Here is a 55464-nt window from a genome sequence, read left to right as displayed (position 1 = left end):
TTCGCTTGCCTGCCGTTGAAATCGAAAGTGGCAAGGCGTGCTCGCGTATCGACGATTATTATGTGACGATGGTATATACCTCCGCGGAAAAAAAAGAAATAAAAAAATTGAAAAGGCGTAGAAATCTTTTGTTTGCGTACGCGGGCACGCTAACTGTGTCTATGCCTGGTCAACGACACTTTCTTTTGGGTACGGGTGCGCGGCTTTCCGCGCGCGGAGGAAAGTGTGCAGTTGCTTGCGCGATGCCACGCTCGTTGGCTGTACTCGCGCGCTTAGAAAATTCGTATTAATGGATCGCTGCTACGGTGGATGCTTTTTTATTATTCATGAATTTGATTGAATTAATTGAGGATTGGTTAGCATCGCTTATTAATTGAATACTTTATTGCTGCTGATTTATTTATTGCATTCAAGACTTTTTTTTCAGAATGAAATGGTTAAACGGTTTTTCCAATTAAAATTACTGTGTAAGTGTTTACGTTAATTATTTTATTAGGCAGTATGAATGTTACTTTGCAAAAGAAAGTTTGAAAAGCAACCTAGTATTTGTTAAAGTAATTAGGTGCTATAATTATATAGATTATTTCCTTACATCTTTCTGTTTGAATTGACGACGTTTAGAAAGGTAAAGAGTAAAATTCAACCAATATTCCGATTTTTCACGTGTCATACAATTGATTCTTCTTCTTTCCCTCAACTTGTTGCCATTCTCGGATGTCTTAGAACCATACTATTATTTGGCTTGAAAGTTTCTATTACTATATTAAAATTCGTAAAAAGCCCTTTTTTGTAAATTTTCAAAATATATTTGAAATCATCGCCATGTGTAGGAAATGCAGAATAATTTCCTCAAGTTAATTTGGCGCACGTGCATGTATCTCTCAACGAAATGAAAAAGAATATGATTTTCCTCAAATGCCATCGATTTAACACGTCCAAATAATTACGAATGGAAATTCCGCAAACACGATGTGCAAATATTTTAGCAACTCTTCCATCAGCTACAAAAAAAAAAAAAAAAAAAAAAAAATACGAAGATGGTGAAGCGACCTCTGCATTCCATGCCAACCCTCTTTATCTCACCCTGTAAAAAAAATAAAAAGTTTACCCGAAGCGAGTAGATATTCCCTGGGCGCGCAGGCAAGAGGCTCGGCCAAGCGCGCAAGAGAGCGAAAGGAGGTATGAAGGCTCGTTGGCGGGGCGTTTGAGAGATAGAGGCTCCTATACTCGACGTAGGAGGCGGCGGATCGTTGTCCACGCGCAGCTCTCTTCTCTCTCTACCCGCGGCGTAGCCGCTCGCGCGCACCGCAGTCGCAATGTTGTCGTCGCTCCTCGCTCGGCACAGTCTACTGTTGCCGCTCCGCCGCGAAAAGTCAGCGCGCGCCGCGGCGCCAATTTTTTCGAAGCCTTACCACCATGTGAGCACCGACGTAACGACTCGACACCCGTACTTTGTTGTGTTGTTTGTGAACTTGGATTCGACGCGTCCGATTGTTCGTTTGATGTAGTTCGTTGCGACACGTTTTTAGTTTATTGTGAATTTTAAGTTTTTCATGAACACTGTTACAGTAAACTGCTGCAAATTGCAGTTCAATTAATAACTTTGTTTTTAAAACTCGGGAAACTTTGTTTCACAGTTGTTCAGAATGTTATTGAGTTTTCAAAGTATATACTATTAAAGTATTTTAATCTGAAAGTTGTCTTTGTTCACTGATATGAAGTGTGAAAAATAATTAATTAACTTCATTAAAGTAGTTTTTAGATGTAACAATTATAAGAACGATGAACTCGATATGATCTAATGCTTTATTAAATTTTAAATAATTTATTTATTTCAAGTTTGAAAATCGAACTGTAACCGATTTTTTTCAACCTTTCTCAATAAATTTGAAAAATAAAGCTGCCGCTCGTTTATACTTAAACAAAAAAAACATAAAAGAAAACGTGTATTACACCTAAAAGATCCAAATCTCATATTCTAAATTCTGCTTGAATATCTTGCAGTGCGCCGATAAAAAAGGCAAGACGAAAAAGGGAAGAGCGTGCAAGCAGATTGAACAAAGCACAAGTGCTCAAATGAATAATACTACTAGGCCTGACGCCTCGCGATAAATGTGCCTGCAGACGAAGACGATGAGGCTGCTGCTCTTCGGGACACTCCTCGCGCTCAGCCTCTGCCAGGTATACCGCTCAATATGCGCTTCGGCTCTCCCAGCGTCGATAAATCGGCCATCGCGCACCACCGGCGATTCTGCTGATCTCACCGGCGAAAGTGCACACAGTCCGATAATTAATGAGCCAGCACCTGCGCGCAACTCTGTATATATATATATATATATATATATATATATATATATGGAAAAAGAGCTCAACGCCGCGCGCTCGAATTCAAAATGCAAGCGCGAGCGAGCGACGTCGTCGCGCGAATGATTCAGAAGCGCGCCGCAGTTTCCAGTGCCGTCCATACGTATACGCGCGAGTACAAGTTGCGCGGGACAATGAAGTTCGCGCGCGTGGGAAAGTCCGCCCGCGCTGCGCTATCAATTCGAGCTCACGCGCGAAAATCTTCGGCGCGCAATTAAAGCTACACTCTCTCGTGGCGCTCTTTGTAAGCTGAACCGCGATTGTGTACCATTCCCGATGAGGCCGCGTATATAAGTTTACGGTGCTATGCTTTTATTGTCCGTTGCCGTTGATCTTTTTTTTTCTTTCTTTCTTTATTTTAGGTCGATCGCGCCGATAGCCTCTTTAATTTACTCGGAAACTTTTGCAGGCAAGTTTTGAAAATTTCTCTCGCGGCGTGCTGCAATATCGAAATCTGATCTGCGTCCTAAGGATCATCGCAACAACTTTGAGTCGATTAACAATAGATCGGTATTCGATTTTTGTGTTTTGTCGAATGATCTTTAGGTGCCTTTTAACACTGATACCGTATGCTTCTATCTCGTACAAAGTTCTTCAAACCATCCGTCTATCGCAGAATAATCTATTTGAAGAAAGTGACTTCTCGTTAATAGGCAGACAAAAGATACGTATAAATGGTGAGGCAGTACGAGAGAGAAAGAGAGAGAGAGAGAGAGAGTGAGAAATGAACCTTGAGACGCGCTGAGATATTACGGCGAACGAGCGTTTCATTATCGCAGGCGCATAGCCCACGCGCGCCTAAGTAAAACATCTTTGCGCGCTCTAAAACACGACATAATTACCCGGTCTCGCCTACGCGCAAAGCCTCGCGGGCTCCCTTTTATCTGCCACAACCCATCCCCCCGCTATGTCCACAATTCCGCTTGTATCTCTTTCCCTCCGGACTCCTCCTTTCCTCGCGCTCGCAGCTTCTCGCTCCGATGAATTTTTCCGTGGCCTTTTTAATTGGACCCGCGAGGACTGCATTTCTTCAACGGCAGTTCGCTTTTCGACCATTGGCCTGTTCGCCGGCAGCTCCTGTCTCGCGGTTTTTATAAACAACGCGACTTTATGGACACTGGCGAACATTGATTTCCTTCAGTATTACCGCGGGCAAACGTGGTCTGCGCGCTCTTGTCTTTTTTCTTACATTTTCGAGACGACAGAGTGGAAACGCGAGCTTATGTGGCTTTTGACCTCGACGGCGCGGAAACCGTTCGTAAACCGTTGGTTTTAGTGCGCGCAGTTTTGAAGCTCGCCGCACGGCGACAGCGACCCACCGTGAATCGTTTACCCACGCGCGCGCTTGTGAGTGATTTTTCTCTTTCTTCCGACTCCGGTACAAGCGCCAGAGGGCTACGGTAATTGATGGTCAATATTAAAATCAGCCTGCTCGTGCTCCGGCAGATTTCGCTAGGGTTTCACGTCTCCAAGTAAGAGCGAACTGTATCTTGATTGGCCTTTCTCGGGAGCATCGTAAAATGTTCACCGAGGCGTAGCTTTTACTTCCTCCGAGTTCACTTTTCAATTTAGCGGGCGACGTCGAATGATCCGCGTGTTGGTAGCAACGGATAAAATCGACAGCGCGTCGTTCCGTAACCCGCTGGCTCTACTTCAAAGAAATTGAGATAAATGAGAACGTCATCGGAGCAAAAAGAAGAAGAAAAAACGAACGTCGCGAGGAAATGTCCTTGCGACAGGTGCGGGCGCAGGCACGATCATCGCGGTGATTCGCCGCGAGAAGAATGCCGAGAAAAGAGGCTCGCGCACGTGTGTGCAACGCCGAGCGAGATTTTCAGACGAGAGCAGCGCGGCAAATGGAAAGCAATAGCAGCGAGGCAGGTCGGCAAAAAGAAAAAGAAAAAAAGCCACTGCTTGACATTGACATTAATTTGACGAGATGAGCGAGAGAGCGAGACGAGCTCTAATACACGAGCCATATTCGGCGCGAAAACTCGCGCGCTCAAAACGCAGTCGCTCGGAAACATTATATCCTTTCCTTTGCGAGTTTTCCGCCGAGATTCCGAGGTGTCGAGGCGGCGACCTGTTGGAGCGCACGGTCGCGAGGTAAAAGTCGAAGGCGCGCGTGTGATCTCGCGGCGCTGAGTATCGGCGAGAATTGAAGTCGCGATTTCGGCGCCTCATTGTTCGTCGCGACGAGATAACGTCGTTAATGCAACTTACTTAATTGAAGATCAGGTTTGCGCAATGCGCACGAGTTTCAGTTTACATTTGAGCTGCACAATTTTATTCCGGCGATCGGATCGTTATCCAACATTCGTTTCGCTTACTCGTATACGCGACGTATTGGTAGATAAGACATCGCTTACTTTCATTTCGATTCGAGATGAGAAAGCAAACCACTCAAATCACACGCCTATCCGAGTTACTAATCGTTTTCCCGCATTTTTCGGCGAGACTCGCATCGGCATTTCGATTCGATGGATTATTTTTTGCTCGCCGGTAAGAGCTTCAAACTCGTTCACGCTTCGAGCTGCGTAAGGAAAGAGGCAAGGCACAATCGAAGCGGCAAGCTCGATGAAACGTCGTCACTCTCGTGAATCCCGTTAGTCCCGAACAACCAAAAGAAGAAAGGTCAAATCGTCAAAGGAAAAAGCGATCGAAAATGAAGGTCACTGTCACCGTCGCACGTATCGCGCGGCTGCATTGAAGGCCGTTAAAGTGCAAAGTCGCGTCCTTAGCACTGGATTTCGTGACGGAGGCCTTTAATTAACGGCGCGAAGAAGAATCTCGTTCTCACGAATGATACGAGTCGCGCGCGCACGGAAACTTGGCCGGTAATTGCCGATTGCGCGCGGTCTGTCGCGTGAGTGGCTTTTGCTGTGCTTTTGTTCGAGTGTCGCCGTCGGTGGAAGGTACCCGATGAAGAGATTGCGCCCTACTAATTGCGCCGAGAGCGAGAGTGCGCGTGTGCTCGCGCGAAATGGTAATTTAGTTTTGGGAACCGCAGCCGTAGATTGGTATCTGTTTGCTCTCGGCGCAGCAATGGCTTTTTGATGAGCGGTAATTGCGATTCGCTTTGTTTTGGAAATGCACGCCGTTTATTGCGAGTGGATTGTTAAAAGAGATAGAGTAAAAATCGTGTCTTTTTAAAAGCTATAGTTTTTATTATTTATTATTTAATGCTGCCAAATACAGTTTACAAATATTACGTCGATGGTACAAGTCCCAGTCCGAAAAAATAGAGTCAAATCACACCTTGTAATTTCAGCATTATGAAAATAGTAAATTGAAAGCGGACTACACCTTTGAAGGAACAAATACGAAATTGTCCTATAAACATGTAGTGTATTTCCTCCATCTGTGATTGCGAACTAAACTAATATAACGGTACAAATTTTCATTCTACTATTATTTGTATTTTGAGTAAAAAATAAGAACTACATAGCTGAGAAGCGATAAAGAAACTTAGGAAAATCCAATCACGCGCAAGAAAGCCATAATTTTCTTCTCACGTGTATAGCTTAACGATCAATTAGCCTAGCTAGCATCGAAAAATTAGCATTAGAAACGGTCAGTGCAACCCACGCAGTAAGCTCCCATAACCCATATTACAGCTGGATGTCGAAACTCACAGTTGGTTATAAAAAGCAAAAAAGAAAAAAATAGCACGAAAGAAAAAGAAAACTGGAACACATACGATAAGGCCGATGACGATGAAGTCATCGTAGCGAAAATTTCTCTGGCAAACGCAATCGCGATGAATTTGTTTGAATTAACGAAATAAAAATAATAAGAATCGCGCTCATAATTTGGTGCATCCGTAAGTGATGGTGATCCTTTCCTCTTGGTTCGGCATCCACTGCCCTCGTATCGCTCGATCGACTTTCGCTGTGGCATTCGCTATCGCGTTCTTTCGCGCCGCGAATTTAGTAGCGCGCGCGACTCTCAGTTTTGCATCGGAGTCTCAGCACGAGGCTGTTACTTATTTTCATCGCGATGGGACGAGCGCAAGTTCACTTAGATGCTATCACAATGGCTTCGCTTTTTTTTCGCGCGCACGCCGTGCGAGTCAATTTTACGCGTCAGCGTGAAAAGGAAATAATGGTATCGCGGACTTTTTATAAACGTATCCAAAAGCACATTGCGCGAAGTGACCGAACTCATTGTTAATTGCGCGAATTGACGAGTTATTATTATCAGCGAGTCTCCGTCGTTCTTATATCGATGAACCGATGTTCCAGAGCACGCCAGCACGATGAAAACATTGCGAGACGGATTAAATATTAGCTTTATAAATAATATAACATAAAACTTTATAAATAATATAATTTAAAATAGGATAAGCTATTAGCTTTACATTGCGCGCGCAGCACTTGGAAATTCAAGAAAAATCGACCGACCCACGCTACACACGAATGTTTGCCTACAGCTCTCGAAGAAAAAGACAGCACCTAGGCGAGCTACTTTCTTCGTATGCGACACCCAAGCGCGCGATAACAATTGATCCGGACTCCATAATATTCGGCTATTTACGTCGGGGTCGCACAGCCGACAAGCGAACTTTCTCCCGCGATCGCAATTGGAATGCGCGCGCGGGGGCGTCGATCGCGCGGACGCTAGCCACCGACGACGAGACAAGGCGAACAATCGATTACCGGAGCCAATCGATATAAGCCGTGGACACACGCATGAATATTATATCTGATAACGGAGAGAAACGAGAATCGCCGCTGCGCTACGCCCACACAGGGGAATACGTTTGCGCGCGCGGCCGACCTTAATAGGAAGCGCGTGAGCGCAATGCCACACGGCGCCTTCGAGGACATACTCGTAGACGTAGACGCGTATCCGCGCGTGCACGCGTCAGACGCTCGTTTTGTCTCCGATTGCGATACGCGGGCTGAGATCGTGCTTGACATCGATATTTTTTCTTCAAAGCTCTTTCAAATCTAACGGATGGTCATTGCTTTCGAGCGATTGGCATGAACGAATCTGCGGATGACATTGTTTTGGGTGGGGTTACGCTTCTGTATTTTCTTTGCGTTTTCTTTCTATTGAAGTAGCTCTTCCGGCATGTTTATATTTTTACCATCAAAGGCGTATTTCTAGCTCGTTTCAGACTTTGACTGCTGCTTACAATAAAACTGTATTATTTGATAAAAATATATATATATATATATATGATAAGCTTTACTTGACTCTATAAAGAAGGTTGCTATGTTTTTCGCACGCGCCTCTCGAGCCGTTTTATAAATCAAATAATACTATCATTTTAGCTGTAAAGACTTCAATTACTATTCGTTCTACAGAGTAACTTTGTCATTGAGCAATGCTGTCAATTAAAGTTTATGACAATAATTAACTTCCGATCAAAGTTTTTGCATGAAAAGACACGCTAAAGACGAATAAACATCGATAAATTGTTTAAATACTTGACGCACGTCGATCATATAGAAAAAAAAACTACGCCTACGGTCGGCAATGAACTAAATGTAATGATTCACAAGGCACTAAAATGCAAGAATTATAAGCCTTATAAAATTGGCAGTGATGTCGTAACGCAATTCAATAAAACATATACCACTGATATCATTACCGTAATTCTCTCTTCTCTGTCAGACGTAAAAAAATCTACTTATGCATATTAAGCCTGTAAAACAACCACGGGAGTCCGACAACTTTCCCACCCCGCACGACGTAATTAATAATTTGACGAAAGAGCGCAAAAATGAAGATGCCCATGTCGTCGCGACGAGCGCAACGTAACATGGTTTTTCGGCGCGGCACGCAGAGCAGAGCAGCCGATGAATATGCATGCGCGAGCGCGCGGGCATCACAGTTTTATGGGACACGCTGGAATGTACGCGTTCGGAGTTTACGAGTATCGCGTGTTTACAGGATATAGGTGGCCGCTTCTCTCTTTTTACCGTCGTCGATTCGATCCGTTTATCACAAAAAGTTTGCGAAACGATCACGCGTACACTTTTCCAGTGATATATATATTTGTGTGTGTGTGTGGGTGTGTGTGTGTGTGTGTGCACGCAGGCTTGTCGTCGAGAGGTGTGTACACGATGTGGCGAGGCTGTGTAGCAATTAGATCGCGCGAACTTTCACGCTGGGGAAAAATGCGCGTGATGGCCCCGAGGTCGATATACAAAGGAAACGCGAGAGAGACGGTGAAAGTTTTTATTGTGCATCGCGTGCCAACGGATTCGCTCGATTCGTATATAATGCTAATATGGCAATCGCGCGAAAACTACGTCCTTTATTGAAAATGTTTCTGCGCGGCTGCGCTGCTAATCCTCGCGTTTCAAAACCTGGGATTCAACGGGAATAAATTGCTGCACACCGCGGACCTATCATCATTTGCAGTAAACACTTGTAATATATACAAAGAGTTTGCAGCTATGGAGATTCTTTAAAGAGGAAAAGACTCGTGCGCCTAAATTATCGATTTTCAACCTTTACTATTCGTGTGAATCGTTGCATGAACGAAATTTTCAAGCTGCATTCCATTTTTATGAGACAATATTTAGCATATTTTGGTCAGCAGGATTATTATTTTTGGTTTAGCTGCACATTAATGAATCAATAATTTTGTAAGGCTCTGACAACACTTTAGATAAGCTTTACTTAAAATTTTTTCCTATGATCTAGTATTCTCGTCATAGATGCCTTTGCCAACGTTATAATGTTTTTAAAACATTTACACTTATAAAAGTTGTATACAAGAAAAATTACAATTTTATATTCATTAATTCTATTTGACTTACTATACTTGGCTCTTAATAGAGGTGGAGAGCCAACAAGGATTGGCTTTTCACCACACTTTTTGCAAGCATTAATGTTCCAGGAGCTATTTTTTGCATTGTTCCGGTGTTTAATTTAGCGAACATTCAAGTAAATAGTGGTAATCTTGTGGTTCTGCTACTGTTATACAATGAAAAATATTTTGATAAAGGAATAACTTTACTTCTACGTACACACGTTTAAATATCAAGAACGCGTAAATCACATAAATTAGGAGTTATCAAGCAAAATGTTACAGATACACTTTCGATAAAGCTGAACACGAAACATAGCAAGATAGAATAAATAAAAAGCTTCATCCTGCACTTAGCATCATGTTCATTGATTTTTCTATCGCAAGTTGTCCAGCAAACTGTCTCGGCACTCGTTGCAGTTGGAAACTTCACCTCTATTACACGTTTCAGTGAGAAAATTACGTCCAGTTTTCGGTAACATTCGACATGCCGTTACATCTCGGATTTGCGTATATCCGTCTTTCACAAGAACCCACCAAACTTCGTTATGAAATTAATTGATATCGCAGAGCAAACATTTAACCCGATCCGCTTACTCGAAGGGAAGCAAAGCCGTTTATTCCACCATCATCGCGGAAATCAGCACGAAACAGCGCAGTCACGCAAAAACCACCTAAACCACCGCACCGTCCGCGAGACTCGTCAACCGCGGCATTTCACTTTCCGCGGGAAATGGGAAAAAAAGACAACGCAGAACCGTGAGCGCAGGAGGCGTCGCGTCATCGTCCTCTCTAAAACCGCGCTCCGTCCTCTGCCGCGAAATCGCGCGAAAATCCGTTCTAATCCGTGGGCGTCGCAGCCTCGACATTCACCTTCACCCGGTAAGGCCTCTCCGCGACCGCGCGCGACCAGTTCGTACAATAATTGGCTCCTCGACGATCGATCGCAAGACAGCCCGTAATCGATTTACAAATGACGCGCGGCGTTCGCGTCTCGCTCTATTTCACGATTCGCCACGCCGCGAGAGCCTTCAAGCATATCGCACGCGTGCAGTTCAAGGCTGCGAGCAAGTGAATTCGAACGATCGCAACTGCAGGCGCGCGTCGTTTTGGTTCGCGCGACGAGCGCGCCCGAACGGATGTTTCGACAAGTCAGCGCGTCCGCTGGCATGCGCGCTCTCCTCGAGCGAGCTACACCGAAACTTTCTGGTCTTGCACTTTTCGCGTGTCGCGCTTCTTTCGCTCGGCTTTTTTTCAAGACGATCCGCAACAGAAATCGCATTATTCGGAGCTTTGCTACCGTCGAACGTAGCCAAGTGAAATTCGTTTTTAAAAGTAATATTTTCACTGACAATACGTCGTGGATGATCAACTCAACGAACGAAAAACAAATGCGGTCTTGAACTCGTCGTTTCCCGAACGTAATATTTTATCTGAAAAGTGTGTTGAAACAAAATGGTAAAATATAACAAGGGATACTGAGTAATCGTGATAAAGTCTTCAAACTAATTCCCACAAAAGAAAATCAATTCGAGTACAGCTCGACGTTCGACATATCAATCGAGTCGTAAGATCGCTGAAATGTAATCGCGGCACGTCGGGATTTCTCGAGCGAACGTCGAGGCCTACCGTCGATCAATAACGAACGCGCCCCAACCTGCCAATGCTGCACTACGCACACACACACGCGCGCGTACGATCTCATTCCGGCTTTTCGAGGTTTTCGCTCTCCGCGCACTGTGAGCAATCGCGTGGGAATCGTGGGCTCGCGTTGACTTTTGCGATCCGCGAGCGTTCGATGATAATCGCGGGCGAGCGAGCGAGGCTAACGAAGATTGCCGGAAGCTTTGGAAATTTAGAGAAAAAAGTAGAAAGCGCAATGTGTGCGTGCGCGCTGCCGCTGCCCGGAGAATCGCCGATGCTTTCTCTGCTCAATTTGCCGACGGGTCTTATTTCGAATTTTCGTTTTGAAGACGCGCATCGGGCGCGGACGTAACCGCGCTCCTTGCAATTACGCACATGCGCGAATTATCGTAGATCACTTTCAGCCTTCTATGCACTGGACTGCAGACCGACCCTAGCGACCAGATCTATGATTTAAGATTCGCACGGTCGAGTCAATCAATCGGCAGTGCCGCAAAAATATTGAGCTATCGTTTCTCGTTTGTAATTGGCCGAGCGACGTGTAATTATCATTTGTTTGAACGTCGGAAAAAACGAAATCACGGTTATACTTTATTGCTCCGTCAAATGCACGTTTCCTTCGACCGTGATTTCAAATCCGCTCTTTTTCTTTTTCCTTCGTCGCGCCTAACGATTTCTCACTTTTTTCAACTTGCCGAAACCTGCAATTATCTTTCAATCATATACCCCGAGACTTTTCCCGACGAAGTGAAAAACTCCGACAGCGTAATTGCCGAATCCATCGTACTTTCCCGACGAAAAAATGAACGACCTGCCAACCTGCAATCAAAGATATCGGCGGCGCCTCTCTCCCGCACACGTCTCGAAGAAAGGAAGAGGAAAAAAAAAAGAAAAAAACGGCCGAGCTCGTAAACTTGACGCAACAATGATCGGCGGCGGCGGCGATACTGCGATCTCTTAATATGGAGCGGCGGCAGTGCGCGCGCGCACTTTCCCAACTCGCCGCTGCACGAGTGTCCGTTTTCCGTCTCTCTTACTTAAGCGCCGCCAAGCCGAGCGCAGTTGACATAATCCTTGCGCAAGGTACACGTATCTATCTCTCTCCTCGACGCGTTCTTTCTGTCGCGCGGGGGTGGCTGGCCAAGGCTCGGCATGTCATGCGTGCGATTTCTTTTTCGGATCGAGTTTTTCATTTTTTTTTTCGTTTGTGGGTCGAGACACTTGAGGCAATGTCGAGGGAAGCATTGTTTCAGAACGACGTGGCTTTGATCTTGGTAATGCGCGTGTATGTTTTGTAACGAACACGACTGGGATTGAGGTTAACGTGTGCGTAATAGTAGGTCGGATAATGCTTCTTTTCTTTGCACGAGAACAAACATTCAATCATAATTAACCCGATTGCTCTTATTTTTATTAATCGAATTGCAGTTGTAAATTGGTTGATCGATTATTCGAATCGATGTCTTATCAAAATAAACTACTTTTAATTTATCGTGAATAATTTATAAACTTTTGCAAAGTGCACACAGATAATTTATTAACATCGAATTATTAACATCTAATTAAAATCTAATCATTAATTGATAATTTTTTAACATTTAGCGAAAGAAAAGTTCTTGGGAAAGACTCGCGTGCGATAATCAACTTTTATTAACCTTATAAATCGCGGAGACAAAATTTTTTTCCATTGACATTCGGTTGCATTTGCAAGAATGAAATTTCGAAGCAGCGAAAGTTATTTTCCGGTGGCGGACCACTTGGCCGGTTTTGAAGGATCGATAATTTCGCAGCGCTCACAGCAGTCGGGATAGGGCCTGCTTAAATCTTCGTCCACCAGTCTGGTGTTCTCTCCGCAAAAGGCTCTTCCGCAACTGGAAGAATTTTCATAGATTCATATTATTGCGAAAACTATGGCGACCGCTCGGAAAATTGTACCTACCGCTGCCATTCGATACTCAATCCACTCAAGTAATATCTATGACACCAATTCATCGTTTTCGACTTTTCCTCCACCCAATTCTTACACTCTTCCAGTGTTAAGTTTTGAGGGCATTGATCTGTGGAGATCGAGCGTTTATCGCGTTGTTTTGACGCAGCTGTAATCAACAATATTGTCATTGATATCTCGCAAAGTTTTACTTGAATTAATCATTCAAAAACAATTAAAACATTCATAAAATTGAACTCAAGTAGATTCGGATGAAAATTTTGATTGAATGTTTGCTAGTTCTTTAATTAGGTTTAGCAGACAATGAAATCACTCTAATAAGTAAACATACAAATAATCAAATGAATGAAAACGCACGTATACCTTCGGTAAAGCTGAACACGAAACACAACAGAACAATCAAGCTACAAGAAATGAAGAACTTCATCTTGCTTTCAGCAATATGTTAAATGATCTTGTCTTTCAAAACTTAGCCAACAAACTATCTTACTCTGTAGCGTCATTCTACTCGCGTTATCTACACTGCTTGAAATAAAAATCTGAGGTCAAATGATCGCGTTTGCAAATTTCCTTATCATTTTCCTTAATTCGCATGTCCAAACAAATGTTATCAATGATTACAGCTACAAAATTTTATGATCGAACGCACAGTACTCTTCTTTCTATCGGAGCTGGCGTTTAAATACTATTTCAATTTAATCGGATTATGATCTGGATATTCTTGGCTATCAAATTATTTGATTATTTAAATTGAAATTTGGTTAAAATATACTTTTGCTTAATTTTAGTTATTCATATATAACGGCAGCTTATTCTTGTTTCCTATTTTTACATATGTATGAACATATTTTGTAAATGTATTTTAAGATTATCGTTCTTCATAATATTTAAAAAGTACGCTCCAAAGATTGATTTGCTATTAGTGGTTATATTATTTTGTTACTGTTATTTATATACGGAGCCCATTATAGATTCCTCTAATCGAATTGATTAATTATATTATTTAACAATTTATAAATGATAAAATAATTAGAATAACTTTTTTTAAGGTCTTGAATTCATCTTGATAACAAAATTTTACATTGATAAACAAAATTATCACCATGAAAGCATTATAGAAATAAGTTTGAATGTACCAAGAATTGAAAGTATGTATACGAATAAAATGTATAAATATAAAAGATATCATACCATTATGAAAAAAAAGTCGAGTAAAAATTCAAGCGACGCGTGATACATATGCAAAAACAAAAAAGTTTCTAATTCCCACCAAGTTCATGCGATTACTTAAATTGGCTTATAATTGGCTAAGGCGGCCTGCGTAATCAAAGTAATTTGCGCTCAAAATGAATTTCTGCCGAAAATGATACAAAAATAAAGGCAGAAGCAGTAATGAAGTCGTACAACAAGACATTCCTACCAGTTCTCATTTCGGGGCGAGTAGATATTTCCTGAAAAATCGTTGCGTAAGCTCAGCCGCTTCGACAACCATCATAAGCCAGATTGCGCTTTTGCGGTTGCGCGCAAATGGGGGCATTAATTTTTTGAATGGCATCGTTGCCTCGAGCGGCGGTCTTGCGCGCTTGTCAATAAAATTTACCAAGCTGATCTTCAAAAACAAGCAACAATTATCTTGTTTCAATTTTGCATTTCGAATCCATGTTGCGCCCGTGAAATCTCTTCCGCTAATAAGCTTCGACAACTAAAGGAGTAGGCAATGCCGCATAGTCGTCGCCAAGCGGAAACAAACAATGCCAATCGGACGTGACATTCGAGCTCCGACTAATTAACCGAAAGTCGCGGCGGCGACGACGACAACGGGAGTGCACCGAATAAGGAAGCGAAAGTGTGTCGTAACGTTTTGGCATTGTTTTACATAATTGCATTGCGGAGAGTTCGGAAACGAAAAGGGAAAAAATCAGTGCGGCGTTCCTTGTTATCCCACGCGAGTGGCTTAATAACCTGTTTAGGAGCTCTAATTCCAACGCACGGGCGCCATATATAGCTTTACATAACACGCTGCCGGTTTCCTTATTCGAACCGATTCATCATTCGCCACGCACGCGAAATCCTTGCGAAAGCCCTCCGCTCGGACATTAGCGTTCATTAGGCGGATCTTTTGCCAGGCAGGAAATTCACGGTTTGTCTTCTCTCTCTCTCTCTCTCCCTCTCTCTCTCTCTCTCTCTCTCTCTCTCTCTCTCTCTCTCTCTCTCTCTCTCTCTCTCTCGTTCACGGCCTTTCGGTTCATTGTTCCGCTGCTGCGATGCTTTGATTTATGGCGAAACAAACGAAATCGACCGAACACTGCCATTTTCGAACGAGACTTGCAAATGGGATATATTTTTTTTCTTTACGTTGTCGAGTGGCAAAGGGTCGTTGCAAATTGACGCGTCAGTCGGGAATGCAGTTTTGTATATCTTCTTTTCGCTTGCACGATTGATTTAAGATGCAACGGCAAACGAGTTGCGATATTTGACGTACTCGCGTTGCCGATAGCTGGAACAGCCTTTGTCCAGACGTAAAAGTCATAATTCTCGCATTAAAATTCATGCGAGCAATCGATTCCATCGAAATCAAAATAATTCACTCATTCTGGGACATTGTGCACGGAAAAAATTTTCAGCAGTCTTTTATCGAAGAGTCCCTAGCGTAAAAAGTGAATGCAGACATTTTTGCCGGTTAAAAAAAACACTGTTAATCCAACGATTTTGATGCGCTGCATATTACGAATAGAACTAGACCTACGTTTATTGTCTTTTTATCTGAAAACATCTGAAATCTATTTTTTTTGACATATAAAATAGATCCACTGTAAAAATCGGAATTTTGCTAGCAGCAGCATGAACAACCAAATATTACGGACTATTCTCTCTTTGCAACCTCATCACCCCCCCCCCCCCCTTCCTATTACGATTTGTCCAAAATCTCATGAGCACGGAGCGAAAACAGCTAAAGTCACTGGCACGATAACCAAAGATTCCCACAACGAGAGAGTCAATTAGCCGCAACGTCAGAGAGAAAGAGAGAGAGAGAGAGAGACCGTGGCTTCACACTGCGGGCGCACATTAAAACGTCGCCGTCGCGAGTGCTGCAGCAAAACGATAAAGGTGCATAATTGATGGTGTGTTGTATAGGTGTCGGTGGTTAGCCTGACGGCAGACGAGATCGAGGCCGAGAGGAGCGGCTGGAACGTCAATCCGGAGACGCAGTACCACGTGCAGACGGACGAGGGGCCCGAGAGATACTTTCGCTTCCAGACTCTGAACGGCCAGTACAGGAAGGAGAAGCGACTCGAGGATGGCACTGTCATCGGCACCGAGGGCTGGCTCGATCCGCTCGGTTACCTCAGGATCAAGGACTACATCGCCGACGCCAAGGGCTTTCGCATACTCAAGTTCGTCTCTGCGCCACAGTGCTCTTACGCTCGCTTCGCCGCGCGCTGCTTTACTTGTAAACGTCGAGTTGAATTTCTCTACCGCGATAGCGCTTTCGATTTCACACGCATTAACCTTTTACGAGTCCGTTAATCGGGCGCAACAATCAAGGTCGCGAGCAGCGCGCAAAGCGTAATATCGATAAATCACAGCCGATCCTAAACCTCGAAACCTCGTTCGCAGATCCAAAATGATATTCGTGGGCAAAGATCGGCCGATCTCCGACGCGGTCTCGATATCGAAGAGCGCACCAGCGTCCGGCGGAGCGTTGGCGCGACCCGTCAGGCCACCGAATCCCTTCAGGTATGACGCAGAGTTTTTCACGCCCGCGCTCGGCAATTCATTTTTTTCTTTTTTCAATTACCGTTATTTAAAAAGCACGTCTTGTTTCTTGGCGCTTTGCAGGCAGCCGGAGCTGAAGGACGTGTCGAGTAACAGCATCGAAGCCAATAGCGTGACGTCGTCGCGGCACAGGAGCTACGTCTCGTCCACGCCTTTACCGCCCTCGTCTTCTTCCTGTATTGGGTATAAAACACGTTTCGTTTATTTCCTTTGCTTCTCATCGGTGACTGACTCATGGCCGATTAAATCTTGATGTTTATTACTTGTTACGCGTGGCTATTTTTTATTTCCTCTGGCTTGTTTTTGAGGCGACGGTATAGATGTTGCTTTTTTATTCTATTTAGATATTTTGTTAAGTCGGTTGCTACGTTGAATATCACGTTACGTGAAGAAATCAAACACATCACGATTGAAAATGCCACGACTGTCGCTCGCGGAAAGAGGACAATCGAAAAATTTTTCATTCAGGATTTTCATTTGCATTACACCAGCACCTGCATAGCAATAATAATTCAGACAAATGAAAAACAGCGATCTCTCATTTTGATATTAGAATACTCCGTTTATCAGTCCGGCCAATCAGCGATCGTTCACTCAGACATCCCACACAGCGATGACCTCTTTCACACTCAAACTTTCGCAAGCGCTGGATAAAAAAGTATGATCTTCTGCTCCGCAGGTTACGGCCGATCGCGGTGACGACTTTGCGACCAAGACCCTTCTCCCTCACGACTTCATCGCCTTCGGGCGATGGATATAAATACGAACAACCAAACGGCAACTACCTCCCGTCGATCAATTACAAGTCTTATCGAAAACCTGCCTTGCTGGTGGAGCCGCCATACCTCGAGCAGGATCAAAATCATTTGGGCAGTCATAGTACGAGCGTTCGAGTCACCCCACGAACGGTATTCAGGTGAGTTACGCGCGAACAAATACGCGGCTGGAATGTGCGTTCGCGTAGGAACGGATAATGCTCACATTGTCTCTCTGTCCCGAGCGATTTGCATAGCAACAGAGAGAGAAGAGAGACAGAGGTGAACGAACTTGTCGATGTCACTTTGCTTCGGCTGTCGATTCTGCGTCACGTGGGCGGACGATTATAATGGATTCGTGTAGTTGTGAATCTGTAACGAATTGAGTTGAGAATTCGCCGAGCGACCATGATTTACAGCGGAACGCGACAATTGACGCTCGGCTTGAGCAATCCGCGCAATACATTGAACAGTTGATCGCCTTCTCCAAACACTTCAATCGCTCGTGTCGTGCCCACGTTCTGACAGATATTCCGCGGCGCGCAACGCAGTAGGCTATAATGCACGAATGAAGTATCACAGCAAACGTAATCGAGTGCTTTTTCATAATTTGCTGATTTTAACTTTCTTGTTTCTTTCGACGAATTCTTTTGTAAATTTGAAAGATACATTTCCAGTACTGTTAATGTTGACTCAGAAATTCCTGCAGATATACGATATTCGTTAATTTTCCACTTAATACCTTCAACTTAACCGATACACAGGGGCTACAGGCGCTGGAACGGCACAACAAGCAGTACGACGAGTCCGTCGTCGAGCACAGTGCGCGTCGTCGCCCGGCGGCGCTCCTCGCAGCAGCAGCGCACCGCCTCTGCGTCGAGCGGTTACAAGGAGTACAAGTTCCCGTCGTACGACGGCACGTCCCGGACCGGCGACAACGGATTCCAGTACTACCTGAAAAAGCAGTATCACGAAGAGGAGCGCGCGCGACCCGACAAGGCTGTCGGCTCGTTTGGCTACGTCGACCCGTTCGGCATCCGCCGAGTGGTCTACTACAAGGCCGACGGCGCGAACGGGTTCGTTCATCGCAAGAACAATCGATACGTCGGGCACGAGGCCAGCCCTTACGACCCGGTACCCGTGGCTCAGGAGCACGCCATGCACTGAGACGAATCACTTGCCATGCCGTAGTTATTGTTTTTCTTCTCTTATGCCCCGGATAAACATAGTCATTAATTGTATACACCGATGTGCGCGCGTGCACGCGTCGGAGTTGTTCAACTCCCGAGCAACGAGTTTCTCCTATTTATTTTAGGCGCGCGCGCGCGACGGTTGTTTCTGCATAGGCAGAACAATGAGAGCGGACTCGTTTTCACCTCGCCGACCGTAAATTTCTTCGCGCATGGCGTCTACTTTGCCTTATCGGTCGATACCGACTATTGACAAGACGAAGGATTCCTTTTTTTCTTTCGGTTCAGCGGATTTGGTTCGGTGGATTCGGTACTTTCCCATTATCAGGCGGAAGACAATGGATGATGTGGAGGTTCAGAAGCGAGCTAGACTGTGGAATTTCTATCGCATTTCTTGGAAGGCCGGATTCCCAGTCAAAACTTCATTGCAAGTGTTGACAAATTTTTGGTTGACTGTTGAAAATATTATGTCTAGAAATTATTGATCATCTTTTTGACCTGTACAACGAGCAGAAAATGTTAAACTTTTGTACATTTGTCATCTTTAGAATTTAAATAATTCTTACCGAATCTGATGTATTATCTTCTTCCGTCTTTTAATAACTGTGGCAATGAGATTTGCATCTTTTCTCACATGGATACGTATAGACAATTTCCATTTATATAACTTGAGCCTTAATTGCAGATGAAAAAGTTATACATATTTACAAAATTTAAGTTTCAAAATTTATTGTCTATTTGAAAACCGTTTTTATTCAGTCTAAGTGAAGCCTCGTTAAATAAAAGATAACCGAAAAAAAACTATACATCCGTTCGCAAGTCAAAAAAATGGTCAGAATCAATATATACCATCACTTTGATCCAGTAAAACAACAGTGTGAAATTTTTCCTTGAAATCCAAAATCAGTATACTTCTAAAAGCTCTTCAAACACTTCTGATCCTTGACGTCAACGATTAAACACCAAAGTCACCATCGTGACATTTTTGACATTGGTATCGCTGTATAAGCCGTCATTCGTTCGGCCAAACACGTATAACAGAAGCTGCCGGGGCATACGAGCGTGGGAAGTCCGTGTGGGCTCATCACAAACGCATACGTCAGCTTCTCTCTTTTCTCGCGGACGCGCACGCACTCACCGTCTCTTTTACTTAACTTTCTTTTTTAATCGCGACTCAACCACATAATGTGCGTCGCGCATCGGATCCGTTCCGTAAGAGTGCCAAATTCGGGGATTACATAAGTACAATAATGGCTCCTTCGTGTTCTCTTTTTTACCTTTTTTATTTCGCTGCGAATGGATGATGCGTGTGCCTGAGTTTGCAAGTGTGTATCTTGTTGGAGTAATCTCCCATCTGTTGCAATATGCTAATATCGGATTGCGACGCATTGCGCCGTCGACTTAGAATGACTATCGCGCTTATTGTTATTCTCGAAGGAAAAGCTTTGTAAATGTATTTCCGTCTTCTTTTTAATTAGTCAAAAACTGCGAATCAAAAGAACATGTACTCTTAGCAAATGGAATTCGGTGTTTTTTTTATCAAACGTTAGTCGAACTAAGGTATACGTGTACAATTTTTCATATTTGAATCGAAAGGAAAATAGATCATTTACGTCTGATTGTTGATTTTCAACAGATGGCAGAATACACGTTATTTACGAAATAACAATGCATTCTATATGTACACCACGTGAAAACTATATAAATTATTTGAGCGTCGAACCAATTACGTTTTTTCGCAAGCAATAAGTGAGAGTTTATCCATAACAGCATCGGAAACTTTGAATGTTAATCAAAATTACCTAGCCTATGTTATTAACGACGAAAAAGCTACAAAGTGAAAATAGACTGGGAGAAAAAACAAGAAGAGAGAGAACAACGGCCTCAGCCTGATGAAACTTAATGTAGCGGACCGCGAGTGCAAGTGGCGTGAAGTGTTTTTACTCGGCGGGCGGCATATAAGCAAAGCTGGTTTACTCAAACTGCATGGCCGTTAATTCTTTTCCATGTGGACTCGCGCAGACCAAGCCAGTTACGCTTCGAGGTGAATAAAAGAAAATGGATTTTAATATCTTCGAGAGAGTGTAACCGCCTTTTGCAATGCAGACGCATCTATCGTGCACTCCTCAGTAGTTGAATTTTCACACCGTGGGGACGAGACAGGCGAGCTCTCGATGGAACGATTCGCGGGGAAAAGCCGAATGAACGAGCCATAAAAAATGCGCATTGCCTCTTTCGAGCGAGCCTTTTGAAGTAAAAATAAAGTGCTCGCCGATTATTGCTAGTTTGTAGTGCTTAGTTTAATTAACGCAGCGTCGACTTACTCACTATAAGATAAAAAAAGAATACGACAAACGCGCGTTTTCTTCTGAATGTACTCTCCTTCCTAGTACTTTAAGCAACGGGAAACGTTTGTCACAGTCTTGACGATCAAAGTGCATTTGCGTTTTGTTGGATTTCGCTTTTTTATTACCGAAATTTGGGGACTGCTTATCATATCTGCCCGCCTCACTATTCCGGAACTGTAAATGGTACTTATGGTGAACTAACGGTTTCTTTTGACTACAAATGCATTCTGGTCACGCGACTGTACTACTTGGCGTCCCAACTTGTAAATATGAACTCTGTGTATTTCAGAATAATAAAACTACGAACAATTTCTTACCTCTTAATCAATATTCAAAGTCAAATTTTATGTTATTCTAATTTCTATAGATCAATATCTTTCTTCAAAAGAGACGTTTTCCGACATTGTTATGATCGAGGTTAAGTAACGAGGCGACATCGAATTATGAAAAAGTTTGGAGTCTTACTTTAATCACAAAACAGTACAATACAAAAAATTATAGCTCAAATAATTACTACGCGTGGTACATATAATATTACACGGATGTAATAATAAGTATTACAGAGCGATGAACGTATTGCAGCGAATATCGTTACGAGTTCGCAAGTACATGATCGATCATAAGCACATTGCTAGTCGATGATCTAAGGGCTAAAGAAATCCGATGAACGAAAAAATGATGATTTGAGAGAACAACGTCGATGGCTGACTAATTTATGGTCTGTACTGACCAGTGTGATCGTCTCGCCTGACGACCTGCTGGTTCAGTGGCTGGTTACCCTTCTGTTGAGCCTCCCGTGCAGCGGCTTCCTGTGAAATGCATTATTTCACGAATTAATTTTCAGTAAATTTATAACCAAGTGCACCGCAAAATTAACAGCGTCCGCGTAAGTTTGCTCAAGGAAACGCGCCATAAACAAATAGTATCTCGGCCGATCTCTCGATTGGCCAATCAGCATGCAAAATAGTCTCTCTCTCTCTCTCTCTCTCTCTCTCTCTCTCTCTCTCTCTCTCTCGAAAGAGCGTGTTGGTTGCTGACCTGTTGTTGTCGAATGCCCGCGTAGATGAGATCGAGTCCCTTCTGGATCTCCTCGCTGACAGGTGGTGGAGTTGGAATGTGATCGCCAGACGCGTGGAAGCCAGTCTCGTCAGCGGTGTAGTGGATGGTGATGAGTTGGCCTTCGGGACTCGTGTACGAGTAGCTGCCCTGTTGCACCAGTGCTTCGGCTTGCTCCTCGCCTTGGCCGACCGTCTTGATGTAGCCGCTCTCCTCGGCGATTATGTTGTTGCCAGTTTCATAACTGTTGGAATTCGAAAAAAGATCGTTAATAAAATGCGGGGATATCTATTTCCAGCGTGTGCGCTTGTTAAATTCCGGTGGCTAGCCGTTTGCACTCGATGAGATTTTACACTGTTCGCTCGGTTATTTTTATCCATAAAGGATCGTAATTACTTTTTCGAGTACCGTCGGGCTGTATTTTAATCATGCTTATTTTCATTCGCGAAATTTTATTATCAACGTAACCGTGTTATTTGAAAGTAAATACGATCATTATAATTTTGTAATTAAATATGCGACCAACTTATCAAGTTTGCTTAATAATTTTACACCGTTATGAAAAAAAACCTGATATTGAAATCAATAATTGAGTAACTAAAAATCTCATACGAAGTAAAATTAATAAAATTAATATTTTATCCAGATTTATGTTTTCCTCGGAGATTACACGGTACCAACGTATAAAATGTTTCTCAACGGCTGTCGAGCGGCCTTAACAGATAAGTAACGCGCAAACACGATCGCATATTTCGAACGAAGACCATAATAAAAAAAAAGAAGTAAGAAGTATTCCGTAATTGCGGTCGATCATGTTTGGACGATCCTTGAACGTTTTTTTTTACCTCTCTCTCTCTCTCTCTCTTTCTCTCTTGAAAGAAGATTACAAACGCGATGCGTTTGGATATGTACGTGCGGCAACGTTGCGAAAATCCGCAGAGTCGAGGGGGATTAGGCCCCGAGCTTTTATGTAAGAGCACGCGTGCTTTTTCAATTGGCAGAAATTTTTATAGGCGCGTAATTGCCAGGCGCATACATCGATTATTTTTGCCCGCGCGCGAAAATTACGCATGAGAAAATTTTCTCCGTCTCGCCATTACGAGGAGATTTTCATTAAAGTTCGACGGGACTCCCACGAGGAGCTTGTAGCTCGCTTTGTGACGTAAGCGATATATGTAACGTTTCAAATTCAAATTTACTTGGTGTGGTAAGTGCCGTCGTGTTCTTGCTGCTTGTTCCACTGGATGATAGGGATGGGCGTGGTGGTTGTTTTTCTTTCGGAGAAACTCTGCCCTGATGGTTCTGGTTGGTATTGACGTTGCTCTTGATACTGTCCATTGTCAACGTTGCGCGACGCAGCTTGTTGCTGCTGGTGATAAGCCTGGTTTGGATTTTGGAACGGTCGGCCGCGGTGAACGTCTTGGGCTACTGCCAAACCGAGCATCACAGCCAATATCTGTTTGATGGTAGAAAGGAACATTTTTCATGTCAATTTTATGCACCAGATACTTTATGTTTGTTATCGGAAGAGTTATCGGCTCGAGTGTGCTGGAAGTTCGCCAGTGTTTTTGGTGTTAAAATGAAAAAGAGATGGCGCTGAGTTACGCAACGAAACCGGTTGAATAACTGAAACTCCAACATTTTCAACATACAGCGTAGAGATTAATAATTCTATTTTTATTTGTGAACTTTCGGAGAATCGCACCAGATCGGTTAATAGAAAATCTGCAGGGGGCTCGTGAATTGCCAAGTAATTTTCCAAGAGACCAGAGTTCCACGCGATTCGCGTTTCAGCGCGCAAAGACAATTAATAACACGCGTAACCGCGATTCGACCTCTGCCTGGAATATAGAGCCCGCGCATTCAACCACCGTGATTGTCGATAAGCGGCATCACTACGATTCACAAGCGACACCCGCACGCAAACGCGGAGATCCCGAAAGAAGAAAGTCAGATCGGGCCCGGGCATCGGCAGCCGCATCCCCGCGCGAAATTTCACTTTCAGCACACGTGGCTTTCGAATCCCGCTGAAACTTTCTACGCGCTACCAGTCGGAAATCGATCATCGTCGTCTCGCTTCGTCTTCCGCTACGCCCTGGGCGATCCTCGTGCTGCGCGGGCGGCTGCGTCGATGTTACGTCGATGCCCTCCAGGCGAACACTGTTTAGCTTTTTTTAGCTTTCGTCGGTCGCTTTTACTTTCCGAGCTTTCTTTTCTTTGCCTCGACGGCAAGATAATACCCGATGACTCGGTCGTTGTTAAAGAAATAACGACGCGAATTCCACCAAAGTAAGTGATTAGAGAATGACCCTTTAATTTTATGCGGACTTTTCACGAGATATTTCGTAAGTTTTTCCAATGACTCAATCTGCAACGTGCATCGTCTTATCATCTAAAGAATCCTTAAAGCTTTAATAAGCCTCTTCAAACAGACCTCTACGACTCGCACATTCGCGTGGCATCTTTTTAACGACCCGACAATTAAGAAACTCCCATTACTCTCGCATAATACTGCATTCGAAATCTTACAAAAACTTAACGACTCGCGAGCATCTGGAACATCTCTCAGATTCCATGCGGCAGCGGAAAAAGCCGATGTTGCAATTCCCCGACGCATTTGAAGTTTCAACGGCAGCACGCGCTGGCAGGCGTTAATTGATAGTAACCGATCGTAAACACCTGAATGACTTCGAAAGCTTACGCCATCCTCTCTCTCTCTCTCGCTCGAGCAAGAGAGAGAGAGAGAGAGAGAGAGAGAGAGAGAGAGAGAGAGAGAAAAGCACTCGTCTTTGGAGCGCTTGGTCCGTTTCTCTCCTTCATATATGTATATCGAAGGAGGCTAACTTTGTTCAGCGGTGAAAGTGAAAAGCAAATGCCGGCGCGGGTCGTTTAACTCCTGACCCGCTAACCCATCCTCTCCTCGAGAGACCCGCCCGTTAGCGACTTCCGTGCCTCCCCTGACTTTTTGCTTATCGCCGGCGGCCGATCGGTTCGTTTGACCCGCCCGTTGAAAATTAGCAAGCTTCCGTAGTGCCGCGATTGATCTTGCGCGCAGGCTTTGAAGACTGTCGTCTCGATGCCAACGGAAATCGCGGTCTGCTCGATTCTTTCGTTTTTCAAGCACACACGCGTCGGTCACTTTCACAATGTCCTATCTCAGAGCTTCGTAATGCGGAATAAGAGAGAAGACGCGATCGCAGCTAGCTAAAAGCAAATCGTGCCCGACAAACCGTTTCTTCCTCGTTTCTTTTACGACTCTTCTGTTCGGCGTGCGGACAAACGTGCACGATTTGACTGCACAGTAATACGGCGCGAATCAAATCTTAGGCTTCGTTACTGTACGTTATCGTACGCTCGAGCGTATAATAAAACAGTGCACAGTTGTCGTCGCGCAAAACAAGAGAAAGAAAAAACTGCGTTCCCACTGCGGAAAATCAAAAAAGCCGCAGAACCTCCATAACAGCCGGACGAAGACGCGCGAGGATTTTCAAACCGCACAGCACGACGGCGAGGAGAGAAGCTACTCACCGCAGTCCTGAGCATGACGGTGGTGTAGATTCCGCGTTTCCTTCGAATGTAATAATACAACTTTGGCACCGACTGCTTCGCTCGCGCACAAAATGAGTCGTTTCGTAGGATGATGATGCGGCCGCTGCTGCCGTGTTTTCTATCATGGAGGAGAGGAGAGGATTCCCTTTATATACCGACTCTCACTGTTTGCCCCCCAACCGAATCGTTTCTACACTCTCCCGCTCTCGGACTCGCTTTCGTTGCGAACGCCGACGACGATGCGAGCGCGCGTGTATGCGAATCTTCAGGCGCGCCTTTGCGGAGCGTGGGATCATCTCTATCGTCCTGCGAAGGCTAAACATGGTTACGACCGACCGAGACTTTTCTCTCCGTGTCCCTCTCTCTCACACACTGTCTTGATTTTTATGCCCCGATTCCACGATCATCTGGTTCCCTCGGATCAATTTGGAGGAATTTGCAGACGATCCCTGTACCGACTACGAAAGCATAAGCTGGATTTATTGAGCAAACGAATTACCAAAATTCATCGGAAAATTATGAAAATCCGCACGGGTTTCATTTTATTCCAGACTAGCTCCGTATGCACATTTGCAATTAGGCAACAATAAACCTGCCGGACGATACGAGGCATCCTAATTTTGAATTCAATCTCGCAATTCGCTTCGAAGTTTTGCGAAAGACGATTCGAGTTGTAAAACGAAACTCTAAACCAATTAACGTCGCGGCATCGATTTCTAAATTAACGGATTGGAAGATGTCCGACGAAGACGACAAATCTTTTCGCGTACCTACGTTTCGGATATCGATTGGCCTTTACCGGGGACGACCGATTCTGCGAAGAGTCAACGAACGAGCATTCTCGCAACGAGATTCACCGTAAAGTTTCCCCATGCCCGCGCGACGCACAATGAAAAATCGGTTTCTCGCCGCAGCTGCGATGCAACTTCCGAAGCTCGACCGTGGCTTTTCGTAACACCATACGAGACAGGAAAAAGCCTTCTGCGGCGAGTGAAATAAGGTCTCTCGTTTCTATTTGCCTGAACGTAAAAGCGCGCGCTCGTGTACGTCATAATCGTGGACTCGCGTCCTCCTCCGGAAGAAAGTGATTCGTTAGAAGATGAGTGCGAGAGAGAACTTTCAAGCGGAGTGAAAACGAGCGACCCCGAAAGATATTTCAACATCGCGCCGCTTCAATGAAATCCGAACTGGATACGTCAGTTTCGGGCACGACAAAACATTATACCACCAGGCTCGCCGAAGGGATTCGCAATTCATTATACGCGCGCGATTAGGCAACCATTGATTGCATTTTTTTTTTCCTTTTTTTTTGTCTCTCGGCTGAATCGTTGATCAAAGCTGCGGGCGAAAATTGACGGTTTCGAGCGCACGCCCGCAAAACAAGAGAAAAAAATCATCAAACTCGCGTGTATGCTAAAACGGCGATTGTTGGTTTTCTTTTTCAGGATCGTCATTGCGAAAGAGTGTCATCAGCGAACTATTATAACTGCGTAATATTGTCGTCGCATTGTTTTGCCCCGCAGCGAGCTTTATGTATTATTCATTCATAGTTTTCATCTTTACGGCTAATAAAACGCACCGCTTTGGTATCAAATGAAGTAAATGGCCAAAGACAATGAAAACAAATAACTTTTCTCGTCTGCTCCACTTTTTTTTTGGCTTTTCGCAACAAAAACACGAGAAACTGAACGCGGATGGCAATTGTGAAAATCGAAGAGGTCACCGGGCAATTCTATACCTGCAGAGTTCCTCGCGTGTTTAATTACGTCAAGTTTCATAATGTCGAGGAGAGAGGACTTTCACGCCTTGGAGGCGCTGGCTGCGGTGGCGGCGGCGCCAAATTAACGTAAATCGTGATGATATGATTTTACTGCGTGCCAGCATCGCGTCACTATTAGTCGTGTGGTAACGACGACGAGGAATACTTGGGCAACTTCTTTTTGGCCCGAAATTAAAAGCCAATCGAACCTTACCTGCAAACGAAGTTCGATTGTAAATGTGCGTTCCTTGCGTATCATATAACGTCGAGTACGGAGCTTCGAATATAGTTGAAATTTTCATGGCGCTTTATTGAGACAGGCGGACGATGTACAATACAAGTGGGACGGGCACAGTCATTTGTCGTACACTTAGATTGATTTTTCATAGAAAAAAAGTTATATGTATGCGCTTCGCTCTGATTTATCGCTGGCTGTCGATCTAGCAAGCTGAAAAATAATTGTAATGTTAGCTGTGTTGCATGCGCTTGACTGGCATTGGTGAGTTGACTTCACTTACAGATGCATGGCCTTGTGTCTGGTGCGGAAGCTTGAGGATAGACGGACGCTAAAACATATAGATAATTGATAAAACTACCGGATTTGATAACACTGGAAGCATGAATATTCCATTAATTAATTGTCCAATTTATCGTTAAAGTGCGTGGACCAACTTCAATGGGTGGTAAAGATAACAATAATTTAAGAAAAAAAATTAATATCACATGCGTAAGTTTGTCAAATGACTTACTAGAACAAGGTTTGGAAGTTGATACCGGACAACAGGGATCTTTCACGTTGCACTGTTCCTCCGGACAACAGGGGATCAATTTTCCGGGGGGTATGAAGCTGAAAAAAACATCCACATTGTCCACAAGCGAAAGCCATACTTGTTTATTAGGGAGATCCACCTTAAACCATAAGTAGTATTGTCGTCCAAGCTCGTGGTGGGCTTGTGATAGTCGGGCCTCTTCCTCTTCTGGATCGGGCCGATCTCTTTGGGCTGATAGCTAAGCTGCGTGGTCGTATCCAAATCCATCGGTTCGGGCGACGGCATGTAAACTCGAACCGGCCTGTACGACTTGTTCTGCAAGACGCACTCTCCGCAATTGGGCAGGTAGGAGAGGCGGTTGGTAGTGCAGCCTGGAAGAAGAAAAGAGCGAGAGAAGAAAAAGAATTGTGCGCGCGGCCGTGAAGATGCCGCCGCGAACGGGGCTGCGGCTTCGGACGCCTCGCCTAGCGCGCGCGAACGGAATTCCGTGTTGCAAGCGCGCCACTTGCGCAAGCGGCCTTTTGTCAAACGAGATATTGCGCGCGCGCTTTTCTTGCGCTCGGGCCTTATCTCTCGCGCAACGAGGACTCTCGTCTTCGGATTAATCTGATGCACAGCGGATAATGAGGCTGGCTTTTCGCGAATCCTCAACTTGACACCGGGCCACGTCGCAACGGAAGCCTCGAAGCTCGTGTCCGAGAATATTTCGGTTATAATTACGACGACGCGCGAAGAATCCTCAGACAGAACTCTTTTCTATCTCGAAATTTTCAATTCGTTAGATAATTGACGCCGATAGAAATGAAGCTCATATCTATTTACGAGGAAGTTAAAAAAAATCGTCAATTGTGTACGACTCGGCGCAACTTACTCTCGAGTGGTGCCGGGGAGAGTACGAGATTGCCCTCGGGACGTATGGGCGACTCAGGTCCTCCGCATTTCCATGTAAAGTCGCATTTCTGTGTTGTGTCGTCCTGTATTGGTCCGCGGCCCAACAGTTGACGTTGACACGGTATGATTGGCTTTTCCGGCTTTGGACACCAGTTGCCGAAATAGCTCAACTGTAATACGTTAGTAATTGCTTTGTTCAATGGGCGTTTGACTTTATCACTCGTAGTTTCGTATTTTTCGTACCACTTATTTTAGTACTCAATTAATTATTTTTACAGTGTCAATCACCCACCCCCTGCATTATTCGAGTTACGCAATTTTGAAAAGTTGATATAAGAGACGTGCTTTTTCTTCGCAAATAAGGTTTGTGGCTTCTCCATACGTGTATACCTTTGATGATTTATTCTCGCAGTTATAGTAATCTAATTTCAAAAGTAATCGATATATTGTGTGCAATGGGCAAAAGTAAAATATATTTAAAAGCGTGTCATTATGATTCATTGTACCGACGGAAAATAAATTTATCGTAAAAATGCTTTGAGACGCGTGTAGAAGCTAGTTGGAGATCGAAACGATCGATATGCGAATGTTCGTAACGTTAAAAAATAAATTGCGAAAATTAGAACGGAAAAATAAACAAGAAAGAAGAAAGACCGAGAAATCCCGCGCGGAAGGTAAAAGTGTGGAAACGCTTTGTTTACGTGGAAAAAAAAATGGTCTCGCAATTGAAATTGCCACGACGAGCATGAGCATCGGTAATGTGGGTACAAATAGAGTTTTCGCATCGAGTCACGCGTTCTCGTGAGCGCGCAACGCCAAACGCACGGTCAGAGTCCGACGAGCGTCAGACGGATGGATTACGCGCCTTCGTGCGCGAATTGTCCGATACGCGTCGCTCGAAAAACGTTTCAGCCTCACCAAATACTTTCGCCCATTCATATTTCATGAGTGTTCATTATTCGCGTGCTTCCCCCGCGCACAGCTAAAGCCACCGCGCGCGCGTTTTCCTTCGGAGGCTGATGGCTCTTGAGAGCCTTTTTACGCAATCGTCCCGAGCCAATTCCTCCTTTTGGACTTTGTGGCTAACGACTCGGGTGTCATATTGCCAATTTCGAACGATAGGTGACTCACTGAAATAGGTAGGATTATAGTTTGAAAATGGGTTATTGCATAGCGACTACCTTTGCGCTGCTGCAACCTAAGTGTGAAACGCACGTAATAATACGTTTTGATAATTCTTACTTAATTAGATATGTGTACCGGGCTATTAATATGCCCATAAGCACAATTTTTATAATACTTAAAATTGAATGAAACGATAAGCATCGATAAAATGTAACTAAGTATACAGTATTGTATTGCATTTAATGAAGCGTTTAATAAAATCAAGCAAATCCTGCGAGTATTGTTTTCACATTAATCGGCCTCGTTCAAACATTCGATAGCGTTTTCGACTGTCAAGTTACGTAGCATACAGTTTTCGCATACCATTATTATTACAAGCAGATCTTTTACGCTACATCGTTAATTTCACGCACGTAGTCCGTGTACGTACATAAATCTCACAAACTTGAGCATTTGTGGATAGGCGACAGATAGGATCTTTTTGAAAATAATGAATTTCTGTTGGATTAATATCGATATTCGACTAATGCCCATCTTCAGCTGCATGAATTTGTACGAAAGAGCACAATTGACATGGTCAATCGCACAACTTGGTTAAGCAAGGCACTATTTACATTGAGTCCTCGTTCGACCGATGAAATGCCAGTCGACAATTAAAAATCGATCGTCTTAGCGAGATGTTAAAATGAGTTACCACGCAGACATTGGCACAGTGGATCGAGTGAATGTGACCTTGACATCGTCTTACAGATGGAAAATCAAAGATTTCAGCAATATCAGAGACGAAGTAGGATCGTCTCTGTTATCGCCTGTGATTACGACAGCTGATTCTAGCGTCAAGTGGCATTTGAAATTGTATCCTAATGGTAAAACAGACGAATACAGTGAATATATATCCGTATCCGTGTATTATTGCAGTGAGATCGAGACAAACGCATTGTACGTAATATCTATTGTGAATGCCGAGAACGAAGCGTTGGAAAATTTCACGATAAGAAAGAAACTAAAACTAATAACCGATTTTGAGTCTCAGTCGGAGGCATGGATTCCTTACAGATTTCATCCGAATTTCGCAGAGAGGAGCTTCGTTGCAGACTCGAGTAATAACGTGTTATCCGACGATTGTTTAACAATATCGTTCGAGGTCATTTTGCAAAATCCAGCCATACTGAATCCAAGCGCAAACGGCGAAGACAATTTTAGAGACGATAGGCTCAAGGAATTTGACGATTTCGAAAATTTGCTGGGGGACGAGCGATTCAGCGACGTTACATTTCTTGTTGGAGATAAAAAAATCCATGCGCACAAAGCTGTTCTGGCGGCTCGCAACGTAGTGTTCAGAAATATGTTCGATTCTAATGCGAAAGAGCGGGAAACCATCATAGAGATTGTTGACCTCGACCATCGAGTGCTGAAAGAACTTTTTCGATTTTTGTACACGGGCAAAGTGAATGACGTTTGCAGCATGGCCGACGATTTATTAGCAGCAGCGGACGAATATTGCGTCGAAGGATTGAAGACTTTTTGTGAAAAAACTTTGTACGAAAGTTTGGAGGTTGATAACGTAGTTCAGCTTATTGAAATTGCTGATATTCGAGAAGCGAAATTGTTGAAAGCACGAGCCCTCGAGTTTTTTGCGGATCACGCTAATGAGATTGTCAAACGCGATGAATTCTCGACTTTACGTCCTGACCTGATGCGCGAAGTAGTTCGCGTTATGGCTCAAAAACAGTGAATATTAAACAGTAGTAACTTTTAAATGATCGCATTCGTTGTATTTTGTCAAATCTTGTGCTATACTTTATTTTGATGCGATTTGTAAACTGTGTAATTGCCTAGTTCATTTAAAACTCAATTTCTCGATATTTGTATGTTGTGCTACAGATAGAAAATTAAAAATGTCAAGACTGTAAAAAACTTAGCTTGCGTGAACAGGCTGAATCCATCATTAATTTCCTTAGACGTCATAGTCAGTTGTTGTTTGCAGCTATATCAAAATAGTAAAAGTCTAGTATTTTTGGAATGCTTTGTAACAGTAGATGCCTTCGATGTAAAAGAGCTAAAGAAATCAATCTTTACATTTATATTAAATCACGCTGTTTATAGAGGTGAATTTAACTTTATTATATTCTATATAGCTGTGCGTGAAGTAATTCGCACAACATTTAAAAAAAACGAAAGCGAAATAATTGAGAGATTTCAATTTGTGTCGGTTAAAATAAAAAAAAAAAGTTAGAGTGAACATTACGAGCATATAAATATAAGTAATACAAGTTGTAACTACAGCAACGAATGCTTATATCACCTTAGTATTCCACATAATTTTTTTAAATGGTCAGTTTTATATGTTTATTCTAGCGAAAGTAAAATCTAATAAGCCAATCTTAAAACTCTATGCCGTAAAATTTTAGCCGCGAAACTTGTTAGCTTGAGTTCTATAATGATAATAATCGAGTAAGTGTAAACTTCGCAAATAATTTTCAAAATATTTATCCTGAGTTGCCATGTTCGGACAGAATACAGATATACAACACTTGGGGGAGCTAGTGAGTGAGAAATATTGTGCCTAGTTCAGCATTCTACGCGTAATTTTGATCGCAAAACAATTAGTCTCGTCATAGCTTCAGTTGCATGCGGTACGTATAAATTTCTGAAAAATCAATGGTTATTACGATCGTAAACTGAACATTTTGTAATCATTTTTTTCTGATTGTTCATTAGGTATTGATCGTTCACTATTTAAAAAGCTGAGATTTCAACTGAATTTCCAAAGAAACAACAATGAGTCCACCCAAAATATCTATTGGCGGGCCATCTTCGGATAGTGTAATAGAAAGAATAAACTCTAATTCGTCGCATTTTAGATGGAAAATAAAAAAATTCACAGAAATCAATAAAACAGCTGATGTTTGCGTGCGAAGTCCAAGAATTACTGCAACGTGCTGCAAAGTAGAGTGGTGTTTACACTTCTATCCGAATGGTGTTAGATCTGGAAAAGGTGATATGGCAGTGTCTGTAGAATATTTCTCCGAAGCATCTAACGTGCCTGTCATTTTAGAAATATCCTTTGAAAATGCAAAAAGACAAATTTTGGAAAATTATACAGTGAGAAGAGAAATTGTTATATCAATGAGAAATCATCCAGAAAATAAAGGATCACCTAGATCACCTAGTAAGCTTTCGAAGTCTCCTGTTACATTTGATTATTTTCCAGCTAAAAGACAAGTTATCGAAAATCCAGAAAACGAATCACCAATATTGACGAGGGGCGGCTGTTTGTCAATATCATTTAAAGTCATTTACAACGATCACCTATTTGCGAAAAAAACTTCAAGAGAGGTCGCGAACTTGAAAAATGTTATCGAGTTCGAGAAAATTTTTGATAAAGGCCACTTCAACGATGTTATATTTTTTATTAACAACAACATAGAACCAGAGAAACAAATTGTAGCACATAGAGCCATTCTCTCGCACCGTAGCCAAGTTTTTTTGGACATGTTTGCGAGAGATGTCCACGAGAATAAAGCAAGCATTGTAACGGTTTCTAACTGCTCTTATCAAGTAATGCTGGAGTTAGTGAGATTTGCGTATACGGACTATGTTCGTGAAATTGACGATATAGTATGTGAATTATACAAGGCCGCACACATGTATAGCATCGTAGACTTGCTAGCGGTGTGCGAAAGCTGTATCGTGCGTACCTTGAATGTCAATAACGCCATCGAGTGTTTGATGGTGGCCGATCATTGTAAAGTAGATGAGTTGAAAAACCACGTATTGAAATTTGTTGTGGATAATATTAGTAACATTGTTCACAAAACAAACTTTCCTTTGTTGAGCTCTCCAATTATTTGTGAAATAATGCGTTGCGTGATTCCAAGAACTTAGAATTGAATTTAAATTATTCTCAACTTACGCAAGTTAAAACTAGAAATAAAATATCGAAGATAGTCATATTTATAAGAAATGTATTGGCCTTTTCAATGTAATTTAATACTGAAAATTTTGTAAAAGTTTTTAAAGGAAATGTTTGTGGTGTTTTAGCTTTATAATCATTACTTAAAAGATAATCAATTATTTATAGAATGTTCAATAACCGAACAATAAAAATCTCTATTTATTATTTTTGAAATGCTTGATAATCTTCTTTACTATTTGCATGATACAATGAAAATTGTTGAATATTCGTTTTTTAATATATTTATTAATACAGTTATTAGTGTGGATAGTTTACCACACTAGTTTGGATGGTATTTCGTTTCTTAATATTTTTAATTTTTGTAACTAAAATAGCTTTTACTATTTTTTAAATACTATTAAAATTTTAAAAAGTAAAATTTATCATGTGTTAGTATTGCTCCTCAATATATCCTTTCAATGTTAATACGAAATATGGTTCTAATTTTTTCGTTATATAATTTGTTTTTTGATCCCTTTTTCTAGAATTAAATAAAAGATATATGTAACATTGCGACCTAATACGCCAAATTTTCGTAAAAGAAAATTGGTATTTTGCATAATCAATTGTTTATTCATTAGAGTAACGAAACATATATAATTAATTTTACAGTTTTTATTCTTCAACATTTTCTAAGTGAAAAACACCTTATAAACCAGAGTAATATTCATAAGCTATGCAGCTCCTGAATGAGCTAATAAATAAATTAGGAGGTGTTCAACTGATTACGCATTCTGCGTTGTTTCAGTATTTATATACAAATAGTGAAACCACAGTTTCTGTCAAATGTGATTCGTATCATTTGTTTTCATCGATATTTACAATAACAGTAGTCGGAGAATCGTTTGATGTTCTGCTTAAATATATAATTGAAAAGATCTCACTCTCATGCTGAATGGTTGATTGGAGTGGGCAAAACAAGCCGTTGAGTAACTACGAGTGGATACATCTCTAAGCCTTTATCTAGACACCGTGTAAAAATGGGTAAACTGTGGAGTGCATGACTGCCAACGTATCGTGTTTTGTATCAAAAGAAACACTCAAGATCACATCTATTCTCCATTGTTTACCGATATCCATTCGAAAGTTGAAAGGCGCTTGAAATTGTTCTCAAACGGCAAAACACAATATTTTATACTACTGGGTATATATTACAACAGCCGATTTGATTTAACTACTACCATTGAATTGTCCATCGTGTACGTTGATAACGAAGTTTAATGTAAAAACGATGTACAATTAGATACCCTACTAGGGACAAATTATAACGTTCGATACGGAGCTTATGTAAAATTCATACAGAGAAATGACATTAAAAATCTATGCAATTATATATTTGTAGGCAGCTGTTTGAGCATAACGTGCGATATCACTTATCAGGATACAATCACTGTGCTCCCGACCGTAAACGACAGAGGATCGTTAAGTAATAGCTCCTGAACAACGGCAAATTCGACGACGTCACGTTCATTGTCGGTGACCCGGAAATTCAAACGCACAAGGGCATCCTCGCGCTGCCCAGTCAAGTTTTCGATGCGATATTTCAAGAAACTGCACATCGGCGAGATCGCTGACATCGACCACGCAACGGTGAAACAATCATTTCAGTTTATGCACACACAGGTGCAGTAGACGATATCGAGAACGTGGCTGGTGACGTGCTCGTCGCCGCGGAAAAGTATTGCGTCGACCTACTGAAAGTCCTGTGTGAGATAGCTTTGTTGCGCAATTTGAAGGTCGAGAATGCTGTTGAGTGCTTAATTATAGTTAACAGCAGGAATGTAGCTAAATTAAAGAGGAAATTTCTCAAATTCATTGCAAAAAACAGTAGAAATGAAGTGAGAAGAGAAGAGTTTGGTTTGTTACACCAAGATCTAATGTGAGAATTAGCTCGTATTCTGTCCAGAAGAAAGACGAATACTTTTTGAGGTCGATATACTGCATTTTCTTGCAGCTCAAAGCTTAATAGTTGAGCTTAATACGTTTGAATATAGTTTTCGGCTGTATTTCTTTAGCTAAATCTAGAGTATCGCTGAATAGACACGATCATTGTAAAAGCGTTTTGCCCGTTTACATTTAATATGGTTCGATCCACATTGATTCCAGGCTACAGTAAGTTTACGTTATGTGTTTATAAGAGTCAAGAGTTATCTATTAATATTTATTAGTTTCCAATATAACTGCATATAACACTCCATATAACACTGTAGGTGTATTTTAATTATTCTATTTAAGTATACACTGTGGATAACATATATAAATGAGTCTAGGCTGTCACTGGGCTTCTATAAATTATTTTAAATCATGCACGAATAATTTACCAATGACCATTCAGAACTTTCATTGGACTTTCGATTCGACGACTGAGCGCCTAGTTGCGATAACAATCGAAACAGAAATCTTAAGAAAAACTAGACTCATGGAATTCGATCATTTCGGAAGCTGTTACAAGATGACGGAGTATATTAGCGATGTCACATATGTTAACGGTGACAAGGAGATTTGAGTACACAGAGTCATTCTACCTATTCGTAGTCGAGTTTTCAACGCAACGTGTGCAATCGGAATACGGGAACAGAAGCACAGTTTCATTGAGGTTGTTGACATCGATTGTGCAGTATTCATAGAGTTATTAAGATTTATATGTACACGACTACTATAAATATTTATTTGATTTGATAATGAACGTTTTACGTTGTTTAACTATAGTAATCATTATCTCTCATAACGTAAATGATTAGTAACCTATGTTACATTTTGATACATAGTATGTCATTTAGTTTCAAAATTCGCAAAACTTCATTAATGCTGAACTGAATATGTAAAATAAAACATATTTATGTAAATGCGCAATGTATTTAGTATATTTTAGTTAACGAATAAAAAATTTAAACGAGCTTAAGATAAAGATTGCTTTAATTCGTTTTTTACCTATTTAACAAATAATTTTTCTTTGTTGAAAAATATTGAAATGCAAGATAAGAAACAGTTATTGCTGTCTTTTCTTGTTCAGTAGTCACAAATGGATTCATAGTAGACAGCTTCGTAATAAATGCATTAATAAGTAAATTATCATGTGCAAATTAGATAATAAACTTATCTTATTTGCACGTAACAATTCACATCGAAGATTCTAACGATAAGATTATCAGGTGACCTCACCAACAAATTATTAATTTATGATCTACAAATCCGTAAAACTTACTAAATTCGCATGGACGTTTACGAGGATTGAGTTATGTACTGTATTGTAAACGTATTCAAGTTTAACATCGAGTAATAAAAAATGTCAGACAAATAACAAAATCTTCAAAAATTAGTTACACGAATAAAGTGTTGAAAGCAGTCGGAACATTCAAACGACAAATCCAAAGTTATTAATGAATATTAGGACTTCAGAAATATTGACGTTGTTATTCATTTATTTGTGATCTCTCCAGTGATTCCAAGGGATCAATCAAAATTTAGATGGCTTTAGTATTCGAAATAAATACATTTCAAGCTATTATGTTATTTTTTGTTGGTTATCGTAAGACTACTACTGATACAACATGATTATTTTACCATATCAACAATGTCAGGATGCAAAGTAACAATTGGTCAACCAAAAAAATAAAAAATAAAAAATAAAAAATTTTTTCATACTAATTATACAAAGGAGAAAAAAAATCTTACCTTATTTACGGTATCATGCGTGATGGGGCAATCATCGAAGATTTTGTGTCCTCTCGGCAACACTGGCTTCGATTTGTCTCCACAGCTACCAAAGTAGCTCAAACAGTATGTTGTATTATCGTCGAAACAACAGCTACGGTTTAGCAAATTGTTCTCGGCCTGGTGCTTGATCGGCTTGACTCGCTCTTCACAGTGTGGCCAGTAACTCAGCTTGTACGTGGTGCGGCCTTCCAGTGGCGTCGTTGGCTGATGATACTGTGGCTTTTTCTGCCATGGATGTGTTTCCTAGAATGTTATCGAAAAATTAAATTAATTATTGTCGCCAGTCATTGTTATTATTAAAATTCACCTTGTTTGGAGGTTCTTGCGGGAAGAAACTGAGGCGGTAAGTAGTATAGTCCTCGAGTGGCTCACCGGATTTTTCGTAACAACGGATGGGTTTGAAAGATTTTACTGGCTCGTGGCAATTCGATTCGTAAAAGCTCATTTTGTATGTTGTGTTGTCTAGATCGATCGATTTTAAATGAGGCAAAGTTATAAAATAAAATAAAACACCGATAGACTTCACCTTCTACTGCTCCTCGAGGTAGGCACAAGTTGCCCCTGTACTTGATTGGATCCAATTTGCGGCCGCACTTCCACGTGAAGTCTTTCTTCTGTGTCGTTTTGTCGTCTATAGGTCCTCGACCGAACCAATTTCTCATACAAGGGAGAATCTTCTGCTGTTGCTTTACAGCCCAGTTGCCTAGATAACTCATCTGCACAAACATGAGCGTAAATAACGGAGCTTTCAGTAAAATTGAAATTATCATTTAATGAAAAAATATACTTTATGCGTCGTGTCACTAGACAACGGACAGTCAGGAATACCCAAGTACCCTCTTGGCAAGATAGGTTTTGTGGCTACTGGTGGGTTTGGCCAAAATGACAGTTTATATGTCGTACAACCTTCCACAGGATCATCTGATTTGTCGTATGTCTATTTAAATGAATATTTTATTACTAATTGAATATATTGTAGGTAAAGTATTTGCTTTATGACATCATCTTACCCTAATTGGTTTAAAAGATTTTGGTATTTCTGGCTGGATGTATTTCTATTGACAAATATTTTCACTCTTATATCATTCTTAACTTTCTCCTTAAAGAACAGAATAGTTACTTACGTAAGCTTTGAATTCTGGAGATTTGCAACAACAACAATTGCAACACTCACTGTGACCTACCTGAGCAAAATTATTGAAAATTAAGTCACTAGATAACTGTTGTAATTTAGGCAATAAATGCAGGAAAACTCTGTCTTACTCGAATTTTATTTTTTATGTCTAACAGGGATGTCAACTTCTCACGCGGAAAGCTACAATAACCAACAATTTGATGTGATCACCATTTCGGGCATTTCAGAAAAATTATAACAAACTCACCGATCTTGTAAGCAGATTTCCATTTTTTTCAATAAATTTTGAAGACAAACGAAAATAAATTAGATCGCAAAAGTCACATAAATTGAAATTTTGAAACTTACACCCCCCGGCGGATTTGAAGATATTAGTAGTAAACTAACAAAATTTACACTGGAGGTTAGTTATAACGACAAAAAACAATTGAAAATGTGAAATATTCAAAGGATTTTTTAATAAAAAATTAAAGAACAGGATTCATACGAAAAATTTCGCTTTAATTTTAATTTTTATTACATTTTTTGTTATCACGTTTGGTAGAAAAAAACAAAAACATTTATTCCACGTATATAAATCTTTTATCACATTCAATCGACAATTAATCATCAACATTTGAATAATGAATAGTCAACAGTCATTAAAGTTACATAATATCAATAACGTTTTAATATCATAACGATTATAATAATTGAAGCCCAGTAGCAGTACATTAATGATATTCCAGTATCACTAAAAAAGAAAGACTACTTCGAATATTCATCCCACAAAAGTTCATTTCTCTCGGACGTATAACTAATAATCAGTACAATAATCCTCGACAACGCAAAAATTGATAATATCGCGAGTGGCAGTCAGTAATAATAATATCTCGAGCATTTGAGTTCTCAATAATAACAAAATAGAAGCACAATACGGTACAATAATGCAGTTAGCCTTCGCTCCGATGTTATTATAAATAAATAGGCACAGACAAGTCATACAAAAAATAGACGGCGCAATGTTTCTCATCTTCTTGAATCCGTATTATTCTTAGTCGAATGCCTTGTGTTCGTTTATGCAAAATATATACATGCTATCGCGACTGTATCAAAATCACACACCTTACACATGTCTATGTAAAATAAAAAGAGTTCTCTCTCTTTCTGCGATTATATCACAATTCTAAAGATTCCACTACGCAAGAGTGAGACCGAAGCGTTGAGCTATCCGTGGCGAGTGAGTTGTAGCGACGGCCAGTAGTAGAGGTAAGTCCGCAGCATCAAAGTCGAGAAAACTCGTCAGATTACCGACGCTCGCATCAGCCAGATCTGCGGCGAGAAGAAATTCGGCGAGCGTCTCACTTCGCAGCCACATCTCGCGTAGGCGGCTTTCGAGTAGTTTGATACACTGCAAGGAAAATAAACATTTGCTAGTTAGCGAGAGAATACAGAACAAAGTCTTGGATGTATTTTTAAATCATCTCGTATTATTGTTTGTTTCGCAAAATAGCCAGTGTAAAAATAAATATTTGTGTGCCTGACTTTGGCCATTTTTAAATTCCACACCATTGACCAAAATGCACTTTCGAATAACTGCAGCCGCACGACAATATAATACAAAAATTTACCTGCTCAGGAGACTTATACTCCTTCCACAAGTAAGCAAAGGCTTCCAGCATATTAGATACTAGTCTAGACATGCCGACGGGTGTGGGAGTTGGACTACCAGCAGTGTTCGACAGCAATCCAACCTGCCAATTATCCAAATCACCAATGATACAGAGAGCTTCGGATACGGGCTGATCGATCAGTGGGAATTTCGCTTCGACACTGAGACCTTCGCGAATTGGCCACCACCATTCTTCACTTTCTCGTCTTAGTTTCTCTTGATTCGAATCTGACTGCTCGTCGACTCTTCGTCGACCTTTCTTTTTCTTCTTCGTAAATCCTTGTACTACTTTTCCCCACGTGTACCCCGATTCGGGGCAAGTGAAATTGTCGTTTGGTATGTGAGTTTTTGCACTGAGAAGGCTTCTCGTGAAGCCAACGCGTTCCATCGATCGTTTTCTTTGGGATGGTGGAATTTTTTTTGATCTAAAGTACAAATGTTTTAGAAAAATCATGATGAGAAATCTTGTAGAAAATACAAGACAATTTATTCTTACCTCGGCATAGGCAATTCTATAACGCAACTAGCTTCGATCAATGCTTCCAAGCTGTTTGACCGAACAACATGTGAACTGGTACTACTCGCGCAACCCCTCAACACTTCAGTAGCATTAGTTGGTGTTTCAAGCATTAATTTACTCTCGAAACCCTGCGAGGAGCCGGCGAATCCACGTCGACACTTCAAACACACTCCAAAGTCATTTTCGCAACTCGTCGTTGGTTGCATGTTCTTCGACGACTCGGGAAAGTTACGTTGCAAGATTTTACGTAGAACTCCTTCGGGTAATTCAGCCGAAGTGCTTGGAACTCTGGTGAACGTGTAAGAGCATTGACACTTGCAAGCTAGCTTCAGACGTTCGCGAATCGACACGTTGGTTTTATCTTCACTGCCTAAGGTGAAATACACTTGCGGTTTTGACGCTTGCTGAGCGATGTCATCGACAAAGGTTGCAGGAAAGACCAAAGATGTAGCGTCGCTAAAATAGAAAATGCAAACGATCGAATAAATATTCGCGAGGCAATGAAACAAGATATTGTATTATAGTTACTCACAAAGTCTTCGAATTAGAATCAAGGCTGTTGAAACCATTGAGCTTCTGCCGCCTAAGCATTGCAAACTTCTGATCTACCTCAGTCTTCTCGAGATTCCTCAACGTGCCATCTTTATATACCTGCCTCTCGTTCTCATTGTTCACGATAATCTTCACCTTACTCTTCACCTGACTATCCACCTCGTCAGCAGTATCAAACTCGCTCAAGTTCTTCTGCAACATGCTACTTCTCTTCAGTTTCTTTACAGGCTCCACAGGCGTCTTTTCGAAATTATGCGTCTTCACCGACGACGAATCAGCGCTGGTCACCTCAAACTTGAGTCTCGAGCTTGGTTCGTCGTAAGACTTGGATTTGGGAACAGAGCAAGAGAGAGTTGCGTCGCTCTCGATCGATTTCGTCCGCCTGAAGATTCGTTTGCTGTTGGTTGTTGGTGGCACTGGTAGTTGTTTCAGAGTTGGATTCTTGCGCATCGCTCGCTCGATCGTAGCAATTGCTTCTTGAACATCCTCCTGGTCGGCGCAACGAGTCTCTTGATATTTCTCGACGAGACCGCTGCGCAGAAAGTACGAGAGGAAGTTCAACACTGATTCGATGAGATGGGCTTTTCCTGGCTCAGCGGCTATCACTGTATGAGATATTCGTACCGGTGTGCCCAAGGCACCGTACAGGTCGTTCAATTGAGACCATAGAGGATTGCATGGATACTGCTGGCCAAACGTTTCCATCTGTGGGTATTACATATTGTTATCAACTACTTTTGTAACAGCTCTCATGTATGCTCGTTAAATGATCTAGGCGTGTGTTAGTTTTCGTCTTTACTGAAATAAATCGGATCAACTACGCAAGCCATCGATAACTAAAATTCTAAAATTACCAATTGCATGTTCCGATGAGCCGGCGCCGTGTGAACCCAGCCCAAGTGATGCGTTAAAACAGCCGTGACGATAGTACTGAGAAAGCTACACGTAAAAATACAAATTCAATAAATGATAAATTCGTTGAAAAAAAAAGAGGAAGAAGAATAATCTTTCCTCGCGATAAATATTTGCCGTTACTTTTCGAGAGTGCAAACTTGAGTTCGCATGTCGGCAAAGGAAAATATGACATGCATGTACGTCACGTGCGTTATCTTGACCGCTAACTAACAACGCGTGTCTACTTCACGAGTATGTATACAAACTTTGATTTATCTTGAGTGCACAACACACCGCGTGTGCATATGTAGTAAAGGTCGTAAAGTTCTGAGTACATATTGCTCGCTGATTTGCTGGTTACACAAGTGAATTGTTGTATGTCAGTCTACTGTTTACATCAAGTTTTAGAGGTTGGAAAATTAAAAAAATGTCTTTAGCCTCGATTTCACGATAAAATCTGGACAACGTTCTATTATTTCAAAGTACTTGTATTTGCCGAGAGCTTCGTAAAATATTCTTATCGACGTTATAAACTTACAAATTCGTCGACTTAACGTCAAATTCCTCGAGTAGCCGACTCATCTGCTGCAAACTTCTGCAAACCGTGTTCACTTGTATGTCAACAGGTAATGCAGAGTTAAGCAACAGGTCGTGCCAAAGTAATGGCACAGGCGACTCGTTTTCGGAGCTCGTCAGCAATCTGAGCAATTGCAAGGTGCAGGAGTTCGAGGCATGATACAGTCGCGTGATGAGGCTACGTTCGGGACCATGACTGCCCTCCGCGCAAGAGTGTCGCAATCGGTCGAGTACACCTTCGAGAAGCGCTGCGTGTTCCAACAGCTTATTGCTGATTTTTCTGAAAATAATTGATTTCTCAATAAGTAAGGTGCGATTTTTGCGCTGCCTTGGCATCATTTTTTCTTTCATCGAAGAAAGGAATTGGATATTTTGTCGAATGCAAATAAAAGCTCACAAATCAAAAATTCAGTCGTGTCGTTAGAAATACGAATCAAGTTGGAAAAATAATGCTCAAGGTGGACATTTTTTTGTTAGCTTAGCGACAAAACAATATCGTCGGCTGCGTCACGCTGCCGAGGAAACGTTGATTCGAAGTTTTTCACGTGACCGTTCACCGCACAAGAACTCATTTGACTTCGAGTCGACATAATAAAAATAAGAGAAAAACAATCACCATACGTTATCGGTTTACGAAGCAACGATTCATAAGGAATACAATTATTTTTGGCAACTGAATTTGTAATCTGGCATCGGCTTCGAAAGACACTTTGACAAGACATTTGCAAGAAGAAATCATTTATGATCTAATCGACGAATTTGCTTGTGACATGTGACACACACACATCGCAACGAAGACAAAATAGATTGGCGTTCCTAACTAGATCAAGTCACGCTATCAAAAATAAACAAAGTTTATTAATAAAGTGGAGAATAATGGATGCGCGCACTCGTATCAAACTAAGCGATGCATATATTTATCGCGCGAAATTATTAAAGCATAGCCGGATGCAACTGCGAAATAATGGATGAAACTGTCGAGAAATTAAAAAGGAGTAAACAGCGATAAGATAAGTGTATGTATTCGATGGAATCTCTCACGTGATGCCTCGGAGCGATTGGCAGCTCACGGGATCACGAGTCATTCGCTGATGATTCACGTAGACACGCGCGAAGCCCGCGCTCACTTCGGTATAATTGCATAATGCTGCCAGAATATCAATGACCGCGCCGATATCAAAGCTTATTGTATATGATTTTTCAATTGACTGGGCCTCCATGATTTCAAAACGAAAAACATTGCGAGCGATTTGCATTTTAGAGGAAGAGTGAAAGAGAAAAAGAGAGAAAACGAGAGAAAAAGATAGAAATAACGATTATGTCACGTGTGCGCGAATATGTGGGTCATGGTGAAAATAATTGACACATTAGGTATGTAGTTCATCCATGCCACCATCGGCTTGCTTATTATCATAACGTTGATTCATTTTTTCCTTATCACGTTGACGAAATCAGTGCGTACGCCGTCAAAAGTCGACGGTTAATGTAATTATTGTTGTTTTATCATTGACAAACGGGGTATCGTGAAAATATTTTCAGTTGTTTTTCGTTCAAGGCGACTGAAAAGAAATCGTGTTCGGTGCTTTGTGATGTGTCAGAGAAGAAAAAAACGTGATATTTTTGGAAGCGCTCAGAAAGCGATGTTTGCCCAAACGTAATCAACGAAGAGCTACGAAAAGACAAATTTCCATGACACGCTTCAAGGTTGCAAAAATAAATTTAAACAGATTCCTATATTTGCAGTTCTATTTCTCTCTTCCTAATTACTTATCCAAGAAAGATATATACTTCAACAATGAGCTATTTTAAGCAAACTAAAATATTTTTCTGCCAAACCGAATTCGTTCCGTTTATTTTTTCAACAATCACATGACTTGGCCGTGCAGTAAACTCACTGTTCGTAACCAGGTGGCAGCTGAAGTAACAAGGCTAAACCGAGCCTTGTTTTGTGTTTCCGCGCGTGAATCTCAGCAGCGTCGCAAGGTGAACCTTCGTAGTTATGACCAAAGTCGTTCGATTCTGATCGGCTCAGCGACGTCGAAATGACGCGCAGCCAACGACGCCGTAAACTCGACAGGCTACCTCCTTGGCAGAGATTCGACGACGAATTGTTGCCATCCAGTGATTGCGAGCCTGAATTTTTAAGAATTCAAAGTTGTCTATTAGAAAAAGCTACGGTCATCGGATTCGGATGATCAATCATCAGGCGTCTCATCGTTACAGATCGAACTTAACAACGCAATTGAACGAATATTTTCTAACTTTGCCAGCGTAAGCTTTGCATGCAAGGAGCGAACAGTGTCCAGCTATAACACGTTACATTCATGCGGCTACGATGATAATACACAGATTACACACGTGAACAAAAAAAAACTCACTGTCGAGTCTAGGAATATCAATGTCCCAGCCACTTCCGGTGCTGGAACTCGTGGAATTTTTGCGCAGAGTTGGGCTCACACTGTTTCCGGAAGGATTTCCGGAGCTCCGAGAATCTGTGACAAAGGTGACAAGGCAAAAAATCAGTCAAATGTTGCGAGTGACAACGGAGACTTTTTGGGAAACTCACTTTGAGTTCGTAAGCTGGAATAGCTCGAGTTCGATGTGCCAAGAGTCTCACTGGACTTTTGTTCGCTGAAAGATATATTAGGTAAAATTATACTGATTGCTGCGAAAACTGCACGACGTTTGCCTCTGCAAAACTTGTTTACCCATCAATGCCCACACGTACACCAAATAAGACGATCGAAAATGCGTGGCATTGAACGACGACAAATACAAGCATGCAAACTTTACACGTTTCGTAAGTGTGTGTGTGTGTGTGTGTGTGTGTGTGCGTGTGCGTGTGCGTGTGCGTGTGTGTGTGTGTGTGTGTGTGTGTACGATATGGTAGAGTAATGCGGCTCAAGCGATATATACCTCTGCCTGCAAGTGGAGTGCTCCGAGAAGGGGAAGACCTTGGTGCACATGATGGAGTTGGGTGATCTGCTCATCGCGTGGATCTTAAACGAGGGGCCCCGGTAGGTCATCGCCACCGTACCAAAGATCATCTCGCTCAGTAAACTTATGTCTTCGCTAAGTAATTTTCCATGCTGTAATTTCACATTCAAATATTTGATACTGTAATTTTCTACTGCGTGTTGTAAGCTTGTTTTTTTTTGTTCGAGTAACGAGATGAGATTAGACGGATAAGTATCAATGGATCAGAGAAAAATAATCAATGATATGCTTCTTATGAAATCATAATTACGCAGTTATTTCGCAAACTATATGAAATTACGAAGACAAGGAAGATCAGCATTTTCAAATCACGCGCAATAGTAATCTGGAATCTTTTGCAATATTTACGTAAAAACCGCGTCCTTCTGATTGAACTTACAAGTGAATTTAAATTAACTTTTCATCTGTTAAACCATTAATGAGATAACCTATCTGATGCCCGTAAAATGATATACATTGTATAATTTATGATTAACGAAAGGCCACTTTTCAACCAAAATCTCTGATCAAAGATTACATATTGAACAAAATTCTTCTCGAATGAATAAACATTTCGAGCATGCGATGTTCGAGTAAAAAACTACAATCGCGCGAATGAAAACGAAAACGAAACAGCAAATCAATTGAGTAAAGCTTACCTCGCAAGCCGAGCTTTCGGGAGTGTTACCGCGTTGGCTGTTGACGCCGCCGTTTCTGCAGCTCGTCGGTGCTTCATTGTTATTCTCCGCGCGTCGATTTCTCTCAAGAGCATACGAGTCAAAGAGAAGCTTTCGTGCACGCCATTCACACTCGCGAAACAATAGGATTCTTACGGGGTCCACTTCCTTGTTTAGTTTATTTCTGAAATCAAACGATGATTCGCTCCTGTCGAATTACGGAAATCATAATTTGCACGGGCGCGGACGGGATTTCAATATTACGACATCGTCGCTCTCGATTCGAATGATAAAAGAAAATCAATTTAAACGTAAAAGCATCGACGTGAAAACTCTTCAAATCTTATTTCAAACTTGTTGAAATTCAATTTTTTATTTTGACGAAGAAAAATTGATATCTCTACAAAATTGGATAACAAAATGTCTATATGAAGCAAAATTAAAAAACTGAAAATTTAAACACATTATTTACATGATTTATTTTATGATTTCAAAAAATAGTAATGACAAATTATCTCAATGCATATCCGAAAGATTTAATCGAAGCATTCGCCGGCAAAAAGGAAGCAAAGGACTCCGCACGAAAACCACGACAAACTACGCGAGACTATTAATAATAATAAGCAACCGCATTTCGCACAGGTGAAAGTATGCAAAATGTTCGCACAGTAGTGTGGTAATCTGCGAAGAAAAAAAAAGTATACCAGCAGACATAACGTAACTCTCGCTATCGACCAACGCCTTTTCCCTTCGCTATATTATCGTCGATACCAATAACTCGGAAAGAAACGTAAAGCGCGAATGACGAGATTTCATTGAGAGAACAACAGTAGAGCATCGAAGCCAAACACAATGTTGCTAACCGCAATGTGGAAGCTTTGATTTTTCCGGACGAGAGAAAGGAGAGCGAAAGAGAAAGACTTCGCACGCTACCACAGCTCACCTTGTGGCCTCTCTTCGTCCGAGCCACGCTCGCGCGCGGAAATCAAGAGGTTTGCGAGGCTGAAAGGACTGCAACGAATCGCGAGTATACGTCAATGCTGTTGTTTTCATCGATCGAGAAGACAGAACAGAGTCAACGCGGTGCATCCAGATATTGTTTTACTATGAATAGAAAAAAAGAAGAAATATTAACTTCGTGCGGGTCAATGGAACGGGTAGATTTAGGCGTGCGCGCGTCTTCGAAGAAAGAATTTGATGCGCGCTACGATTCTATTCTACGACACTCCCGGAAGTAAAAAAAGGATTTTATTTTTCATAAAATTCGATGTGTCCTATTTCACGAGACTGAGCTCGTCTTGACGTTTGCAAATGTCACCCTTGTAGCACGACAATTCCGTTCCCCGTCGCACTTCACCGTCGTCGCGGAAACGTGCAGCACAAAAAACAGAAACTACGCGCGTAGCTTCGTTACAACGCACTTTCACTCACCTGTCAGCGGCAGTCGCGTCATGCGGACTCTGAGACTGCGGCAGCAGAGTCTTGTTCGGGTGTCGATTCTCGGACGATTTGCAGTAATTCGGCCAGAGCTTAGCGATGAGCGACATCGTCCTCGGATGGCATCGGGGAGTGCAGCAGCAGCTCGCTCAGAGTGAGAGCCGCGCTCGGCCAACTGTAAATAAAGTCACGTGCGGCCGAGTCATATGATCGGCTTCCCCTTACTTCTCCTCATCCGCCGCGAAGAGAGAGAGAGAGAGAGTTGGTAGCGCGCTGCTATATAGAGTTAGACGAGGCGCTTTTTTTTCTCTCACTCGCACGCGATGTAAACTATGCAGTACTCTGCGAGGCGCGCTATATAACATGCGCAGACAATAGAGCGAAAGAGAGAAGTTTGGACAGGTGAGGAAGATGGGATTGATTGCGTGGTTCGTGAGCAACTGCAGTCGTTTGTCGGCCCCACGTCGGATGTTGCGGTGAACGTACAGCATCGCAGTCTACGGCGTCGCTTAACAGATGGCGACTCTTATCGCGCGAGACTGCGCTTACCGAGATAGAACGCTGCTTTATCGGCCCGTCCGACGTCTGTATATATTGACTCGACTCATTTCACAATTCGACGTGACTCAATACTTATTAGATTGCCGCTGTCGGAAAAACTGGCTTCTCCACTTGTCAACGCGTGCTTTTCAATTATTAGCGCGTGATGTAACGTAAGATTTTTGAAAATTCGGCTTATCGTACCGAATTCGGCTTTTACCTCTAATTGCCCACGTCTCGAACACTTTCACCTTGCGAATAGTATCAAGTCAAACTAAACGTGAGATGTACCCAAATCAATGATTTATTCAGTTAAAGAAACGAAAGAGAAAAAATCAACAAAAGAAAAAGATCGTCAAGGCGTACAGATCTGCGATAATTTATCAGCTCTCATGTAGGTTTTCCCAGCCAACACTATCCGACGCATTTGGTCGACACCGAAACCGCTTTCGCCGATATCCTCAGCGTGGTTGTCGGCGTACTGTGCTTCGAAAGCTTTTCGCACGTAGTTTTTTACTGGACGGTGGTAAGTACGACGGGAACTCAATGTTGAAGTTGATGATCAAGTTGCCTCGGCTGCTTGGATCGTCGACGAGCGGCAGACCTTCGCCTTGGACTGTTTTTACGTAGTCTGGCCTGTTGACAGTCAACGAGTGTTTTGATTTTTTTTTTTTTTTTGGTCTTTCGTTCGCCGCAACAGCATTGACGAGCGACGTCGAAGTGTGCTTTACGTTTGACTACAATGAGAAAAAAAACGTGCGATGTCGCAGGCGCGAGTTTCGGACTATTCGAGAGACGTTCAAGAGTGATCGTCGTAAAAAAAAGTTTGGCGAACGCGTCGAAACAAGGCATGCCGATTTCACTTGCAGCGCAAAAATTACTCGCGACCAAGGAGGCGCGCTTCGGTCCGGTTGCTAATCTCGGCAACGAGGAGAGAAAAACAAGCTGCCGTCTACGCGGCATTAGCATAGGCGCGCGTCTTACGCGCGAGCAGAGAAAAAGGAAGACGTTCAATGTCATCTCTGGCATTGACATGTGCGCGCAGATGGAAATATGCTAAACTTACGAGATGACCGACGTTATCGGCACTCGTAGCAGCCTTTCGTCGACTGTTCTCACGGTGACAATGGTCCCGGTTAAGGCTTCGCTTAGGAATATATCTACCGTCATTTTCAGATCTGAACCGTCTCTCTTGAATACCTCGTGCGGCTTATCCTCCGTCACGAATACTATATCCGCTGCAATGAGTTTTCATTTGGATTATTTTGCTTTCTAGATGAGTGATCGATGTTTCGTATGATGCGATTGAGGAACGCAAATACAAATGGAGAGTAAGATCTTGAATTTAATTTGGTGATTCGTGATTGTGCAACATGGAAATCAAAGAATAATTCTAATTTTGATTGATACTTCAGCCAACTGCAACATCTCTATGTGTAGAATAATAATATTATTATTACCATGGTAATCATTCTTTGCAAGGAAATGTCGCAGTTCGCTAAAACCGATTCGTAAATCAAAATTACAAGTTACATTGGGAAACGACTGAATTTAAGATAACGTAACAATAACTTCAAACGAGTCTTTAATCCAAGGAGATTCTGCGAAGAATTTGCTCGATAAGAAGAGTACATTTCCGTCGTAGCTGTGCGACGTGGCGCGCGACCTGTAACGCCATCGAAAATACAAGCTCGAACCGTCGGGACGCGCCGAAGAGGAATCGAAGTTTTTAAGAGCGCCACCCAAAGTTGAGTGATGAATGAGAGCCGTCGCGCCTCACAGATTTCAAATGCGATTTGGTGCACAATGCCGAAGCAAGCAGCGCGTATCGAAGACGAGTGTATAATAAGAATGCTCACCGGGAATCCTGCTCGCAGTCTGATCGCCTTCCTCGGGGAAGACGATTTTTGCTCCCGACGGCATTCCCGGCATTATCCGCACCGAGAGAATCTTCTCCTCCGTTCGCGCGCACTTTGCTTCGTCCCCGAGGACCCGACGCTGCATCTTCATCTTCTTCACTCCGCCGTGGAATACCTGTTTGTTTGTTTGTGTTTTTCGTTTTAGAAACGAGGCGCTTAGTTCGGGAGATTGGCGGCGGGAAAACATTAAAGTACGTACTTCGTGCAAAGTAAGAGGAAGAGGTTTGACGATAGGCTCATCTTTTTTCCGAATTTTCGGGCAGTCGTGGAGTGGCACGCGATTGACGTTGTTGTCGAGTAAATCAGCGTAAGGATTCTCCGTACCAAAGAATTCTCTGTTGGGGAGAAAGGGAACAGACGAGGTAATAAGAGTTGCCTTGGGGGGCATTCGTTCTCTCTCGTTTCTTCTTTTTTTTTTAATTAACACGAGGATAAGGGAAGAAGGGAAGAGGTGGTAATTCGAAGGTAAGAGGGTACTTTGAATAAGAATAACAGCGGGGAAATCGCTCGAGAAGAAATGGCTTCTGTGATTTAGTTTTAGTGTCGGTTGTGAGCAGCCAATTGCTCATTTTGAATACCGCTATCTTGTTTTTTTTTTGACTGATACTTCGCTTTCAAACCAATTTAAATTGAGATTAGTCATTTTTAATTTCCATACTTAATGATTTGATATAAGGTTTGCATTTTTGACGTTTTATGCATACCTACCGGTGTATAAATGAAAACACAATAAATTATGTCGTTGCAAGTTATTTTCGACCTTCGTACATGGCATTAAATTACAATTTAACGATGTTTTTGTGGCATAATCCGATCGACTTGGAGCCATCTATACTTAAAACTCGAATTATAGAACAACTACGCGTTAAATGAACTTAATCAAACCGTTGAGTAAAATGCAGCAAAGAATTGAAACCACCACTCAATTAAACAATTAAGCCTAACATCGATTCTCTTACGTAACATCGTAAAGCTATAAAACATAAAATTCACACTCGCACACCTGTAAGTTTTCAGCGGATCTCCATGAAAGACATACGGTGAAATTTGGCCGTCTGATCCGCAAACTCCCTTCTTGGTCCCTCCTCGCCGAACTGCTCATAAACGCCCTTCTCAGAGGATCAGACAGGACCTCGTAAGCTTCGGCTACGACGGCAAATGCGGCTTTTCGCGAGGCAACTTTGTCGTCGACTTCGTCCTGCTCCTGGTGCGGTCAAACGTCGCTCGGGATGGAAACGGAGGGACAGTCGTCTGAAACTAAAACGTCGATGATGTTTGTTTTGTCTCTCTCTTGCTCCTTCGAGCGCACGACAAGACGTTAATGGCGCGGAGGAAGATAAATGTCCTCTTGGCGAACACAGAAGCTGAGATAACCAACGAAAATGCAGCGGGAGCTTTTAACGGGAGAGTGGGCGTTGGACGGCATAATGGACGTGAAATTTGCACGAGAGCAAAATGAGAGATTGCGCGACGCTCTCGGTTGGAAATGATGTGTCGAGGAAATAGCAGGCTGTGACGTCGCTGTAGCTGCTGTGCGAGCGGAAAAATATTATCCATGCCAAGCGCAGAAGCCACGAATACAGAATCAAAAGCCGAGAGGAGAGAATGAAAAGGGGGAGGACGGCGGGGCACACGTCGCGAAGCGTGGACAGCTGTACGACGGCGATAACGCGAATCGACGCGATCAACAGCGCAAATACGACGTGGAAGAAAGCGCGCGCGCCCAGACGGAGAGTAAGAGAGTGAGTGAGTGTGTGCGTGTGTGTGTGTTTGTGTGTTTGTGTGAGGAAAGAGACACGGCTTACTGTCGATTGCTATCCTCGCGAGGAAAGAGTCGCGCGAGCAGAAAGACAACGACGAGGAGCAGAGCGAGGTTGGCCCTGAAGGTAGTCGTTGCTCTCCAGCATCGTCGTCGCGTCTGGCGGCGGCTTCGACGCCTCAAATGATCGAGGCTCGAGCTGGAAGAGCGCGACATTTCAAATTGATTAATCGCAGGCTGCTCCTCCGTCCCACCACTGCCATCGAGTCTCGCCCGCGGCAGCGGCGTTGACGTCACTTGGCCCGCGCGACTGACTTTCAGCGTCGCGCTCTTTTTCCTTTGACGATCGCGTCGTCGTCGTCGTTGTCATCGTCGTCGTCGCCGCCGCCGCCGCCGCCGCCGCCGCCGCAGCAACAACAACGATTTGCGCGCGGCTGACTCGCGAGAATTCGCGCGCCGAGCTCGGTCATTCGGCGGACGATCGATCGCGACCACGCGAGCGGACGGTTATCGAAGCGCTCGGATCTTACGCCCTCCTCACGTCGGCCTCGCTGCAGTCGCGGCCGAGACCGAGCGCCGCGTAATAATCGATGCCCAGCAAATCCGTGCACTCGCAGCGGTTGGCAGCCTCCGGCCATGCTTGCTGGCTGCCCGACTCTCGCGCGCGTCTCCGAAACCAAGGGAGAGCCTGTGAGAGAAACCGACAGACAGACAGACGGACAGAGACAGCGGCAGCCTGGACGAAAACGACGATCGTCGGCTGTCCGGTTTTGTTTGTTGCTTGGTTGGCGGACTTTTCTTGACAACGAGCAGCGACTGTCGGCTTTTTTCAACAACAAGCGCCGCGTGCCGTTGCGCGCAACAACGGCCACTCGTTTATCCGAAGCTGCGACCAGCGGATCGCCCGCGGATCGACGTCCGCGCTGAAACGATCGGTGGAAAAAAGCGGATTCCTTCAGCTCTGCATTGTCGACGACGATGGAGAAGGATAAGAGCGTCGTGAAGCTCGCAGAGACAGGTAAGAGTGTTACGAGTTCGGCCAAGTTTTCGATTTCGTCGTGCATGATTGTTTGGCCGGCAACTGTTGCTAGTCGCGTTTGCGAGTCGCGCAAGGCAAGCTTCAATCTCAAAACTCACGATTGGCTTGGATGGGAGAAAGTTCGATTGAACTGTTAATTTTGAAAAGTGCATTGTCGCCCTCACGCGCAACGTTGATAACGATGCAGATGCCAAAAAACGAGGAGAAGGGAGCGCCGGCGGCGCTCACGAGCTGTACGCGCTGTCGTTCGACGGCAAGCGCCTGCTGCGTCTGCAACCGACAACGGCCGCGGACAATCCAACAAAGAAGTGCCAGCTGATCGGCGTGTTGACCGAGAAACACGCCAACTCGCCAACTCGTCACCAAATACGCATCCACTCTAAGGCAACCATCGCGGTCGAGCGACCACCGTTGTCGCCCGAAAACGAGGAGAACAGCTGCGCGACGGTCGGCCCGATCAAGCAGCGGATTCCCCGACCGGCCAACGCGTTCATGCTCTTCGCCAACGAGTGGCGGAAGAAGCTCGCCACGGAGAATCCTCGCGAGTCCAACAAGGACATAAGCGTTAGGTGCGCGTGTCGACGGAGCGGCAAGGCTGGACTCGTCGCTCGAGTCGCTCTCGAATTCTTCCATTTTTTTTTCAGGCTCGGCGTGTTGTGGAAGACCATGTCGAAGGACGTCAAAGAGAAATACTTCGCACTCGCACGCGAGGTTGACGCCGAGCACAAGCGCAAGTATCCAGGTTCGTGTTGCGTTGGTATTAACTGGCTCGCTCGCGGCATCTTAATTAGCGTTGAGTAACGGCGTCGTAAAGTGCGCGTGGTCTTGCCCAGAGACGACAAGTTTTTCGGGCAATTTTGGCGCGCGCGCCCGCGTTCGTCGAGGCTTCCTCGCAATCGGCGCGGGCGACGTCGGAGACCGTTTCGTTTTCGCGCCGCGCCGAAATCGCCTCTGCCGCCGACAAGTTTCGGAGCGACGCGTCATTTCGTTCTGCTTCGCGAACCAGGTGGCCAGGGCGTGCGATTCGACGACAGGCGCAGCCTCGAGCCGCTCACCGCCGCAACATTCGCTCTCGTTCGCCGATGTCGGAAGTTCAGCGCTTGCCAGTCGCAACGAACGCGGCGTCGAAATGAAAATCCGGGGCCGTTCAGCGTTCCGATTGCCAAAGGTAGCAGCAATGGCTGGGCTCGCGTGCTCAGCGTCTCCGGCGGAGATCGATGCGCTCGCTCGCGCGGACGAGCGCGCGACGTCCAAGGAGAAAATTGGATAAACAATTTTGCGCGGGACGGCGCGCTCGGCACGTTGATATCGCGGCGCGCATGCAGCACGCGCGCTCTGCGCATCGATGCACGCGGCGAGCGAGGGTGTACCTTTCGCTTTAAACTCGCGGCGAGGCGGCCGGCAAAATCAATAGCGCGCCACACGACAGACACGCCGCGCCGGTCACCCCGACCCGACCAGAGAGACACGGAGAGTCGGCGAGCTTCGGCTCCGTTGGACTTCCCGAGGCGCTCGCAGGTAGCCTGCGGTGTCTCTCCCAAGCGGCGAAAGCAGCGCGCGCGCCTCACCATCGCTATACGCATTTCCCTTCGATCGCATCCGGAGATTCGTGGCCGCGTTGCGCGAAAAGTTCACCCCATCGAGAATCAAAGTGATGGCTCGAAAGCCAAAGAGGGAAAAGACAAGCGGGATTTTCGCATATTCATCGATTACTCGAACGCCAATCCGCCGCCGGATCGATTGCCGTCGAGTCGCGAGCGAGCCGAAACTAACAATCCGTTCGCCACCGTTGCGTCGCGTCCCCACGAACGCAGGGCGAAACGCCCAGGTCGCTCGGCCGCGAGGCTTGCGAGGCGCGACGAATTGGCGCATCCGCGGCGACGTGCACGTCAAAGAATGTAGCAGCGTCGGCGCGCCGAAAAATCAATGCCCTCCGAGCCCTCCTTCGCCGCAGAGAGAAGAGACAGCGAAGGCGAAGCGTAAACTTCTCCCTCTCCCGCTTCCGTGCGCTTTTCCTCGAGATTGAATCGATGATCGCGCTCGCGTGGCGCCCCTTTCCCGCACGCCGAGCGCGAGAGCTTCTAGCCGCCCGACTATTCTCGCTCCCCGACTGTTGTCATGCTCGAGGCTCTAAACGGCTTATTTTATCTGCGCTCTCGAGAACCTAGGTGG

The 55464-nt window shown here is 43.2% G+C and overlaps 8 protein-coding genes across 11 annotated transcripts; 3 read left to right on the top strand and 5 right to left on the bottom strand.

Moving 5' to 3' along the window:
• The first annotated feature begins 1323 nt into the window (after window positions 1-1323).
• LOC131669999 (uncharacterized) lies at window positions 1324-21099 on the top strand. Its single transcript, XM_058945281.1, has 7 exons — window positions 1324-1418; window positions 2005-2181; window positions 15858-16117; window positions 16341-16460; window positions 16563-16682; window positions 17179-17415; window positions 18019-21099. Exons 2-7 carry the CDS (start codon window positions 2113-2115, stop codon window positions 18419-18421), a joined length of 1209 nt encoding a protein of 402 aa, XP_058801264.1. The 5' UTR covers window positions 1324-1418; window positions 2005-2112; the 3' UTR covers window positions 18422-21099.
• On the bottom strand, window positions 12268-13246 carry LOC131670000 (uncharacterized). The gene is made up of 3 exons (XM_058945282.1): window positions 13086-13246; window positions 12714-12870; window positions 12268-12645 (listed from the first exon to the last, which is right to left on the bottom strand). Exons 1-3 carry the CDS (start codon window positions 13147-13149, stop codon window positions 12510-12512), a joined length of 357 nt encoding a protein of 118 aa, XP_058801265.1. The 5' UTR covers window positions 13150-13246; the 3' UTR covers window positions 12268-12509.
• A 153-nt stretch (window positions 21100-21252) lies between the features above and the next one.
• Window positions 21253-27563, bottom strand: LOC131670084 (endocuticle structural glycoprotein SgAbd-8-like). 3 transcript variants are annotated; one of them, XM_058945442.1, is made up of 4 exons: window positions 27371-27563; window positions 23048-23304; window positions 21831-22092; window positions 21253-21597 (listed from the first exon to the last, which is right to left on the bottom strand). In XM_058945442.1, the coding sequence occupies exons 1-4, from the start codon at window positions 27413-27415 to the stop codon at window positions 21556-21558; spliced, it is 606 nt and encodes a 201-aa protein (XP_058801425.1). In that variant the 5' UTR covers window positions 27416-27563; the 3' UTR covers window positions 21253-21555. The 3 variants fall into 3 exon arrangements, with proteins under 3 accessions (XP_058801425.1, XP_058801426.1, XP_058801427.1); XM_058945443.1 differs by having other exon boundaries at window positions 21253-21601; window positions 27371-27541; XM_058945444.1 differs by lacking the exon at window positions 27371-27563 and adding an exon at window positions 25377-25498 and having other exon boundaries at window positions 21253-21601.
• LOC131670086 (stabilizer of axonemal microtubules 1-like) lies at window positions 27505-39022 on the bottom strand. Its single transcript, XM_058945446.1, has 13 exons — window positions 39000-39022; window positions 38881-38932; window positions 38742-38801; window positions 38628-38672; window positions 38405-38554; window positions 38144-38333; window positions 37925-38079; window positions 37576-37860; window positions 28823-28987; window positions 28066-28532; window positions 27906-28003; window positions 27675-27722; window positions 27505-27604 (listed from the first exon to the last, which is right to left on the bottom strand). Exons 1-13 carry the CDS (start codon window positions 39020-39022, stop codon window positions 27597-27599), a joined length of 1746 nt encoding a protein of 581 aa, XP_058801429.1. The 3' UTR covers window positions 27505-27596.
• LOC131670083 (uncharacterized) lies at window positions 32454-34047 on the top strand. The gene is made up of 2 exons (XM_058945441.1): window positions 32454-32578; window positions 32664-34047. The coding sequence occupies exon 2, from the start codon at window positions 32724-32726 to the stop codon at window positions 33828-33830; it is 1107 nt and encodes a 368-aa protein (XP_058801424.1). The 5' UTR covers window positions 32454-32578; window positions 32664-32723; the 3' UTR covers window positions 33831-34047.
• A 223-nt stretch (window positions 39023-39245) lies between the features above and the next one.
• LOC131669995 (folliculin-interacting protein 1) lies at window positions 39246-48606 on the bottom strand. 2 transcript variants are annotated; one of them, XM_058945249.1, is made up of 13 exons: window positions 48030-48606; window positions 47542-47702; window positions 46581-46782; window positions 45862-46034; window positions 45512-45576; window positions 45324-45437; window positions 44841-45078; window positions 42908-43225; window positions 42330-42414; window positions 41456-42180; window positions 40900-41379; window positions 40363-40828; window positions 39246-40142 (listed from the first exon to the last, which is right to left on the bottom strand). In XM_058945249.1, the coding sequence occupies exons 2-13, from the start codon at window positions 47685-47687 to the stop codon at window positions 39930-39932; spliced, it is 3225 nt and encodes a 1074-aa protein (XP_058801232.1). In that variant the 5' UTR covers window positions 47688-47702; window positions 48030-48606; the 3' UTR covers window positions 39246-39929. The 2 variants fall into 2 exon arrangements, with proteins under 2 accessions (XP_058801232.1, XP_058801233.1); XM_058945250.1 differs by lacking the exon at window positions 47542-47702 and having other exon boundaries at window positions 48030-48603.
• A 265-nt stretch (window positions 48607-48871) lies between these two features.
• Window positions 48872-51920, bottom strand: LOC131670085 (dnaJ homolog subfamily B member 13-like). Its single transcript, XM_058945445.1, is given in 10 exon segments — window positions 48872-49089; window positions 49091-49211; window positions 49642-49813; window positions 50435-50609; window positions 50694-50829; window positions 51498-51573; window positions 51576-51602; window positions 51605-51701; window positions 51703-51791; window positions 51869-51920. Coding segments are annotated over 10 exon segments (1104 nt in total). The 3' UTR covers window positions 48872-48930.
• Window positions 51921-53231: 1311 nt separating this feature from the next.
• On the top strand, window positions 53232-54034 carry LOC131670048 (protein SOX-15-like; the record flags this gene model as incomplete). Its single annotated transcript, XM_058945363.1, has 3 exons — window positions 53232-53271; window positions 53480-53861; window positions 53937-54034. Coding segments are annotated over exons 1-3 (520 nt in total), but the record flags the coding sequence as incomplete, so codon positions are not given.
• Window positions 54035-55464: the final 1430 nt, after the last annotated feature.

This window comes from Phymastichus coffea, unplaced genomic scaffold (assembly GCF_024137745.1).
Source record: "Phymastichus coffea isolate CEN01 unplaced genomic scaffold, Cenicafe_Pcof_1.1 PCOF00099, whole genome shotgun sequence".
Taxonomy (NCBI): Eukaryota; Metazoa; Arthropoda; class Insecta; order Hymenoptera; family Eulophidae; genus Phymastichus; species Phymastichus coffea.
This window is presented reverse-complemented; position numbering and strand designations above follow the sequence as displayed.

Bases quoted from the DNA above. Each gene is read 5' to 3' on its own strand.
- LOC131669999 (XM_058945281.1), top strand. From the start codon at position 2,113: ATGTGCCTGCAGACGAAGACGATGAGGCTGCTGCTCTTCGGGACACTC. The intron at 16,683-17,178 runs GTATAAAACACG...TCTGCTCCGCAG, and splicing joins TCGTCTTCTTCCTGTATTGG to GTTACGGCCGATCGCGGTGA. The intron at 17,416-18,018 runs GTGAGTTACGCG...ACCGATACACAG, and splicing joins ACCCCACGAACGGTATTCAG to GGGCTACAGGCGCTGGAACG.
- LOC131669995 (XM_058945249.1), bottom strand. From the start codon at position 47,687: ATGCACCGCGTTGACTCTGTTCTGTCTTCTCGATCGATGAAAACAACA. The intron at 45,438-45,511 runs GTGAGTTTCCCA...CCTTTGTCACAG, and splicing joins TTCCAGCTTACGAACTCAAA to ATTCTCGGAGCTCCGGAAAT. The intron at 41,380-41,455 runs GTGAGTAACTAT...TTTCTATTTTAG, and splicing joins GATTCTAATTCGAAGACTTT to CGACGCTACATCTTTGGTCT.
- LOC131670084 (XM_058945443.1), bottom strand. From the start codon at position 27,415: ATGATACGCAAGGAACGCACATTTACAATCGAACTTCGTTTGCAG. The intron at 22,093-23,047 runs GTAAATTTGAAT...GAATTCCAACAG, and splicing joins GACGGCACTTACCACACCAA to TTATGAAACTGGCAACAACA. The intron at 21,602-21,830 runs GTCAGCAACCAA...TGCATTTCACAG, and splicing joins CGGGCATTCGACAACAACAG to GAAGCCGCTGCACGGGAGGC.
- LOC131670000 (XM_058945282.1), bottom strand. From the start codon at position 13,149: ATGAAGTTCTTCATTTCTTGTAGCTTGATTGTTCTGTTGTGTTTCGTG. The intron at 12,871-13,085 runs GTATACGTGCGT...TGTTGATTACAG, and splicing joins CGTGTTCAGCTTTACCGAAG to CTGCGTCAAAACAACGCGAT. The intron at 12,646-12,713 runs GTAGGTACAATT...AAATTCTTCCAG, and splicing joins TTGAGTATCGAATGGCAGCG to TTGCGGAAGAGCCTTTTGCG.
- LOC131670086 (XM_058945446.1), bottom strand. From the start codon at position 39,022: ATGGAAATCTGCTTACAAGATCG. The intron at 37,861-37,924 runs GTGAATTTTAAT...ATAACATTCTAG, and splicing joins CGCAAGAACCTCCAAACAAG to GAAACACATCCATGGCAGAA. The intron at 28,533-28,822 runs GTACTCTCCCCG...GCTGTGCATCAG, and splicing joins TACGTCCCGAGGGCAATCTC to ATTAATCCGAAGACGAGAGT.
- LOC131670083 (XM_058945441.1), top strand. From the start codon at position 32,724: ATGAGTCCACCCAAAATATCTATTGGCGGGCCATCTTCGGATAGTGTA.